Source organism: Dendropsophus ebraccatus, chromosome 6, assembly GCF_027789765.1.
Source record: "Dendropsophus ebraccatus isolate aDenEbr1 chromosome 6, aDenEbr1.pat, whole genome shotgun sequence".
NCBI lineage: Eukaryota > Metazoa > Chordata > Amphibia > Anura > Hylidae > Dendropsophus > Dendropsophus ebraccatus.
Window position 1 is genome coordinate 128,078,403 of NC_091459.1, and position 72,089 is coordinate 128,150,491.

Sequence of the window (72,089 nt, forward strand, 5' to 3'; positions counted from 1 at the left end):
CTATCAATCAAAACTTTTGACTATGACTATGACTTTGTCTATGACCAAAGTTTTTTTTTTTTTTAGTGACATTGTCCATTTGAAGTCTTCAAAAACTGCATCAAAAACTTGAATGGCTCCTGGGTAGACCTTGCATGGAAATAATCCACTAAACCCTCTGCTTTAAATACACCTATCCCCTACTACTAGAGATGAGCGAACCTCGAGCATGCTTGAGTCGATCCGAATCCGAACTTTCGGCATTTGATTAGTGGTGGCTGCTGAACTTGGATAAAGCTCTAAGGCTATGTGGAAAACATGGATATAGTCATTGGCTGTATCCATGTTTTCCAGACAACCTTAGAGCTTTATCCAAGTTCAGCAGCCCCTGCTAATCAAATGTCGATCGGATCGACTCGAACCCGGTTCGCTCATCTCTACCTACTACACATTCTCATGTACCATAGACTATTATATTAAATTACCTTCATAAGAGTTTCAGTCGGCCTCTTCAGATTTATCATGTGCAGATTTCCAATCACCGGCAATGTCCGGGGTCCCGGAGGAAAAGCATCAGAGGTCCATAATTTTTTCAATATATAGACAACTAGCAGAAGTGATAGCGCATAGAGCATCAATGTGGAGTATGAGAAATCCATGGCCGTCCCCAATGTTATGTCTGGACCATAGCAGAGCTCAGAAAAACAGTAGGCAGGTTACTGTACAAGCCAGGCTAATCACTCTCTACACTGTAAATGTTGCTGCTTCACTTATCGGGTGTTCAGAATAAACAGATGCAAACCTGTCTGGGCAGGGACAATTTTAGCTTCTCTGCTGCCTGAGGTGACAACTGAAATAAATCCCCATATTACCCCCCCCCCCCCCCCCCCCCCCCGCCATCTGAAAATCAAAAGAAAGTTAGTTTTACATGCAGAATATGTTCAGTATACAGGAGTATTAGCACTCACCTCTTTAGATTAGTTATACAGAAGGAACAAATATTACCACCATACATATCACCATCATACTGCTACTGGACTATACTAAGATCAGCATCATATAAATTGCAATTAATAATACCGCCATACAATGACCAAATATTACCACCCCATAGTAAGTAAATACCACCAGTACTCCTAGTGAGAAAAAAAACAAACACTGTGCAGTGTCCAGCATTATCCCACATTGTGAGAGTAAAGTGATCAGGGTTACATCCAGTGACTCACAGGGGGCATATTCTCTCATCAGAATTGTTCTCTTTCCTTTCTCTTTCTTATCCGTTTGGTCAGGGCCATTATGAATACTGTATTTAGTTATGGTTAGTCCTTGCAGCATCTATTGGACAAACATTTTAGTCTCCACACATTACAAATACTCACCTGGCTCGGCACAGTCCCCCAGCGTTCACTCTCTCAGCTCCTCAATGCAAGATTGACGTCACTCAGCGTGGAAAATGAAAGAGAACAAAGGAACGTCGGGGGACTGCAATGGGCCAAGTGGGTATGGGTGTGTGTGTGTGGGGGGGGGGGGGGGGTGAACAGAATTTATGCTGCCCTGTACATTTTTTTTCTATAGGGCCCCGTGAATAATAGCTATACCTTGGTGAGTGGTCATACATATAATATATGCATGGCTGTCAACTGTGCAGGAGTGGCCAGTGCTTTATAGTAAGGCAAGATATTCATCTCCCCCATAGCAGTTATGGCCCTATGTCCAAGTATCCATCCTAAAGTCATAAGGAACATGGAAAAAGCTCACTCAGACAGGGTGAGTAGAGAAGAACAGAACCTCCTAGGATATGTGATTGATCCTTGGAGGTTTTGTTCTTCTCTATTCACTTGGTCTCATTAAGCTATTTCCATGTTCCCACACCCTGGGTCCACCAGTGGAGACCCTCTGAAAGCTGCAATTTGACCTACTTCTGTGCTTGATAGCATTGTGCCTATCCATTGCCCAACCATACTAGGAGAATGCATACACACCACTTTACTATAGAAGCCTACAACACTAGGAGAGCGCCCCTTCTTGTCTTTTAAAAAAAAAGGTGAGGAGGAAGTAATACTGTATGTTTTGAGATTGGAATTCTCCAATAACCTTTTTATTTCTACATACTGATGTTGCAATGCATTCTGTTTTTCCTTTTATAATGTAAGTCAATGGGAAATGGATTCTGTCTGGCTTACAGCAGGATTTTTTTTTTCTGTTTAATGTATATGCCTTCAACCAGTTCAAGAGCATAAAATGTACATGTTAAACATAAACCCAGCCTATGTTGTGTCTAGGGTAAAGGTGACAATAAGTAAAGTTATTGCGCCATTAAGAAAAACATACTGTAACTAACTATACAGCATATGTTGTGCTGACTGGTCCTGGTCTTGTGACCGAAAAATTTAGCTACTAAGCAGAAATGCCCTAGTGATGTCACTATACACATGTGATCACAGGTGATCGGTTCCCAAACCACATACACAACATTCCTTAGGTCAACAAGTAAAAGTTTTATTTTTCTTATTTCCAAATATTTTATTGATTTTTATTTACATACCAAGTATTTTTTTTTTATTACATAGAGTGTATATATATATATATATATATATATATATATATATATATATATATATATATATACACACACATTAGTTCAGGGGCAAATAAAAAAAAAATTGCATATGTCTGGGGATGAATAAACAATTGTTTGCAGTGTCAAACAACGGCCACTGTTTTACATGCTCCTGCGGACAATACTGCCATGTCGGCTGCAGGAACATTATTTTAGTTCTATTTGGATTGCAGGCACCTTTGGGTGTGCCTGCAATCCAATTTGCCATAGCCCTCTGTGCAATGTATGACTGCCAAACTGTTCGCCAAACTACCATCGTAGAAAATTGACAAGTTCATTTTTCTCTGAGCTGGCATAGGTTTCAAAAGTTTTGCACGTAGAGGCTCCATGCGATCGGGATTTATGTGCCTCTACATAAATCCTCTTAGCTCAGGAGCTGCGGGGACATTTGTAGGCCCGGAGTAAAAACCGCTAGACTTCATAAATGTCCCCCAATATGTCACAAAAAAACAATCACTAGAATGACAAGTACAGTGTAGAGGAATGGAATAGCATTCAATGGAATCTCTAAATCTTTATTTGTAGGAATCAGTCATCATACTGTACTAGCTAGGCAGGAGGTGAGGACGCCGGCTCCATAGAAAATCAGTGACAGCTGTTCTGCACATCAAGCGTGCTTCTCCAGACTCCTCCCATACCTCCTGGGCCTACGTACCCTCCGCCAAGAACACAGGTGTAAGAAAAAGCAAAGCGCAATTTAAAAACAATGTAACAATCCATGAAAATGCTATAGAAATATATTAAGATCTATGCAATAATTTAGTCCATTGGCCCCGTCCGTAGAGATTATAAAATGTGCTTCTCTTATAATCCAGAACATACCTTCCAAATTTCCCTCACTTCCTTGCCTATCCATGTCCCACTAACACAGATTCAGTTATTTCCAAGTCTGAATCTTTCCTTATTAATGGAGAAGTCCCGAGGGAATTAAAAAAAATCACAGATAACCAGGAGGGTGCAGGAACATAATGAAAAAAGTATACTTACCAGTCCCCATTCCCCCATAGTGCTGCTCTCACCTCTGACAGCTGTTTTTTTGTACGTCATGACCCCTGGCTGCTGTAACATCACGTTCCCTACTCATGGATTGCCTGCTCAGCCAGTCAGTGACTGCAGCGGAGTCTCGCAACAATCCATCAGCCGGGAATGAGATGTTGCAGCAGCAGCTGTTGCAGGGGGCTGGCGGCTGTCAGAGATCAGTAAGGGAGTTCTGCACGTATTGGGGGAAGGGTAAGTATACTTTTTTTTACTACTGTATGTCCGCACATCCCCTTGCCTGACTGTGATTTTTTTATTTTTCTCCATTAAACTTTGTGAACAAGGTACACAAAATACTTTTTTTTTTTTACTAACCTCCAAAAATGAAAGCAGAAACATTTACATGAATTTTATTCAGAAAACACAATATTTATTATTACACATTTTATTACATTTGTGGTTGGAGTAAAATACACCCTGAGCACTTCATCTAGCAGTAGCTTCTCTTTATTGTTACGGTAAGTGCTTTCGAGGGTAGGATATATTTGTGTGTATTTTTTCAACTCTGGATCTAACATTGTATCCAAAAATAAGGAATATCATATAAACAATAATTCTCTTGCCGTCCTGACCTTCAGCCAAAAGACAGACATGTGGGTATGTCAGGTGATTGCCTCCATGTTTCGTCCAATGGACACCAGTCTTCAATGTCCACACAGGGTTTACATGGACAGCAAGTGAATTGCAGATGTCAGATATAAAAGGCCCTAGTAGACGGGGAGACTATGGGTCAAACTGTCGGGCCGATTCGGCTGATTATCGTTCCATGTAATAGAGACAACGATCAGCTGATAAAACGATCATCGGCTGATCGCTGGTTTAGGTTTGGACCTAAAATCGTCGGCCTCCGACAGCGCATCGCTACGTGTGAGACCAGGAGCGGGGTGGGGTAAGGTATCAGGTGTTTGGGCCAAGGCTGCATAGACATCGCTAACGATGTCCATGCAGCCCTTACTGCCCGATTATCGGGCTATCTAATAGGTTTATTAAACAAGCGCCGATCTGCTAGATTGTTCCGATTTGGCCGATTATTGCTCTGTGTAATAGAGTCATTGGAGCACAGGAGAGGAGACTGAGAGCAGCGAGAGGTAAGGTATCAGGTGTTTGGGCAGGGTCTTCATGGACATCACTAACAATGTCCATGCAGCCCTTACTGCTTGATTATCAGTTCTTTCTAATAGGTCCAGTAAATGAGTGCCGATTTAGCAGATCGGCGCTCATTTACTAAAACGATCGGGTCGTAGTTGGCCTGTGTGATAGGACCCTAAGCTCTGCTACATCTCAGGTTTAAAAAACCTCCATGAGTAACAGATAGCCATATCTGACATGACCACTGGCCCAATCGTGGCCTAATGTAAATATTGATTTTCTTGGGGAGACTTACATAGAAATGATTGTTTTAGATGCAAATGAGTTTGGCTAGAAAAACTAGCATATATCACATTATATTGTAGTATTAAAGTATACATTAGAATACATGAAAAAAAAAAAAAACGAAATGCTGCAACTAATATTGGGTATTGATCCTTAATGTATCATATAATGTGAAAACAAACATAAAGTAAACAAACTAAAAATATCTTATAATATATAACTAGCAAGTGAAATACAAAAATGATAGTGAATTAGAGGGATTGCCAGGAATGATAAAAAAAAAAACATAGCTGCTTTCTTTCAGAAACAGCGCCACTCTTGTCCTTAGGTTGTGTGTGGTATTGCAGCTCAATTCAATTGAAGTGAATGGAGCCGAGTTGTAATGCTAGACTGAACCTGAGGACGGGGGGGGGGGGGGGGGCACTTTTTTTGGAAGAAATCTACTGTGTTTTTATAATTCTGGATAATCCCTTTTAAACAAGAGACTTATTTGGAACGTCTTTCTATTTATATATTTAATACTGATGTACAGTAATGAGCAGGTAACAAGATAATGAAGAGTTAATGTTACTTTAGAAAACTTTCGCCATGTCAAACATTTTGCTCATTTGGGATCTAGGTGAGAAGTGTATGGCTGAGCTCTTCTCTGGCTCCATAGACTTAGGGTGCATTCACACTATGGAATCTGGGCGGATAACTTGCCACTTGCACCATAGACTCCATCCTATGCACAGGCAGATTCCGCTATCCGCCCAAAGAATTAACATGTCAATTCTTTGGGTGGACAGCAGAATCTGCCTGTCCATAGAATGGAGTCTATGGCACAGGTGGACATGCACGCGGGCACAAGCAGGGGCATGCGGCGGGTTATCCGCCCAGATTCTGTAGTGTGAACGCAACCTTAACTGTACAACCTGATCCCTACAATGTGACGCATAGATAAACAAGCTAAACAAAAATTTAAATAATAACATGTCTCCTGGCTCTAGCTAGCAATCAGTGATTGACTGATCAAAACTTGTGACACGTTATTTTTTTTTAATAAAGTGACAGTAACACTTTAAAGTAAATCTTTGTTGTAATATATATATATATATATATATATATATATATATATATATATATATATATATATATATTTTTTTTTTTTTTTTTTTTTTTTTTTTTTTTTTTTTTTTCCCCTAATACAGAGCTCTGAATCCCCTGCATAGACATAGAGTTACAGGGTTTTTTCAGAATTTTAAAAAGTTGTCAACATTTTTCCATAGAGACACAGAGACACAGCTTTACCATGGGCTTTGACAAATATTATTGCTTATCCCCATTCAAGTTAATGGGGCTCAGGTGCAATACCTGGCACAGCCTTCTGGAAACAGTGAGGCTAATTTGGTTAAAAAAAAACAAAAAAAAACTTTTTTTTTCAAATTGTGGGCAAACCTTTTAAGCCCTTTAAATGTGAACAGCAAAATTTAACAGTTTCATTTTTGGATGACACATTTATAGATCAAGTTCACACTCATTGTGAGTGTTCAAGCCCTAATGAGCGGAACTTGTGGTCAAGATTCCTATGATGCTGTAAGTTCAGGTTTGGTTGGGTTGAGACACTTGGAAATAAGAATGAATGTCAGAATAATTGGGCTTAGGAGAGCTTCCTGTATAAGGTTCCCAAATTATGTATGCTCCTCAGTGCCCCCTTGTGTTAGCTAAAGGCAGCCAGAATTTTTGCATTTAAGACAATGTTGTTGCGGGAGATTTAGAGCTCTGTATCAGATACAACTAAGCTCTGTTAGCTATAAAGATATATTACACAAATAATCAGAATATAGAACTGGGAAACACCAAAATGTTTTGGTGGAGGGGGACTTTGAGGCCTTGTACACAATAGATACAGACTTGTGAATGTCATACAATTAAACAATGAAGTGGAAGCATCTAGGTACTTGTGAGTACAGAGGTCAATGGTGTATTTCAGATAAGTGCATAAAATATGGTACCTTTAATGGTAAATGGTGCATTCAAGATAAAGCAAGCTTTCTAGATGCCTTCACTCCAGAGCTGGGATACAATAATGCAGTCTTATCTATTGTGTATAAAGCCTATAGCTTCTATATACTTTTTTTCTGAAGAGGCGTGTTGATGAATTGTTAGTTTTCAGTTTTCAGTTTGCCTTGTTCTCTTTGATAGTGGTTTTCTGGTTCTTCTTCTTCAAGGGGAACCTAAAATAAATTATATAGTTTTTTTAATGTTCCATAAATTTTTTGACGTTGCTAAATTATTAAATTATATTTGCTACATAAATGAAAGCACTGAAAACTAAAAGGTTGATGTCTATGGGAGAGGTGGGGAAAAGAGAGAAGAGCGAACAGGATAGCAGAGGTATGGAGGGAAGAGGAGAAGACATTGCAAATCAGAAGAGGTGATGATGGAGTGGGAAATGTGAGAGGGAGAAGAGAGAGGTAGCGAGGGAGAGAAAAAGTAAGAGGAAATAGAGGGAGCACAAGAAAGAAGAGATGGGGAGGAGAAAGGAGATGTAAATAGGGGAGAGAAATAATAAGGAGAAGAGAGAAGAGGTGCAGATGGGAGAGGAGAGGTATGAAGAGAGATGAAGTAGGGAGAGTAGAGGAAAGAAGAGATGATGAGTAGTGATAAGCAAACATGTTAGTAAATGTTCGTATGTTGGTACAAACATGCCCTTAATTGTTTGTGTTCGCCGACTACAATTTGTTCGATGATCAGAATAGTTATAGCGATCATTTTATAACACTTTTAAACATGCAAATGTAGGTTTCCTCCCACCAATTTGAAAGAGCAAATGTACGTGTGGGGAAGGAAGGGCACATCAAGTAATGTAGTAGCCATGTTCACTACTGGCATTACTGTGATGGGCTGTACGATTAGCACAATTGCGTACGTTGCATACGGGCTATAATAACACAACGCTGAGACAAATTTTCTCACAGTTTTTCCTGATTCTTGTGCTGTTCAGTAGGGAGAGTGACACGAGCAGGGACAGCAGCTGAATGTAGTTAGGCAGCAATATTCACAGTGGTAGTTAGTCAGTGTAGGGAGGGAGAGCTGACCAAGTAGGGCTTAGAATGTTGTTGTAAAATTGTCAGTGTAGGGAGGGTGACAGAATCCAGCGTTTTAGCACTATTTCTTAACCCTGTAGTGACCAGGTGTCCTCTGTAAAAAAAAAAAAAAAAACTTAAGAACCCAACAGTCCTTTTTAGGGCTAATTCATATATATATATATATATATATATATATATATATATATATATATATATATATATATAGCGTATATACGCACGGGCGAATAAAAGATACGCTAATGCGATGTAATTGCTTTGCTTTTACGTATTTTATGCTTTGCACTTTGCAATCTGTACACATGTGCGTAATGTTTGGGATGTGAAACAAGAACTGATCACGTTCACAATCCTATTTTTTTTTTTAATCTTCGCATTCAGGATCCGAACTGAACATCGGGATGTTCGCTCATCACTAAGAGCTGAAAAGCTGAAGACAGGTAAAGCGAGGTATGGCCTATGGCTGTGGCTGTATCCCAGTTTTCCAGGCAGTCCTCTGCTGTATCCACCCTCTCCACGGAGGTAGAAGAAAGCGCGAATCATTGATGAGAGTTCAGGTTCATACGAACTCGAACCTCGGCAGGTTCGGACCATCCCTAGTTCCCACCCAAATCGGCAGGTTCAGCCAAGACATGGGAGAACCTAAAGGAAGCCTTGTTGTAAAGCACTGCAGTGAATAGTGTTTTAGGGTACAAACACACGGCATATACGCGGCATATTTACTGCTGCGATACGCAGCAGATACGCAGCAGATTAGATCTAAATAACTGAACACAGTATCAAATCTGCTGCGTATCTGCTGCTTATCTGCTGTGTGTGTTTGTACCTTTATAGGAATATTTTACTTACTTCCCAGTATATGGTATCATCATAGCAGTTCTGATCAGGAGGTTGCCCCCAGAATGGAAATTTTAATATGAAGCCTAGAAAATGAAACATGAGAAAAACATTACTAAACAACACACATAACCGCTGACTCCCATTTACCAAATGGCTGCCACTTTCTATATGATATTCTTCAATAGAGAGCACTATGAGTTTCCATTACCTTCTAAAGACCCCCAGGCCTACCATGTATATGCCTCTATATAGCCATGCCAGAGGCACGTCTGCATAGATGACCAGTCAGCATATACCCACCTGTTATGACGCCTCCAACAACAGCAACAGCAAAGGTTGCGGCCAAAGCAGCTCCCTGAATAACAGGAGAATAGCTGGAAAGTAAAACAAATGCAATTATTTTATATTATTTCTGTTTCTTTAGTATACACACTGTATGATATTGCAATACTGCATCAGCACCTGCAAACGTAGACATATACCAGAGCTTATTGGGCTCAGGGGGCCTATGGCAGTGATGGGGAACGTTCAGCCCTCTTGTCTTGAAAAACTACAATTCCCATCATGCCTGGACAACCAGAGATAGGACTTTGACTGCCCAGGTATGATTGTAGTTTTGCAACAGCTGGAGTGTCTAAGGTTTCTCATCACTGGCCTATGGGAATCTTGACAGACATGGTGTATATTAGGAGCTCAATCAGAATATAACTGGTGCCAACCCTTAGTACTAGCACAAATGAGTTACATATACCATAATAACCTGAGAGAAATGTGTTATATGGGATAGTTATTAAATTTTGTTTATATATATTCTGATTTATATTACACAGAGGTAGATAGGAGGTTATTGTGAACAAGCAGATTTTTTTTAGAAAAAAAAGGGCCAAGAAATCTAGCACCAAAAATATGTACAATAATAATAATAATAATAATAATAATAATAACAATAATAATAACTATTGTTATTATTATTTGAGATGAGCGAAGCAAGAGTCCCTTCACTTTGTTTTGCAAAGCAAATTAGATATGATTTGTTAACAAACTTGCTAAATGGACCCACATGTTTAGTACTGACAGTACTGTCACTTGGCGGGAGCAAGGGATTATCCATAATGCCTTGCAGTCATCCAATCACCTGCAAGTCACAATGTGATGTTAACACTTCCCCCTTTACCTTGTTTATCGGAGAGGAGAAAAGGATCACAGCAGACATTTAGGGCAAGGCAGGTAGAGCAATTGAGAGAGATAGGGGGAGAGAGAGGATAGGAGTGGATAGAAGAGTTCATTGTGGGTGGTTGTCTGTTGGTGGGAAAGGTGTACAGCGTCCATTCAAAACAAATCTGTGGGTGCTGTGAAACCAGTGTCTATTCAAAACAAGTCTGTGGGTGCTGTGATTCCAGTGTCTATTCAAAATAAGTCTGTGGGTGATGTTAAGTTTATATATTTTATGCTGCTGAAAGGTGAATGATTGAGTGGCTGATTGACATTTTCCAGTTTTTGACACAATAGCTGTTGTACAAAACATTACTCTGTAATAGTCCCACTATTGTAGCTATACTGTTTGCACGCGATTTGCAAATATTCCCCAATAAAACCGAATGTTCGTGAACCTCGCTAAACAATTTTTTGACAGATTCACTCATCTCTAATTATTATTTTTATATAAAAAATAATGATGAATAAATAAAAAGTAAAAAAAATTATTTTCCATGTGTTAGGAATTGATAGTATATTTAGGAGGAGGAATACATTATATTGATTTGACCAATATATCTTTATAGTATTAGAAGGAAAGTCACTTACTTGGGCTTAGCTCCAAGAGCTGTGGCCACAATACCCGCAAGCCCACCCAAAATTCCTGGTAAACCGTGCAGATTGTGTACTCCGCATGTGTCCTGGACCCTAAGCTTGGAAGCGAAAATTGGCTGAAGGAGACATAAATCAAATAAATAAATAAATAAATACTGTATATAAAATAAACTAAAGTGAAAAATAAACTATGATATATTCACATACATACATACAAGGTCTAGTGACTGTTTATTCTGGATTTATATGAGAATTCCATGGACACATTTTTGAGCCCTTATTACAGCTCACATTATAACATTAGTAAAGCTTTATTGTAGCATTATATCGATATATACTGTAGTTTAGGTCATTAGACCTGAAGTGGGGCAGAGATTTTTTGCCCTAAAACAAACACAGAAAGTTGCCTTAGGCCCAGTTATTGGAGTAATGGGCACCCAATGTATATACTCACAGTTAAGAACTTGAATCCTAGGGTAGAGATTATTCCGGCAATAAAACCAATAATCATGGCGCCAAAGGGTGAAATGTTCATGTCAGCACAAGTACCCACTGCTACACCTCCGGCTAGCGTGGCATTCTGGATATGGACCTGTATGGGACACATCAGTTAGTATGTGAGGCTTTACAATCATTTGTGGAATGGCCCTTTAAGATCCCTTTTGTTGCTAGAAGTGCATAACCTTACATTTATCCCCTTAGACTTCATTCACAACCTATCATCTCCCCAACACTCTCTGTATCATGATATTATACGTTACATTGTAAGATTAACATAGAAGATTGTCGGCAGAAAAAGACCACTGGGTCCATCTAGTCCGCCCTTTTAGTATTTTCTTTCTTATTATCTTAGGATAGATATATGTCTATCCCAGGCGTGTTTAAATTCTGTTATTGTAGATTTACCAACCACATCTGCTGGAAGTTTGTTCCAGGTATCTTCTACTCTTTCAGTAAAATAATATTTTCTTACATTGCTTCTGATCTTTCCCCCAACTAACCTCTCACTGTGTCCTCTTGTTCTTGAGCTCAGTTTTTTTTTACTAAAAACACTCCCCTCTTGAACCTTATTTAGTCCCTTAACATACTTAAAGGTTTCAATCATGTCCCCCCTTTCCCTTCTTTCCTCCAGACTATACAGATTCAAATCCTTAAGTCTTTCTTGATATGGTTTATGCCTCACACCCTCCACCATTTTTGTAGCCCGTCTTTGGACCCGTTCTATTTTATCAATGTCCTTTTTTAGGTAAGGTCTCCAGAACTGGACGCAGTATTCCAGATGTGGCCTCACCAGAGCTCTATACAGCGGGATCACAATCTCCCTAGCTATACCTCTAGCTATACACCCCAACATACGATTTGCTTTCCCCACCGCCTGGTTGCACTGGTGACTCATTTTATGGCTGTCAGAAATCATTACCCCTAAATCCTTCTCTTCTGAAGTCTTTTCCAACACAGTACTGCCGATGTGATACTCGGATAGAGGATTCCTCCTCCCCAAGTGCAATATTTTACATTTGGAAACGTTGAACTTCAATTTCCACTGTTTGGACCACTTATCTAGCAAAGCTAAATCATTTTCCATATTACTGACACCTCCAGGAATATCCACCCTATTGCACACTTTTGTGTCGTCAGCAAACAGACAAACTTTACCTACCAACCCTTCTCCTATGTCACTTACAAACATATTAAAAAGAATAGGACCCAGAACAGACCCTTGTGGCACACCACTTGTAACCAGTCTCTGCTCGGAATATTCACCATTAACAACAACCCTCTGATATCTCTCCTTCAGCCAACCACAAAACCACTGAACTATCCAGGGATTAAGTCCAATTTTCTCCAACTTCTCTATCAGCTCTTTATGGGGAACTGTATCAAAAGCTTTGCTGAAGTCCAGATAGGCGATATCCTCAGCACCACCTTCATCCAGCACTTTTGTGGCATAATCAAAGAAATCAATGAGATTAGTCTGACATGATCGGCCCTCAGTAAAGCCATGCTGGTTTGGATCCATCAAATTGTTGATTCTTAGGTGATCCATTATCTTCTTTTTTAGAAGAGTTTCCATCATTTTCACTACTACAGATGTCAGGCTCACTGGCCTGTAGTTACTGGGCTCTTCTCTGTTCCCCTTCTTGTGGATTGGTATAACATTGGCTGTTCTCCAATCATCGGGGACATCTCCTGTTAGCAGGGATTGGTTATACAGATGTGTCAGGGGGGCAGCAATCACTGATCTGAGTTCTTTAAAAACCCTGGGATGGACACCATCTGGACCCATCGCCTTATTCAGCTTTAAACGGGCAAATTCCTCTGCAACTTCAGCCTCTGAAAATACTGAAGCTGAACCCATATAACTGGAGGCAATGTTGTGTCCAACCATCCTGTGATTGTGAAGGCCGCCTTCTGAAAACACTGAGCAGAAGTAACTATTCAAATAGTCAGCGACCGCCTTATCTCCATCAATAAACGTATTCTCCCCATTACTTATTTTAGTAATGCTGCAGCCATTTTTCTTCTTCTTCCTGTCACTTATATATCTGAAGAAGGTTTTATTCCCCGCAGTAACAGATTTTGCCATTTCTTCTTCTTTTGAGGCTTTAGCAGCATTTATAATCTGCTTTGCCTCCTTTTGTATTCTTTTATACGTCTCTCTGTCAGCTTCATTCCCAGTCTCCTTATACTTCCTATACGCTGCCTTTTTTCCTTTTACAATGGCCTTAACCTCTTTATTAAGAACTTAGAAACAGTTTTTCTGCCTAGGCTGCAAATATCATCTATAGAATATGTAGGTATTAGAGATGAGCGAACCTGGAGCATGCTCGAGTCCATCCGAACCTGATTGTTCGGCATTTGATTAGCGGTGGCTGCTGAAGTTGGATAAAGCCTTAAGGGTATGTAGAAAACATGGATATAGTCATTGGCTGTATCCATGTTTTCCAGACAACCTAAGAGCTTTATCCAACTTCAGCAGCCCCAGCTAATCAAATACCGAACGTTCGGGTTCGGATGGACTCGAGCATGCTCGAGGTTCGCTTATCTCTAGCAAGGATCTATAGGGATAGTGACATATATGCAATTTCTTACCATATCAAACTTTCCTTTGTGGTCTACAAGGCTGGAGAAGGCGTAAGCGGTGAGAACAGAGGCTGCCAGTGAGAAGTAGGTGTTAATAATGGCCATCTCTTGTTCTGCTCCATGTTCAGCAATGGCGGAGTTGAAGCTGGGCCAAAACATCCACAGAAAGAGGGTTCCTGAAAGGATATCAGACGATTATGGATGAATAGAATATAAGCTCATCTAAAGTGTGTGAAAGAGATTGTTGTATAACCAATAAGGGACAGATTGATACTTCATGTATAATAATGATAGCAGCAGAAGAGGAGTGTGTTAGTCTTGGTTCGATGTACCATAATTTCTTTTTTAACATCAGCCGATCGGCGTAGGCGCAGGGATCCCAGTGCACCCTCATAGCTCTATGCACTGGGGGCGGCCCACCACCTCTTCAGTGACCATATTATTTCCCCTCTGTGATGTGGCTCCATTGATTTTAATGGAGCCGCATCAAAGAGGGCATGGGATATTGTCACACTGAGGGCGGCGGGCCGATCCAAAGCACATAGAGCTGAAGCGGGCATGGCAAAAGAATTGTGGGAACCAGGTGGCGTTTCAAAGAAAGGACCACTGGGATCCCAGCGCCAGCACTGATTGGCTCATGCAAAAAAAAAAAAAAAAAAACATACACACACACATATATATATATATATATATATATATATATATATATATATATAATTCTGATCTAGGGGACCTTCCACTCATGTGAGTGTGCATTTGATGACACGGATCAGTCAATTTCAGGAAGTGGTTGGGGATAGTGTATACTGTATCCAATGAAACTATGGATATTATTGGCGCACCGGTGTAGCAGGCCAAATTAACCCCCACCCAAACTATACCGGGGTATATTTGGCCTAGGCCAGAGTATACCCCAGGGTGTAAAATAGCAAAACTATACCCCTTCAGGCCAGAATATAGCTGTCTAATGTTGAAACTGGGTATAGTCTGGCCCAGGCCACAGTATACACCAGGGGATAAACTCTATACTTGTGGGTAATATAGCCTAGGCCACGCTAGGCCCCTCCCCACTGTAACTATGGCGGCACTAGCGTGGTGTTCATAGTACAGGATAGATAATGTCATGTTGCTCAAAATTGTGCAAAATTGTGGTAAAAAAGAAGCACATTTTTACAAATCATGGCAGAACTATAGCCAAAAGACAATACACCACTGAAATTCTAAGTAGCCATGGGCCCCCCAGTAGCTCTGGGCCCCGGGCTACCGCCCGAAATGGATCTATTATAATCCGCTACTGCTTCTAGGTCACCTGATTGGTGTATGACGCGTCATGTTCTGATCAGGTGACCTATTAACAGTCACCTAATAATCAACTGATGTAAAGCCACCTTTATAAGTTAAAGTTTCAGCATGTTATGACTTTCTTCTAATATGAGCAACCACGTTTTTCTGGTTGAAGTAATAAAAGTCTAAGGGGGAAAATTAATCATCGGCATAATATTTTTAAGGCAATTTTTATGGGCTGCGCAAAGTTTTACAGATGTTGCGCAAAAATCCTCATTAGAGCCAAGTGCCCTGATACATCTTGCAGTTTATGCCTTAAACAGCTTGGCAAGAAAAAAAAAAAAAACTACGGTAGGGCAGGATTTTGTGCCAAAAACTGAAAATTTGCACATAAATCTAAGGAAAAAAGTAATAGAAAACCAGGCCCCCTCCCAGTGCGAATATTGAAAAAAGGCACAAGTGGCGGAGGCTGATGGAAAATAGTGCAAAGCCCTTAATAAATCATGCACAGATTTTTATAAAGTGCACAAAATCTCCTTATTAGCAAAAAAAGAAAAAAAATGTCAATCATTATTTCCACATGTGACCATGACCATATTGGATATGTTGTAGTCAACACAGGATTGTGCATTTGAAGACATGGCTAGAGCTTTCACCACTAGATGGCGCCATAGAATGTGCTGTAGCCCTATGGAAATAATAAGCCATCTCATCTTGCTGGAGGCACTGACCTTAGCTGGGATGTGGGTGATGGACGGAAATAATTTAGAAATGTTGATTTTCGGAGTTCTAGTGTTTTTTTTGGGGACAGATTTATATCAGCCATTAACATAATGTTCTTTACTGATTGCCCACGCAAGCCTTAACTGTTATTAATAATTACTCTGGCTGCAATTCATGCAGCTGGCACAGGGTTGTAGCAGAATTAAAAGAGGGGTAGAAAGAAACACTAACAATCCAAATAGTCATTGCCCATCAAGTTTGTTTGACTTACCAATCATTGCAAATAAATCAGAGTGATAAACCGAGCCTTCGTGTTCATGTCCTTTTTTCAGTCCCGATCGATAGAGAACAGCTGAAGCAGCCAATCCAAAATAAGCTCCAAAGGCATGGATGACCATAGACGCTCCAATATCTGTAGCCTGTAACAAAAACAAAACAAAACTGGAAATGTATTCTCCACCTTTACTTATCTTATATGTATCCTGAGATACAGTCTGTTATGTACTCCAGAGCTGCATTCATAATGCTGCAGTCTTCAGCTGAAACCTCTCAGCACTCCTTGCTTGTAGAGAGTTGCAGTCTAGGAAGTCAATGTAATGACAAGGGAAAAACCAAGGCCAGGTATCCATCCACAGACAGCTGTTTCGGAGTGTTGCCCCTCATCAGTGTGGAGTAGGATTCTGGCCAGGTGGGAGCAATGCCTAGTAGAGCCATCCTGGAAACAGATCTCTGATCTTAGGGAGACCAGCCAAACAATAACACTGCTGGCTGCCGGTTTAAGCGCTCTATGCAGTAAAATCCTACGTGCATTGCTCCCTGGGAAACATGTACAAAAATATGGTATGGAAATATGTACAAAAGAGCCAGAATCCTGCTCCACACTGATGAGGGACAGCACCCCGAAACATCTGTCATTGGATGGATACCTGGCCTTGGTTTCTCCCTTGTCATTACATTGACTTATAGGGCAACCTAATATGGTGGTTTTGGTGGTTTCCCTACATGTAGACTTTGGAGATACAGATCCTTCCTTTCACTCCTGGTAAATAAGATAGGCATATATCTGTCCCTCTAAATGATATGGATGCAGACAGTTACTCCATATTCTCCTCCTAGTAAAGGGGGTAGTTCACAAAAAAAAGTCTTCCAATTCTTATCAGCTGCTGTAAGTCCTGCAGGAAGTGGTATATTCTTTCAGTCTGACACAGTGCTCTCTGCTGCCACCTCTGTCCATGTCAAGAGCTTTCCAGAGCAGGAGAGGTTTTCTATGGGGATTTGCTACTGTTCCAGACAGTTCCTGACATGGACAGAGGTGGCAGTCGGTAGTCTTTCCGTATCATTTGCATAGGCACAAATACTGTAAGTGTCTGGCAAGTCCTACAGAAGACTCTATAATAACTTTTATTTTTTTTTATTGCATGTGGGACTGTGCATTAAAGTTTCTAAGAAGAATTCTAAAAATAAGCTGAAATTTTTCTTCGAAGAAGTTGTACAGGCTAATATGATTTATCGCATATCCTCAGATTAGGCCATGAATCATTGGGGTGCCCACACCTGTCGCCCCTGTACATAATGGTGTAATGAAATTTGCCAGTTTGCCAGACTTCAGTAAATTTTCAAAATTCTGTTGTGTGTATAAGATTCCACCATCTTCTGTATGCATATATATCAAACATAACACTTACCCCCAGGAAGGCAACCAGATGTTCATTACATGCAAATATAGCTATCTCCAGGATGGCCATAATAAGCATCTGCAGAGGACTCGTCTTTCCCAGCACAGCGCCAAAAGAAATCAGCACTGTTGCGGTGCTGAAGTCAGCATTTATCATACTGGAAATAGAGAGAAAAGGCAAAAATATAATACCATAGAATAAAAGGGTTACTTATTACTACAAGTCAAATTCAGGGGATTTTTCACATTGAAGTGAATAGGAACTGAGCTGCAGTTACCAATTTTGGCCACTACACAGTGGATGGCACTGTCTGCTTCTACCTCTGTTTCACTGTATATCAGCAGCATTGCTGTGGCAAACAGCTGATCGATGGCGTGCGTGGTATCAGACTTCCACCCAGGGCTCTAGGGGGGGGCAGCAAGATTGCCCCCATTATAACGCCACATACCTCCGACTTAGCAGTGATATAACCCCCCACACACACACACACACACACACACATATATATATACACATATACACACACAGCGTGTGGCAATATGCAGGACTACACCTCATAATGGGAGTTATAGTTGTGCAACAGATTAGAGGATGACACAGTACACAAGGGGGAGACAATTGCACAGTACACTAGGAGCCACTAGTCACTTGTTTTATACCTGCCGTATCTAGTTCTCACTCCACTGTGCCCTGCTACCACTACTTTCTTCATCTACTACTTCATCTACATACTGCTGCCTGCCTACTACTCCCCTCATCTACTATCCTGCTGCATACTACTACTCCCCTCATTTACTATACTTCTGCCTACTACTACTCTCCTCATCTACTGTGCTGCTGCCTACTACTACTCCCCTCATCTACTATACTGCTGCCTACTACTACTCCCCTCATCTACTGTGCTGCTGCCTACTACTACTCCCCTCATCTACTATACTGTTGCCTACTACTCCCCTCATCTACTGTGCTGCTGCCTACTACTACTCCCCTCATCTACTATACTGTTGCCTACTACTCCCCTCATCTACTGTGCTGCTGCCTACTACTACTCCCCTCATCTACTATACTGTTGCCTACTACTCCCCTCACCTACTGTGCTGCTGCTTACTTCTTCTACTACTACTACTACTACTACTCCCCTCATCTGCTATACCAATGCCTACTACTACTCCCACCTTGTACTATACTGCTGTCTACTACTACTAGCTTTATCTATTATACTGCGGTTATACTATTTTGTCTGGGTTCACACTATGTAAAAACAATGGAGGTAACTCTTAACAACAGCCATTGCTTTTACATAGCGTGAACCTAGCCTAATGGTGAAATCACAGCTGAAATTACCAAATACACCATCTTTTTTTTTTTTCTTTAACATATAATATTAAAGGGGTTATTCAGCAAAATGCCTAATTTTACACATGTGGCCGGCATAGCGCTTAGCTGATCGTTCATGGACTCGTTGGAATATTTAATGGAGCTGCGGCTGGCCAAACATTTCTATGAAGCATCATAGTATATTCCGTTCATGCTGTATTCCTCAGATGTTATTTTAATCTTGAAAAAAAAAAAATTAAGTCATAAAAAAAAAAAAAAAACAGAACTCACAAATTCTCCAGATTTTAAAGAGTCACAGCTTTGAAGAACATGGCCACCATGTCCTGTTGTGGAAATCCCTTTAGGCTATGTTCTTCACATTATATAGTTTTGTCGTGTTTATTTGTTTACATAATTAGAGCCTAATTGATGATGTGATCCCGGCAATTTATAAATTGTCTGGTCTTTGTCATGTGATCAGCATTACCAGGCTTCATCATGTGATCAGCAATACCAGGATTCATTGTGGAGGTTCACATGGCAGAATCCACATAATCAATTTAAGCAAAAGTGAACAGACCTAAAGATCTAATTATATAAACAAAACAGTGAATGTGCGGACACAGCTATCAGGTCTTTCAGTATTGAACAGTTGGATGATGGTTCCACAACTGTATAATAAGGAAATGAGTTAATAAAATAAGCAGCACGTTGCTATATATTAATTACATCATGGAAGCCTCAAGCAGCCCCCAAGTTACATAATAATAAGTTACATAACATAATTCTGGTTTACGGATGTTACTACCACGAAGACAGATTTATTACTGAGTTCTAAAGCTCCATATGCATTAAACTTCCTTTTTTTTATTCTGTTTTATGAAAAATATAATAAAAATAAATATAAAATAATTATAAACATAATATTTTTTATAATATAATATTATATATAAAGTAATAATAATAATAATAATAATAATAATAATAATAATAATAATAATATAATAATAATATAATACAAGTGTTAGTGAGAGGACTGAGACTCTAACTGCAGCTCATGTTACCATTAGTTTAAGGTGGTGACTGATGATGGTCGTAAGACCTATTGTAGGAGACAAATAAGGTGATGGAAATAAAGGTAGAATTGCTGAATGATAGTGGTCGGACAGAGGGTAAAGGGACTATAGATAGAAGAGTACAGACAGATTTATAAGAGACTGGTGAGTATGGGATGTCCATCAGCAATGAAGAGGTAACTGAGGAAATGTCATAAATTGGTGGAGAATGAGGCTTCCCGGTGACTTCCTGTTCACAAGCTATTTATTACTAAGCCTAACATTCCAGATGTACAGATATTGTTTCAAGTGATGTGTAATCTATATTCAATATATATATATATATATATATATATATATATATATATATATATTTATTTCTTAAAGGGGAAATCCATCATTTTTAGAAAAATATATCATTTGGTGGACATTGGTGGATTCTGTGACCAAACACCCACCAAGATCTATAACATGCAATAGGTGTGGACATAAGCTACCGAACCATTTGGGCTTTGGGCTACCCCTAGGAGTACAGTCTAAGTACCCTTTAGTTCTTCATTATGAAAGCTGGAGTTCTGCTGATAGAGGTTACTACATCGCTCCACAAGCGTGATCCTGATCTCGGTAGCAGCTTGCCCTGTAGAGCTGATGGTATCTGTGTGTGACACCAGGGGGTCAGGAAAGTAAGCAGCAGTAGTCAACAATTCATTTGAAACACAGAAGGATACGTAAGAGTTGAATAAGTTAGTGTGGCCCTATTGCAAAAACTGTACAGGGCCCCATGAATCCTATAAGCGACCCCTGCCTCCCCCCCCACACACACACATACTCACCTAGCCACATGGTGCAGTCCCCCCGCATTCCTTCTTTTCCCAGCTCCCTCACTCATTAGTGATAGACTACACAGGGCCAGTATATATTGGGGGGGGGTGCTCTTTTGGCTGGAGGTGTAATGCTGCCTGCAGCCTCAAAAGAGACTGCCAGGGCTGGGAGCCAAAGGTTTCTTGCTCTGTCAATCAGAGCACTGCAGCATTTTACTGTGAGCGTTAATCACAAACGCTTACAGTTAAAGGGCCAGGCCCTATTGCAGTGGTGTGGTCTGCCTTTATGGTAGCTACACCACTGTATTAGGCTATATTCACACAGCGTAAAAGTACTGCCTATTCTTCTATGGGATCCCGGCCGGAGCATATACGCATCGTATATGTTCCGGCCGGGATCCCATGTGCCGCTGCAAAGAACTGACATGTCAGTTTTTTGCGGCCACAGTTCAGTGAATGGTGCGGCCACAGAAATACCTGTCAGTTCACATAATGAAGCGAGTAGTATCGTATTTGGCTATTTAACACATTTTTGTATCACTGTATATTTATTTACATTATTTGCATGATATATTCACTTGCACTTTGTAGGTTTTGCAGGAAGAAAGTTTACTTTGCACAGTACCAGCTATATCTAATTGACATTACTAAACACCAGGGAGCTGCGTTGTATATATGGGCCAGGGAGTGGATTGTTGGTAATATTCCTAACAAACTTTGTATCATGTGGGTTGATTTTAATGGTTTTTAGGGGGGTTTCATCATGTATTGTTGCCGTATTATTTTGTATTTGTGATTTTCAATAAAACATTAATTTTAGTTAATATGTCATGGTGTGCTTACCATTGTTTCTCTATATCTTGGTGTTAGTTGGTAAATGAACTTTTTCATATAGAGGGTTAGCACCCGGACTTTGTACATTGGGCTGTGCATCCCTACGTTCTTGTTTTATATTTAATTAATAGAACACATTTTCGTTGTAATAAAGTCACTTTTGTTGTTCAATAATTTAATTAAAATGAATCCATCATTGTGCAATTAAATATACTGTTAAAATAAATATATATATATATATATATATATATATATATATATTTATTTATTTATTTATTTATTTATTTTTTTACAGTATATTTAATTGCACAAGTATGGATTTGTTTAAATTAAATTATTGAACAATGAAACTAATTTTATTACAACGAAAATGTGTTTTATTAATTAAATATTAATTATTACAGGAAACTCTATTAAAGCAATTAATTCATATTACTGGTAATAGAGTTTTCTGTCATAATTAATACTTTACTTTAATTAAAACATTAAAAGATGCTGCATACTGTAAGGTTCACAACACTGTTCACAATGATGGGTGTTGTGCTCCTGTTTGTGTGTTTTTTGTGTGTGTATCCCTTTTTGCTTTTCAGATATCGGTATCCAGTGGATTACGTCGGATTCGATGGACTACGTCGATGACCAGCGGTTGTTTGAATTTTTTAAAATAAAATGGTCAATAAGGGGTGTGGGGGTGTTTTTATTTGAATAAAAAAAATTTCACTTGTGTCTTGTCTTTATTTCTTTACTTTATAGACTTAGTAGTGGAAGCCGTCTAATAGACGGAATCCATTACTAAGTCGGGGCCTAGTGTTAGCCAGTATAAAATGGCTAACACTAACCCCCCCATTATTACCCCAGTACCCAATGCCACCAGGGGTACTGGGAAGAGCCGGGTGCCAGTGGTTCCGGAGCGTCAAAATTGGCGCTCCTGGACCGGGCAGCGGCAGCAGGCTGGTAAGATTTAGGCTGGGGAGGGCCTAAAACAATGGCTCTTCCCACCCTGGTGTTACCAGGCTGCTGTCGCTTGGTTTTTAACCCGGCTGGTTATAAAAATAGGGGGAACCCAACTCGTTTTTTTTTTTTTAAATAAATAAATAATTTAAAAAAACGCATAGGGTTCCCCCTATTTTCATAACCAGCCGGGTTAAAAACCAAGCATCAGCAGCCTGGTAACACCTGGGTGGGAAGAGCCATTGGTTTAGGCTTCCCCAGCCTAAATCTTACCAGTCTGCTGCCGCCCGGTCCAGGAGCGCCAAATTTGACGCTCTGGGACCACTGGCACCCGGCTCTTCCCAGTAACCCTGGTGGCATTGGGTACTGGGGTAATAATAGGCCATTATCCATTTTATACCGGCTAACACTAAGCATTGACTTAGTAATGGATTCCGTCTATTAGACGGCTTCCACTACTAAGTCTATAAAGTAAAGAAATAAAGACAAGACACAAGTGAATTTTTTTTTATTCAAATAAAAACACCCCCACACCCCTTATTGACCATTTAAAAAATATATATATATATATATTGAATCCGACGTAATCCACAGGATACCGATATCTGAAAAACAAAAAGGGAGAAACACACAAAAAACACACAAACAGGAGCACAACACCCATCATTGTGAGCGGTGTTGTGCACCTTACAGAATGCAGCATCTTTACAAATCGCTGCTTACAGTCTGGCCCCCAAGGGGTTAAGGGAGGATGCATTGTATCCCCCTTAACTCCTTGGGGGCCAGACTGATGTCAGACTGCACCCATTCCAGCAAGGAAGGGGTTAAGTGACCCCCCTTCCTTGCTAGTATGGGTGCAGTGCTGGGGAGGGGGTGGGGAGAGCTGTATACTCACCCTCTGATGTCCCAATGTGTCCTCTATATATATGTGCGCTCAGCCGATCAGCTGATTCGAAATGTTTCTTCTAATAATGCTATTGTGATAACATAATTAAAAGAAACATTTGATGTTTTAATTAAAGTAAAGTATTATTTATGACAGAAAACTCTATTACCGGTAATATGAATTAACGGCTTTAATAGAGTTTCCCGTAATAATTAATATTTAATTAATAAAACACATTTTCATTGTAATAAAATTAGTTTCGTTCAATAATTTAATTTAAACGAATCCATACTTGTGCAATTAAATATACTGTAAAAAAAAAAAATTTATATATAAATATACATATATATATATATATATATATATATATATTTTTTTTTTTTTAACAGTATATTTGATTGCACAATGATGGATTCGTTTAGTGAAATTTACGGCAGCTTCAAGATTTACGCTAGGCCTTTTTAAATTCAAAAAACGAACCAAAAACATGCATTACCTTTTGATGCCGATCTTAATCTTCCCCTCGTGTAAGTGCCACAATCCTTGCATCAATATTCCCCACTGAAGACCAAAAGCTGCAATAAGTAAGTTGATGCCGACGCTGCTGAATCCGTATCTTTTCAAGAAGGTCATCAAGAACCCGAAGCCCACGAAGATCATGACGTGCACATCTTGGAAAACTGCAGAGAAAAGTAACCTCAGTTAAAAGGGTACACATACGTACAATATTTTTATGCATGTATGTTAGGCGGGGTTCACACTACGTTTTTGCAGCAACAAAAAAAGATGGGAAAAAAAAAACAGATGGAAAAACAGATGCATTTGTGTGCATCCGTTTTGATCCATTTTATTTTTAACATAGCTGACCTTATTTTTGTGTATTTAAAAAAAAGGATGCGTTTTGATTGTTTTTTTTTTTTTTTTTTAATAATAGACGTCAAATGGAAAAAATGTCAGTTTTTCCATCCATTTTCTTCTTCTATTACACAAGACGATTATCAGCCAATAATCGTTTAGTGTAATATAGCCTTAAAGGGGTTATCCAGCGCTACACAAACATGGCCACTTTCCCCCTACTGTTGTCTCCAGTTTGGGTGGGGTTTTGAAACTTAGTTCCATTGAAGTAAATGAAGCTTAATTACAAACCGCACATGAACTAGAGACAACAGTAGGGGGAAAAGTGGCCATGTTTTTGTAGCGCTGGATAACCCCTTTAAGGCTGAGGGGTGAAAATACAAGGCTGAGGGGTATGAATCAGAATCAAGGAGAAAGTATGATGCTGAGGGGGCACGAATGAGGCTAAGGGGGGGGTGCCCTAGGATCAGCCGGAAAACATAAAGTTAAATGGGTGCAAATTCGGGTTATGGATATAAATATGAGGCAAATAAATAAGCCAGGATAAATAAGGGTTAAAGCAGGGTTAATATAAGGTTGACAGGATCAATAATCAGGTTTACTTTCCCCTGAGCCCAGCAGCCACACCACTTTATAAAATAGTCCAAACCCACCTGACTATTCAGGGAAAAATGCAGAAAAATGCATTCAAATAGTCACCCTCTTTAAAACCATGTTGGGGGGGGGGGGGGAGATGGGGGAGGGGGGTACTGTACTGCAACAAATTAAAAGCATCATTGGGGTCATTACAGGTCTGTAACCTGAACACTCAGTGTGAAGCCTTTGAGAATCAAGGTGAACATGGTAAGGAGGGTCTATCTTTCCGGATGTATCAGATCTGCTAGCTTCTCCTTAAGCATACACCAACGTTGAAAGTATCTCGTAGCCGATCCAACTAAAAGAAGTCACCAATAAAGGGGTTAAAGGGATAATCTATAATCACACATACAGTAGTATCACACAGAGCAGTCTTTTGATCAATCATTTTTCAACCAAAAAACAGGAGTGGGTTAAATACACAAAATTTGTGCACATCTTTCCATTATAGTTTTTCTCTGCAAGTTTCACTCCTGATTTTAGTTATAAAATACTGAAAAGACTGACGGAAATACTAGGTGTGAACATTGCCGTAAGCTGACTATTTATACCAGAGCCACAAAGCCACTGCTATGGGGGGGTGGATTATATACATTTGCACTTCTAGTGGTCCTAGTGGTCACTATGTAGAACACTTATCATTGTACCGCCCAGTAGATTGCATTAACTTGCACTTATTTTCAGTAAATTTTACAATTGACCAAAGTTCTAGGTAGAGTGCTGGTGAAATGTAATATCCCCCCATCAGAACAGCACCTGATAACCAGCATGTACCCCAATATATCTCATGAAGAGTCTCATTTATTACATAGAATGAGTTATTTTTCTACAACCTTTCTATATACTTTGTAGTATTTTGTTGTCGGTGAATATGAACACACTAGTTTACATACAGGGAAAATGAGCCTGAATATAGCTCCCCCAGCTCTCAGCTGAGAAGTGATACAATTGTATCCAGTGTACACAATGCTCTGTGAGCTAAACAGCCTGGACTACAGATTGTTACATTGTATATAGCTCCTACTGCTCTCAGCTGAGAAGTGATACAATTGTATATAGTGTAGACAATGCTCTGTGAGCTCTACAACCTGGACTCCAGAGTGATACATTGTGCATAACTAGTTCTGCTCTCAGCTGAGAAGTGATACAATTGTATCCAAGCTAGACAATGCTCTGTGAGCTAAATAGCCTAGACCCTAGTCTGATACATTGTACATAGCTAGCCCTGCTCTCAGCTGAAAAGTGGAGACAGTTTTATCCCATCTAGACAATGCTCTGTGAGCTCTACAGCCTGGACTCCAGATTTATACATTGTACATAGCCAGTCCTGCTCTCAGCTGAGAAGTGATACAATTGTATACAGTGTAGACAATGCTCTGTGAGCTCTACAACCTGGACTCCAGAGTGATACATTGTGCATAACTAGTTCTGCTCTCAGCTGAGAAGTGGAGACAGTTTTATCCCATCTAGACAATGCTCTGTGAGCTCTACAGCCTGGACTCCAGATTTATACATTGTACATAGCTAGCCCTGCTCTCAGCTGAGAAGTGGAGACAGTTGTATCCCATCTAGACAATGCTCTGTGAGCTCTACATCCTGAACTCCAGATTTATACATTGTACATGGCTACTGTGCGCTCAGCTGAGAAGTGATACAATTGTATCCAGTGTAGACAATGCTCTGTGAGCTCTACAGCCACTACCTAGCTGACTAGGATGAAATATGTAGAACCTCTCCATATAATCTAGAGTTCTCCTTCACTGACAGTAACTCCATCCTGATAATGATGAAGAATTGGAAGCTGCAGGAGGTTAGGAAGTTATCCAGCCACTAAGCTTTATTTATATCCCCCCTATCAGTGATTATATGAGGGGGCAGAGGAATAACACATTATCCCCGCTGGAGCAGAACACGCTCTCCCACCATGTATCTCACCGCTTACTCAGAACTCTGTGTATATCAGATCGGGATAAGTTATTATATTTAGGATATGCTGCTGAGATTCCATGCCAGACACTGTGGGTCCTGCCATAGTGAGAGGCGGGTGACACCCAGCGGGGTTATTACTGACAGTGATGCAGTACAGATTTAACATATTATACAATATCATAGTTATACCACTATCATTTTTATAGAATTATTATACAACACTTATATTCCAGAGCTACATTCATAATTCTGTAAACTCTAGAGCTCAAATCTCCCAGCACTCCCTATGGTTTCAATATTTCTACCCTGTTTTTACCCTGGGACTTATACTGTGCATTCATCTTGTGCAATTAAAACTGCCACCAGCAGACTAGTGAGTGCAGCTCTGGAGTACAATACAGCATATAGCTCAGGATCAGTATAGGATAAGTAATGTTATGAATGTACACAGTGACCCCACCAGCAGAATATTGAGTGCAGCTCTGGCGTATAATAAAGGATGTAACTCAGGGTCAGTAATGTAATGTATGTACACAGTGACCCCACCAGGAGAATAGTGAGTGCAGCTCTGGAGTATAATACATGATGTAACTCAGGATCAGTACAGGATAAGTAATGTAATGTATGTACACAGTGACCCCACCAGCAGAATAGTGAGTGCAGCTCTGGAGTATAATACAGGATGTAACTCAGGATCACTACAGGATAAGTAATGTAATGTATGTACACAGTGACCCCACCAGCTGAATAGTGAGTGCAGCTGTGGAGTATAATAAATTATGTAACTCAGGATCAGTACAGGATAAGTAATGTAATGTATGAACACAGTGACCCCACCAGCAGAATAGTGAGTGCAGCTCTGGAGTATAATGCATGATGTAACTCAGGATCAGTACAGGATAAGTAATGTAATGTATGTACACAGTGACCCCACCAGCAGAATAGTGAGTGCAGCTCTGGAGTATAATACAGGATGTAACTCAGGATCACTACAGGATAAGTAATGTAATGTATGTACACAGTGACCCCACCAGCTGAATAGTGAGTGCAGCTCTGGAGTATAATACAGTAGAGATGAGCGAGTAGTCAAATATTCGACTTTCGAGAATTTGAATCGAATAGGCACCGAGATTCGACTATTTGAACGAATATTTGATCCCATTATAGTCTATGGGAAAAAAATTCTCGGCACTTGGAAATCAAAATTCAAACACTTGGAGGTCACCAAGTCCCCCACAAAACCTCCCTAAACGATACCAACACCTCCGGAATGACACTGGGACATTAGGGGGAGAATGCCTGGGTGCACCCAACACCCCAAATTCGCAGAATAATGCCACTATATGCAGACGCTTTACGAACGTTTACGGCAATGTTCACACATTTCGTTCGTATTTCTTGCGCAGCGTTACATACATGATTCCAATGTGCAACTGTAGAGCTTCATGTTATTCGTGCGTATCACACATCATGCTGTACGAACGTTACTGGAACAGTATGTATCACGTGTCTTTTACTGGGCTACTGAAACAGCAGGTATAACATTAACGTGCCCTTAGTGGGCTAAACCAGGGACACTATAAGTCACTTGCACACACAGGGTACTGGAATGAATACACCTGCTGCTGCTGCTGTTATATCATCTATGTCTTAGCACTGAGAAGGGCTTTGGATTCAGAGATGACTTTTTCGCTGGATCTTAGCCCTGAAAAGGACTTTTGGGTTCTGTAGTAATCCTGTCTAACCAAAACACTACTAAAACCTCTCTCTCCTTGCTTGAAGATCTCTCCTTGACTAGGTTGAAAGCTCATCTGCGGAAGTCAAGTCTTAAATATTTGAGGTCATGTGGTTCAGCCATCCAATGAGGGTAGACGCCATTTTCGCGCTGCATGCGTACTCCCAGGGTCCCTCACGGCCTCCCTGCATGGTGATTGGATTAAAAAAAGCGCCAACTGCGATGGGAGGGCTTTCGATTGTTTGCCGCGTATTCGTCACACTACTCGATTGTATTTGAATCTTTCCGATAGCGCAATATTTGATCGAATACCATCTCGATCGAATCGTATTTGCTCATCTCTATAATACAGGATGTAACTCAGGATCAGTACAGGATTAGGGATGGTCCGAACCTGCCAAGGTTTGGGTTCGTACGAACCTGAACTCTTGGCAATGATTCCCGCTGTCTGCCCGCTCCGTACAGCAGGTGGATACAGCAGGAGGACCGCCTGGAGAAATGGGATACAGCCTATGGCTATGGCTGTATCCCAGTTTTCCAGACGGTCCTCTGGCTGTATCCACCTGCTCCATGGAGCGGGCAGACAGCGGGAATCCTTGCCGAGAGTTCAGGTTCGTACGAACCCAAACCTTGGCAGGTTTGGACCATCCCTATACAGGATAAGTAATGTAATGTAGGTACTCAGTGACCCCACCAGCAGAATAGTGAGTGCAGCTCTGGAGTATAATATAGGATGTAACTCAGGATCAGTACAGGATAAGTAATGTAATGTATGTACTCAGTGACCCCACCAGCAGAATAGTGAGTGCAGCTCTGGAGTATAATACAGGATGTAACTCAGGATCAGTACAGGATAAGTAATGTAATGTATGTACACAGTGACCTCACCAGCAGAATAGTGAGTGCAGCTCTGGAGTATAATTCAGGAGGTAACTCAGGATAAGTAATGCAATGTATATACACAGTGACCCCACCAGCAGAATAGTGAGTGCAGCTCTAGGTCAGACTTTATTGCATCTGAATGTAATTGTTTCTGCAACAAAAAAACATGTTTGTTTGGTTTTTAAGCCCCACTCAGATGTATGGGAATTCACCCTAATATAAGCTAATTTGCAAGATCAGTACAAAATAAGCCATGACAGGTATATGTACAGTGTATCTTATTTTTATGTACTTTATACTATATGTTCACACTGCTTATTAAAGATCCCAGAAGAACTGATGAAAAGCATAGCCCACATGCAGAGCTATTCTAAACATCAAAACAATGGAAGCCTGTTGTAAATTTGGCAACGTCCCATGATTTCCATAATGAATGGGATGACTATGTGTTACTATATCTTTCCGCAATAGAACTATAGTAAGTACATTGACCTGCATCCACATCATTGCGAATGCATGAAACCAGTTTGGGAGTATGGAATAGAATCTGGTACTGAGTAGATTATGGTAATTAATAACAACTAGAAAATGTACCCGGCGCTGCCCGGGTATAAAGTGTCAGTGTGTTAATTAGATTTGTTCTAAGGTGCCCAGGAGGCCAAGCTAAAGGTATTGTTTCATCTGAGTTAATCAGTGGAATTAGTGTATACCTGTAGTGCATAGTTAGAGGGGTTCTGTATACCCACAATGTATAGTTTTTAGGGGTCTCGCATATCTGTAGTGCATAGTTGGGGGGGCTGTATACCTATAGTGTATAGTTGAGGGAGGTCCTGTATACCTGCAGTGTACAGTTGGTGAAGGTCCTGTATACCTGTACTGTATAGTTCGGGGGTCCTGTATACCTGTAGTATATAGTTGGTGCTGTATACCTGTAATGTATAGTTGGTGGAGGTCTTGTATACCTGTAGTTTATAGTTTGAGGGTCCTGGATACCTGTAGTGTATAATTGGTGGAGGTCTTGTATACCTGTAGTATATAGTTTGGGGGTCCTGTATACCTGTAGTAAATAGTTTGAGGGTCCTGTATAACTATAGTATAGAGTTGGTGGAGGTCCTGTATACCTGTAGTGTATAGTTTGGGGTCCTATATACCTGTAGTATATAGCTGGTGGAGTTCCTGTATACCTGTAGTATATTTGGGGTCCTGTATACTTGTAGTATAGAGTTGGTGAAGGTGCTGTATACCTGTATTATAGAGTTGGTGTAGGTCCTGTATACCTGTACTGTATGGTTTTGAGGTCCTGTATACCTGTAGTGTATAGTTTGGGGTCCTATATACCTGTAGTATATAGTTGGTGGAGTTCCTGTATACCTGTAGTGTATAGTTTTGGGGTCCTGTATACCTGTAGTGTATAGTTTGGAGTCCTGTATACCTGTAGTATATAGTTGGTGGAGGTGCTGTATACCTGAAGTATATAGTTGGTGGAGGTCCTGTATACCTGTAGTATATAGTTTTGGGGTCCTGTATACCTGTAGTGTAAAGTTTGGGGTCCTGTATACCTGTAGTATATAGTTTTGTGGAGGTCCTGTGCACTTGTAGTGTATAGTTTTGGGGTCCTGTATACCTGTAGTGTCCTGTATACCTGCAGGGTTGTATTTACCCGTATGGCAGTGTTATTCCGTCACAGTGTGTCGGTATTGGTCATGTCTGGTATGGGGGTGTTATCCAGTCACAGTATGGCGGTATTGGTCAGGTCTGGTGTGGCGGTGTTATCCAGTCACGGTATGGTGGTATTGGTCAGATCTGGTATAGCGGTGTTATCCAGTCACAGTATGGCAGTATTGGTCAGGTCTGATATGATGGTGTTATCCAGTCACAGTATGGTGGCATTGGTCAGGACTGGTGTGGCGGTGTTACCCAGGCACAGTTTGCCGGTATTGGTCAGGTCTGGTATGGCAGTGTTATCCAGTCACAGTATGGCGGTATTGGTCAGGTCTGGTATGGCAGTGTTATCCAGTCACAGTATGGCGGTATTGGTCAGGTCTGGTATGACAGTGTTATCCAGTCACAGTATGGCGGTATTGGTCAGGTCTGGTGTGGCAGTGTTATCCAGCACAGTATAGCGGTATTGGTCAGGTCTGGTGTGGCGGTGTTATCCATTCACAGTATGGCGGTATTGGTCAGGTCTTATATGACAGTGTTATCTAGTCACAGTATGGCGGTATTGGTCAGGTCTGGTGTGGCAGTGTTATCCAGTCAGAGTATGGCGGTATTGGTCAGGTCTGGTGTGGCAGTGTTATCCAGTCACAGTATGGCGGTATTGGTCAGGTCTGGTGTGGCGGTGTTACCCAGTCACAGTATGGCGGTATTGGTCAGGTCTGGTATGGAGGTGTTATCAAGTCACAGTATGGCGGTATTGGTCAGGTCTGGCAGTGTTATCCAGTCACAGTATGGCGGTATTGGTCAGGTCTGGTATGACAGTGTTATCCAGCACAGTATGGCGGTATTGGTCAGGTCTGGTGTAGCAGTGTTACCCAGTCACAGTTTGATATACCTGTTGTGCCCTGTATATACATGTACTGTATGGATGGAGTAGGGGGTCCTGTATATACATGTACTGTATAGATGGAGTAGGGGGTCCTGTATATACATGTGCTGTATAGATGGAGTAGGGGGTCCTGTATACATGTACTGTATAGATGGAGTAGGGGGCCCTGTATACATGTACTGTATAGATGGAGGAGGGGGTCTACCAGTTATTACTGTGGATGTTGTGAGGCAGCTTCCCTAGCAACCATTGCTCCCTGTGAAAATGAAAGCAGTAATCCTATTGGTTGCTAAGGCTCCAACTGCTGTGTCTGCTGCAGCTAATTATATCACCTGTGTTTGCAGTGAGGAGATTTTCCCATTCATCTCTATGGGGCGCCTCTCTTTCCCCTCCCCCTCCCCTCCTGTACATCTGGCGGGGACAGGACCTTCGCAATAACCTTCCCAGGCACCCAATGTATCTGTTTGCCAAATTTGGGGTCAAACGGTTCAGGCGTTTGGAAGTCTATAGAGGACAGACAGACAGACAGAAAGAAGGACAGACAGACAGACAGAAGGACAGACAGACAGACAGACTTTGATTTTTATGATATAGATTAAAGTGATCCCCTCTTCCTATATAATAGAAGGCTACAATGTCCCCATACAGACATAGGTCAGTTCCACTATACCTTGTTTCCATAGAGGATGTGTCCTCTGCCAGCTATAGGACACACTTAACAAAATCATATTTTCGATTAGGGATTAAGGTCAGAAGACAAAAGAAGTCATGGTGTCGCTGAAGGAGTTTCCCTCATCCCGATGCCAGAAAGGAAAGGAAAATCTTGTGCAAGGAAAAGCGGCTTAATTTATTCTCCATTCCCTCTGTTTTATTGATAAGAACTCAATGACCTCGCGTCTTAATTGTTTTATTAATCAAGGAATTCTGTAGATGGGAAAAAACATCTCCGACTACGCACTTTGTATGAAAGAGACAATGGAATGTTCTGGGAAATATGAATCCTACATGACAGAAACGGGACAATTCATTCTCATATAGTCACAGTGCGGGGAATGTCTGCGGGAAGCCATTACTGGGAGGCTTCTTCCCGGTTTGCAGTAGGGACATCACTATGATAGTGCTCCAAAAGAACTCAATGGGATCAACAAATGGTATATGGTTTGTCTATGTACGCCATGATGCCAGGCCTTTAATCTACTGTCATATACCAATGTATGAAGCCCCAGTCCATATAGCCAACTACATGGAACCAACATGAAATCAGGATGGCTGTACATACTGTATGTAGGTAGTCTCTATTATAGTCTATGGAGAAGTGTATCAATACGATCACAGAGACCCCTACCCATATTCAAAACAGCTAGTAGAACAGGGGGTTTACTGCATGAAGGCAGGAAGAGGAGTGGGAATAAAGCTATGGGCCCACATGTAATCTCCCATTTATAGGAAGCACCTCTCCATTGCATGCCAAAGGGGTTCCATAGCTCTCAAGTGTTGGGATGAATTAGTAATTTCACCTATATGCTGACAAGGTCCTGAGCGCTGTGTGGAAGAGATAAATGCATGTAGAACTCTATAGCTAGTATAAAGATAGACATGGGAGACTAGGGACGTGGTCTCCATAAATGTAGAAAAATTATTGTATATATATATATATATATATATATATATATATATATATATATATATATAATACACACACCACCCTAAGCTGAGAGCTAATAGTATATAATATCTCCATAGAGCTGATTTCCAGGAAGAGTGCAGTCAAGTTGACTAGGGGCAAAGGCGCTATACATTTAGAACAAAACTCCTCTTCTTTATACTTAAAGTGTCCCTGTCGTTCTATCTTTCAAAAACTAAATCAAAAGTGGATGTGATATAAAGCAAGTTTGTAATTTACAGACTGCGTTTAGTCTCTTTTTTTCAACAAGCACAAAACTAAGAGGCTTCAGGAGACTCAACCTGGATACATGTAAGTACAGGTTTGTGTTAAAACATGATAAAAGAATAAAAATTTAATTGCAAACTTATTTCACATCTACAGTTCTGTAAAATAATAATAAAAAAATTATATATATATATATATATATATATATATATATATATATATATATATATATATATATATATATTATTATTATTATTTTTTTTTTTTCCCACAGTAAAAAGGTTAACCATCATCACATCACATTGTTATATTATGACCAAGTCTATAGTTTTTCTCCTAACATAAGATGTCATCCTTTGGAAAGCTATCACTTAAGAGGAAATCCTGCACCGTGGATGTAAATAGTCACAGTCAGACTCTGTTCTTTCGCAATTATTTCCTGTGGTGAGATGTATTGTGGCTTTGGCAGCAATACCTTGTATCAGTTTTACTAACAATTAATTTTTAGGAAGAAATAAAAATAACTAACTAAAGAAAAAAATACAAAAAAGTATAATAAGAAAAAGTAAAAGTAAAAAAATATATTGTTAATACTTGTAATCTTAATAAAAACTAAAAATTTACCTGAATTTAAATTAAAAAATAATTAGAATTAAAATATAATCCAGATTTGCATGCATTTAAATTTTATATGATTATACTTAGCAAATAATTAGCAAAGTATACATTAAAATAGAAATTATACATTCATGTTATCAATACATACTTTATTCTGTGTTAATCAGATGATGAATTACAATAATATAAAACCATCAATTTTAAACGAATATCTAAAAATATAAAAAAAAAACAAAAAAAAAACAATTTTTTGAATAGAAAAGTAAACAATAAACAAACATTCCAATATATTTACAAACAACCAAAGAATAAAGAGATACTTACACGGATATAAGTCAATAAATTCATCCCGGTGTGTGGCATTCTGGGAGGACTGGTGGCTTTGGGTGTCATATCGCACAAATATTCCAAATGATATTATAAGCAGGATTTGGAGTCCGATGGCCAATATGGAAAATTTAAACCTCATATTAGTGTCATACGCCATGATGACAGCAACGTAACTATGTTCTTGTCAAGTCCTGCAAGAAACTGATAAAGGCAGAGTGTGCAGCTTCTATTTAATGGGTTTCACCAGATATGGATGACACTGCAGAAAGAAAGGGGTCTGGTCAGAGAGACACTCCCTCCAAGTCAGGAGATTCTGCTCAAATTCTGATTGTAACTGAAGTCTTGAAGAACAATGCAGGGTGAAGTGAGAATATAAAAATAATGCTGTTATTATTATTATTATTATTATTATTATTATTATTATTGTTATTATTATTATTATTATTATTATTATTATTTTATTTTTATTTTTTATAACAATTTTTTAAAAAATATATATTGATCTACCTTTCCTATCTATCTATCTATCTATCTATCTATCTATCTATCTCCTATCTATCTATCTCCTATCTATCTATCTATCTATCTATCTATCTATCTATCTATCTATCTATCTATCTATCTATCTCCTATCTATCTCATATCTATCTCCTATCTATCTATCTATCTATCTATCTATCTATCTATCTATCTATCTATCTATCTATCCACAAATAACTGTATATATATCATTAAGTTCAAATAGACTATTAGAAGCTGTATAGAGTCTCTATGTCTCCATGCAACATATGACACTGCATGGTGACTTTAGGCTCTTGGTGAAACTCTCATCTAGTAACAAAGCTTCTACCCTGTATAACTCCAAAAGGAATGAAAAACCTTCATAAAACCCAACTTAGAATTATAGACATACACAGGTACCATAGACACACCTCAGGTATGTATGAGCTCCTTAGTACAGTGCAGCATTACTCAGAGACTGTGTGAAGCCAATATATTGTTGGTTGTAAAAGTCCTAACCTGAAAGAGGCTATTCAAAATTTAAAGGTTATAAAAAATAAAAGTAAATGGAACTTCAATGGAACTGAGCTGCAATATCACACCAAAACTGAGGACTAGAATGGTGCTGTTTGTGGAAGGAAGCAGCCATGTTTTTGTAAGCTTGGATAACTCCTTTAATTGTCTCTTAAAGGGGAACTCCGGGTAGAGGTAAAAAAAATGAAACTTCTGCAGAAACATATACCAATACTTACCTATTTATCCCAGTTTTGAAACTACCAAAAATCCATTTGTTTTGGGGGGTTTTGTTCTGTTTTGTGTTTATGTACTTTCTGGTTGAGCAGATGTACTCAGTACTACAGGTTCCAGAATGCAATGCTTTCCCTCAGCTGTTCCATCACATTCCCCCACCCTGCACATTCCCTGCCCAAAGCTGTTGCAGAACATCTAGGCTGTGTTCACACATTGCAGTTTTATTGTGTTACTGAATTATTTGCAGTACTTTATAATTTAATTGTGGTCCCACTCGCAGAGCACGCTGTATTCTCTACCTGTAATGCTGATATTGGAATAAAGCAAAGAACTTTTTAAATTACATTTTTATTTTTTTTATTTCCATCTCCACACACATATTATGATCAAGCATCTTTTATCTTTGAAGTTGATTCCCACAATAAGGAAATTATCCGATACTATCTTACATGGGATATACTGTTTATGTCTTGTTTTTTGTGCAGGTGAGATTGGCAGTGCTGGCTCTTATCCTCTCTGCTGTTTAGCATTATCTATTTGTATTACTGCATCGTTTTTGTGCAGATGCTGCAGTACTGCAATGACACTCCAACATGTGTGAACACAGCCCTAATTTCTCTGTAGACTTTTGCACAATCAGCAAAGCTGAAACACCTGCTTCTGACCGGTTAGAGATGGTGAATCACGCCCTGCCCCCTCTCTGCATCATCAGCCTGTGCCTAGCAAACACAAACAATGTGAGAGAGAGGCATGGAGGATTTTTCTCCTAAGAGGGGAGAGCAGTGGGAGCAGGAGACAATGTGGATCCGCACAGGGGCCATATTTCTTCACTTCCTGGATTTCTATCAGCTACCAGTGTGGCAGAACCGTACAGATACAGTAATACATTGTATAGACACATCTATATAACTTTTAATGTACTTTTAATAGAAGACAAGTTTTTTCTTATCCGGAGTTCCCCTTTAATGTTGTCAATGTGAGAGGCTGATCCTAGGCTGAGGCTGCATTATTAAAACTGAAAGCATCTGAGAGCAGTGTCAGTGTATGTTCTGCATGCTTGTACCACCTCACTTTTGCTGGCTAAATTGTAAGGCCTATGATCAACTGATCACAGTGAGTCTGGGTATCAAAAACCTTATTTCCCTGCAGTGGCCCCTACAGGGGAAATGTGGTATTACATGCAGCTATTCAAACAAATGGCTGTCCATGTCATACAATGGATGGTCTCACGTGACCCTGCTTGTTATAATTCCCATACTTGTATTCACTGGGTCCCCATGATGAGGTTATCCATATTAGACAACACCTTAAAGCGACTCTGTACCTACAATCTGACCCCCCCCCCCCCCCAAACCACTTGTATCGTCGGATAGCTGCTTTTAATCCAAGATCTGTCCTGGGGTCCGTTCGGCAGGTAATGCAGTTATTGTCCTAAAAAACGACTTTTAAACTTGCAGCCCGTGCCAAACAGGAGTATCTGTGCCCTAACTTTGCACCACCCCTCCATCCCTCCTCCCCATCCTCTTCATCATTAGGAATGCCACTGGAACATTTTTTCCATGCTGAACACTGCACAGGTGCTTAATGATCCATCCCATGTTTAGTATTCACACAGCTGACGAATAGGAGACAATCTGCCTGTAGCATTTCTAATTTGGCTTTTGGTCCCATTCCAGTATATGATTTTAGTTTTTAAAGATGGTGTCGTAAAGAAACGGCCAAACCTAGGTCAGCTGATGGAGCTAGATCATCAATGTGAGTTTAGTATGACGTGCACAATGCTTCTCTGGTGACATCATTTCATTAATTAAAGGGATTGTCCTGAATCAGAACAACATGGCACCTTTCTTCCAAAACAGTGACACACTGGTCCAGAGGCTTCTTCCAAAGTTCAGCTGCTATACCATACACAACCTCTAGACATGGGGGCACTGTTTCAGAAAGAAAGAAGACAAGTACTTTTCATAAAGAACAATAGATAGATGATTATTATGGTTATTTTCCAGTTTTCCGTAACCTTGTTAAGCCCAGCAGACCATGGAAACATTAATAAGTCACCAGCCAAGGCGCCAAACAAACCTTACTAAGACTCTTTATTTTCACCTATCACACTGTCTAGGTGGAGTAAATAAAGTAATAAAACGTAAAATGGAAGGAAATCGCTTCCACTTATGACAGGAAAAGACGTCTTTAGCCGACACAAAAACATTTGTCACAGATCTGTATTTTATCTCCAGTCTACAAGAGGATCCTCCTGGGACCTTCTACACTAATAATAATGGATGAAACACGTGAGTGCTTCAGATCTGGAGTATAAAGAGGCCAAAAGCAATAGTAGTTCTGAACCCTCCACCATAAAATTACTTCCAGTCCTCCTGAAACCCCCACAAGAACAAGACATGGGGTGTGGAAAGTTTTACCAGTACGCTGAACAATGTAAAAGTTTTTGGATGTGGACCCAGATGCCAATCTTCTAGTTCAGGGTTACAATTTTCAATCTTTGCTGCTAACTAGAGAAATCCAGTGATTGAAGGTTTCAGAATTTTAACGTAGGATGATGAGCCGGCTACGTCTTGGTAACCTCCAAATGAACTAAAGGTCATTATGTTAATGGCCAGTGTAACATATACCCAAAGCTTGTCCTCCCCAGCAAGTAGACATTGGGGAAAGCCACTCTGCCCCCAAACAATTTAATTTGCCAACATTGGTGGGACCTGCTGACAATGATCTATCATATGTCTAAAGTGATTGGGCAGGATTAGATAAAAGCCCCCCCCCCCCCCAAAAAAAAAAAAAACTTTACATTACGCCCGACCAGGTGGTAGCATGGGTGTAACTAGAGGAACCCAGGGTAAATATTATACTTGGGCGCCTTGCCTCATCGCCACATCCAAACTGTGATTACATTGACATCCAGTGACTCGGGCAATGTTTTTTTGACATCCTTGACAGCCATGACTACTTTATCCAACCACAATTGCAGAACATGATACACAAACATCTTATAGTCTGCAGATTCCAACTCAGCTTTTCTCCACATGATAATAAAGCCCCATGCTCTAATAGTACGAACTAGGTCCCTTTGTGCCCCCCAACAGTAAATAGCCCCTTTTATGCCTCCATTACAATAGTAATCCCCCTTTGTGCCCTCTCACAGTAGTTAGCCCTAGTACACAAATTATCCACCTTTATCTCTTTCACAATATTTAGCCCCCTTTGTGTCCCCACACAGTAGTTAGCCCCTTCTTAGCCCTAGCATACAAGTTAACCCCCTTTGTTCCCTCTCACAGTAGTTAGCCCTAGTACATAAGTTAGCCCCCTTTATCTCTTTCACAATATTTAGCCCCCTTTTTGCCACAACAGAGTAGTTAGCCTCTTTAGCCCCCCTCCTAGTGGTTAGCCTTTTTCTTTTTTGAACCCTCACAAATTTGACCTCTTTGCTCTAGCAAAATGAAAAAAAAAATATATATATATATATATATTCATCTCTGCCTCACTGCTCCCATGCTGGGTGCTCTTCCTGCAAGCATGGCCTGTGCTGGGAGGGGTAAGCCCCAGCTGTCATGCCTGCTTATAGACTGCAGGCATAAAGCAGCCTATGGCCTATAAAGTAAGTGATGGTGCTCCCTGGATATACTGTCATTTTACATTGAGCACAGCCGTGTTAGTGTCCTAGCTGCTCTTCTCCTATCTTAATTGAGCTTTCCAGCTGCAACGCTCAGCATGGCATCAAAGTACCTACAAAAGACTAGCCTAGTGTGGTAAGGAGAGTCACAACTGCAACCATATTACTACACCACAGTAAAACGAAGGTGACTATTACCAGGTTTTCTGTCCAAATTCCTCTGTAAACCAACAAAGTTGTAGGGGGTTGAAGGGATCTCTATGAAACATCACATCGCCTAGCGATGCCAATGTAGCGTGGACAGATCACCCTAAGTGGCCATGTAACATAATAAGCTAAAAGACAGCAGGTGCAAAAGAGAATCTAATTTTCATTGTACAAAAGTAAAAAAAAAAAATCCAAAAGAAACCACAAAAAAATTGGACTCCAATGAATCCAAATATTTTTTGAAATTCTGAGTAACCGGTATCAAAGTGATTTATTCTCTACCTCTACAGCTGATTTGTTTATATAGGAAACTGCCCATTTTTCTTTGCTCTAGTTTTACTATATCTACTATAATTATTATTATTATTTTTTTAATCTTAGTATCTTTTTTTCCATCATAACCATTATAAGACCAGAGCACGCTTATTCTTTATGTTATTCTGTTTTGTTAAACCCTCTTCTTCTTTTTTTTTTTTTTTTGTTGCTGTGTTATCTTTCTCACAGTCTCATGGAATGTCTTAAAGATAAGGAGATGGAAAAATGTGCTCAAACTGAGAAACCGAAACCTTCACAGAGCGGAATCTGCATGCAGCTGACTAGTAACTGACTCTAGAGACACCTGCAAACTTGCCACTTTCTATTTCCTATATATATCTTACAGTTAAACTCAGTTGGTCCTAATCACCCTTGGGAGAATTCCTGTTACAGCTATTGTACTGGTTCTAGCTTTTTACTACTAGCAGTACCCATGGAAGACACAGTCTGTCTGTAGAGAGTAGTTGACTACAACCATACACAGTCCGCAAGCAGATGCGAGCTGCGGGATGCACAACGGGTTTTCCATAGTGTGCATGTACCCATACACTTAGGATGTTCCTGTAGGAAAGTCAATACCCAAGAGTTGTGGAGATATCATAGTCAAATGCCACACAGAGAAAAATGGATAGCGAAAAGCCAATTTTTATTAAAATTTATGCAAATTTAAGTAATCCATTGGAAACTCACAGAATCTTGTCTGTAGTCACACAGTGCAGTTTATAACAGATTAGCCAAAGCTAGGACTGGACTCCATACATTACCATACATTCTCTTTATGGTTCTATTCCAAATCTTGGCAAATACAGCATTGAAACAATGTGCAATAAATTCACTATATGAATACAGCCGTACAGCATAAAAACTGTAAACCAGAGGAAGGCAAAATAAACCCCCAATAAAGAGCAATAAATTCCTTCCTGACCCCAAGTATGTTGAATGGCTATCCCCTGGTTGACTGCTGTGACTACACTGGAAGGATCCTGTCATGTCGGTATACGGTGCATAAAAAAATAAATACAATATTAATACAATATAATAAAATGATGAATTTATAAAAATGCATATTATGGGTTGTCCAGGACACTACATTTATCACTTAGCATAAATGTCTGATCTGTTGAGGTGCCTGATATGTGCAGGTGTCTGATCTGTGCAGGTGTCTGAGCTGTGGAGGCATCTGATCTGTGGAGGTGCCTAATCTGTGAAGGTGTCTGATCTGTGGAGGTTTCTGATCTGTGGAGGTGCCTCATCTGTGCATGTGTCTGATCTGTGGAGGTGCCTAATCTGTGCAGGTGTCTGATCTGTGGAGGTGCCTCATCTGTGCATGTGTCTGATCTGTGGAGGTGCCTCATCTATGCAGGTGTATGATCTTGGAGGTGCCTGAAATGTGCAGGTTTCTGATCTGTGGAGGTGCCTCATCTGTGCAGGTGTCTGATCTGTTGAGGCATCTGATCTGTGGAGGTGCCTAATCTGTGCAGGTGTCTGATCTGTGGAGGTGTCTCATCGGTGCAGGTGTCTGATCTGTGGAGGTGCCTTATCTGTGCGGGTGTCTAATATGTGGAGGTGCCTTATCTGTGCAGGTGTCTAATCTGAGCAGGTGTCTGATCTGTGGAGGTGCCTCATCTGTGCAGGTGTCTGATCTGTGGAGGTGCCAAATCTATGCAGGTGTCTGATCTGTGGAGGTGCCTTATCTGTGCGGGTGTCTGATATGTGGAGGTGCCTTATCTGTGCAGGTGTCTGATCTTTGAAGGTGCCTGAAATGTGCAGGTGTCTGATCTGTTGAGGCATCTCATCTGTGGAGGTGCCTAATCTGTGGAGTTGTCTGATCTGTGCATGCGTCTGACCTGTGGAAGTGCCTCATCTGTGCAGGTTTCTGCTCTGTAGAGGTGCCTGATCTGTGGAGGTGCCTAATCTGTGTAGGTGTCTGATCTGTGCAGGTGTCTGATCTGTGGAGGTGCCTGATCTATGGAGGTCCTACCAGAGTTAAGGCAATAAATGTCTATTCGGGAGAAACAAACCTTTGTAGGATAATCAAAGTTATATTATAATGTTATATTATATAGTTACATATTACTATTAGGGATGAGCGAACTTTTGAAAAGTTCGGTTCTTTTCGATCCGGCGAACTTTCGTGAATTTCGGATCGGTCCTTGCTCTAACGGCTAAATAATTGCAGCTACAATAGTGGTGTGATAGGGTATAGTTTCGTTTAGTTGCAGTTGCTATTACAATGAAAAAAGTGGGAAAATAAAATTTCCAAAAATAATGAGAAAAAATATTAATAATAATAGGAATAAAATTAATAAAATATAGTGAATAAAAGTGCAAAAATAGTGAAAAAAAAATTGGAAAAAAAACTTTACAAGGAGGATGCTGCAGCACTTGATTGCACCCAGGCCAGTATTATTGAGAAGAGACAAGTTGAGCAGCAGGAGGAGGCAGCAGTTGATTGATTCCAGTCCAGTATTATTGAGGAGAGGCTACTTGAGGAGGAGGCAGCAGTTGATCGATTCCAGGCCGCAGTAGTTGATCGATTCCAGGCCAGTATTATTGAGGAGAGGCTACTTGAGGAAAAGGAGGCAGCAGCAGTTTATTTATTCCAGGCCAGTCTTATCGAGGAGAGGCTACTTGAGGAGGATGAGGCAGCAGTTGATCGATTCCAGGCCAGTATTATTGAGGAGAGGCTACTTGAGGAGGATGAGGCAGCAGTTGATCGATTCCAGGCCAGTATTATTGAGGATAGGCTACTTGAGGAGGATGAGGCAGCAGTTGATCGATTACAGGCCAGTCTAATAACCCCCCCCCCCCATGTAGGCATTTTTTCCTGTTATTTAAACCCCCTACGTAGGCATCTCCATTGGTAGTTACCCCTCCTCCTCATGTTGGCATCTTCTATTCTTTGTTATTTAGGCCCCCATCTTCCCTGGTAGGCATCCTCTGATGTAATGTAAAAAAATAAAAAATTATATATATATATATATACTCACTGCACCACAGCACACATCAAGAATCATGTCTCCTGTGATTTTGTGGCTGAATGATGCCTGCAGCCACAAGGGTAATTGGGGCTCAATGGCTTCTCACTCTTCCAGTGTTCTGTGAGCTAAGCATCCTGCTCTCCAGAACGATACATTGAAGCAAACTAGAAAAAAAGTTTTGGACAACTGCTAATGATATTTTTTAGATCGCAGAGCATTGTCTAGACTACAATGTTTTCTATCACCCCTTTCATATACTGTGTGATTGAACAATTTCCTGATGAAAATTAAAGAAGTGTACATGGAAACATCTTTACTATTTCACATGACAGTAAATAAGTACACTACCGTTCAAAAGTTTGGGGTTATCCAAACAATTTTGTGTTTTCCATGAAAAGTCACACTTCTTCACCACCATACGTTGTGAAATGAATAGAAAATAGTCAAGACATTGACAAGGTTAGAAATTATGATTTGTATGTGAAATAACATTGTTCTTACATCACACTTTGCTTTCGTCAAAGAATCCTCCTTTTGCAGCAATTCCAGCATTGCACACCTTTGGCATTCTAGCTGTTAATCTGTTGAGGTAAGCTGGAGAAATTGCACCCCACGCTTCTAGAAGTAGCTCCCACAAGTTGGATTGGTTGGATGGGCACTTCTGGCGTACCATACGGTCAAGCTGCTCCCACAACAGCTCAATGGGGTTCAGATCTGGTGACTGCGCTGGCCACTCCATTACCTATGATAGAATACCAGCTGCTGCTTCTGCTGAAAATAGTTCTTGCACAATTTGGAGGTGTGTTTAGGGTCATTGTCCTGTTGTAGGATGAAATTGGCTCCAATCAAGCACTGTCCACTGGGTATGGCATGGCGGTGCAGAGTGATAGCCTTCCTTATTCAGAATCCCTTTTACCCTGTACAAATCTCCCACCTTACCAGCACCAAAGCAACCCCAGACCATCACATTACCTCCACCATGCTTAACAGATGGCGTCAGGCATTCTTCCAGCATCTTTTCATTTGTTCTGCGTCTCACAAACGTTCTTCTTTGTGATCCAAACACCTCAAACTTGGATTCATCCGTCCACAACACTTTTTTCCAGTCTTCCTCTGTCCAATGTCTGTGTTCTTTTGCCCATCTTAATCTTTTATTGGCCAGTCTCAGATATGGCTTTTTCTTTGCCACTCTGCCCTGAAGCCCAAAATCCCGCAGCCGCCTCTTCACTGTAGATGATGACACTGGTGTTTTGCGGGTACTATTTAATGAAGATGCCAGTTGGGGACCTGTGAGGCGTCTGTTTCTCAAACTAGAGACTCTAATGTGCTTATCTTCTTGCTTAGTTGTGCAACGCGGCCTCCCACTTCTTTTTCTACTCTGGTTAGAGCCTGTTTGTGCTGTCCTCTGAAGGGAGTAGTACACACCGTTGTAGGAAATCTTCAATTTCTTAGCAATTTCTCGCATGGAATAGCCTTCATTTTTAAGAACAAGAATAGACTGTTGAGTTTCAGATGAAAGTTCTTTTTTTCTGACCATTTTGAGCGTTTATTTGACCCCACAAATGTGATGCTCCAGAAACACAATCTGCTCAAAGGAAGGTCAGTTTTGTAGCTTCTGTAACGAGCTAGACTGTTTTCAGATGTGTGAACATGATTGCACAAGGGTTTTCTAATCATCAATTAGCCTTCTGAGCCAATGAGCAAACACATTGTACCATTAGAACACTGGAGTGATAGTTGCTGGAAATGGGCCTCTATACACCTATGTAGATATTGCACCAAAAACCAGACATTTGCAGCTAGAATAGTCATTTACCACATTAGCAATGTATAGAGTGTATTTGTTTAAAGTTAGGACTAGTTTAAAGTTATCTTTATTGAAAAGTACAGTGCTTTTCCTTCAAAAATAAGGACATTTCAATGTGACCCCAAACTTTTGAACGGTAGTGTAGATATATAATAACATATAATTCCCTGCAGGATGATTCTGGTTTCATTTCCAGTATAGAGAGAGTCTATGAGAGTTAAAACCTTAAGGGTATAAACACACACACACACACCGTATACGCAGCGTATTTACTGCTGCGATACGCAGCAAATACGCAACAAACACACAACAAATACGCAGCAGATTAGATCTAAATAACTGAACACAGCATCAAATCTGCTGCAGATCTGCTGCGTATTTACTGCGTATCTGCTGTGTATACGGTATGTGTGTTTGTACCCTTAAAGAAGTTATCTAGAATTATAAACCCAGCTGATTTCTTCCATTAACAGCTCTACTCTTGTTGTCAGTTTCTGTGTGATATTGTAACATAGCTCCATTGAAGTGAATGGATCCAAGTTGTAATACCACATACAACCTGAGCACAAGGGTGGTGCTGTTTATAGAAGAAAGCAGCTATTCTTTTTTCTAATGCTAGTGTTGTGCTATAATACTATGACTACAGTCCACACTCCCTCTTATGGTCCACACTTCATGTTATTACACATCAACCAAAGGAATTTAGAAAATTGCGGTTGATAAACGGTAAATTGTTTGTATCAAATAAAGTAAATATTTTAGAGCCGCCAGCGTGCCCCGCGCCGTTCAGTGCTGGTTAATATTGTTTACTATGGATTTTTCCCATACTTCCTTCTAATCCTCTTACAAGATAAGAATGATACACAAACATGGCATTCTTATCATCTAAGCTCCTGGATCATGTTAATTTTTACAGCAATAGTTACCTTGGCTGCACTTGCTGGCAAACCCTGTATACTCCTATACACAAATAGGTTGTAGGAAAATGATGGGCAGTGGAATAACTAGGATACTGACCCAGGGCTGGATTATAGTGAGGATAAGAGGGGCATATGCCCCAGCCAGGGCTTTCAGCATATCAAGGCCTTTACTACTTTGCCAGGCTGATGCGTAGCAGGGTCTAACTGGTGCTTGGGACTGAGAACTAGGACTTGTATTGTATGTATTATTGTGCTTCTAATTGGAATATTTGTTACTCACTTTACCCAGTTCCACCAGCAAGCAACTCCAGTCACCAGGCTAGTCTTGTTGCTAGGCAACCATATGTCACTCTATCAGCTCTAGGCATCATAGGCATAGCCCGTGGGGGAGGGGGGCCCGGGGATGCCCAGGAAAGATAAGAGTCAACCTGTGTCCGTCTGCTTAACCCCTTATGTACTGCTGTGTGTAAGTGACCCAAAGTTCATTTACATGGTGCAACATAAAAATGGGTTAACAGAGAAGTCCGGCGAAAATTTTTATTAAAGTATTGTATTTCCTCCCAAAAGTTATACAAATCACCAATATACACTTATTACGGGAAATGCTTATAAAGTGCTTTTTTCCCTGCACTTACTAATGCATCAAGGCTTCACTTCCTGGATAAAATGGTGATGTCACAAACCGACTACCAGAGCGGTGCGGGCTGTGGCTGCTGCAGAGGATGAAGGCAGAGGGATGCTCAGTGTCCCTCCAGTGCCCTGTGTCCCCCTGCCATCATCCTCTCCAGCAGCCACAGCCCGCACAGCTCTGGGAGTTGGGTCGTGACATCACCATTTTATCCAGGAAGTGAAGCCTTGATGCAGTAGTAAGTGCAGGGAAAAAAGCACTTTATAAGCATTTCCTGTAATAAGTGTATATTGGGGATTTGTGTAACTTTTGGGGGGCAATACAATACTTTAATAAAAAAAAATTACCGGACTTTTCCTTTAATAAGCAGAAGACAAGATGATCTGTGCTTCACTGCTCTGATAACCCCTGACCTTTGTTCTCCTGAGCTTCTAAGCATAAGCCATCTCCCTCTCTTCTGCTTTAAACCCCTTTCTGTGCTGCAGCATGTAGGTGAGGTTTATGTCACTTACACACTTCAGTACATAATGGTTTAAGCAGAAGGTAGTCTGCTCCTGCACCTACTGTATGTATGTAACCATAAGGGATCCTAATGGGTCCTTATAGTTAAATGCAGTGGACTGAGAGACGATTTGCTCTCTGCTCTGCCTCAGGAGACTTTATTCTTTGACCACATGTATGTATGTATGTATGTATGTATGTATGTGTATAACAAAGTGCTCTTTGTTGTGCGGGGGGGGCCTGTACGTTTTTTTTTGCTAAGGGGCCTCATGAATCCTAGCTACACCCCTGCTAGGCACGTCACTTGTCTTCTACTGCATCTTTCCTTTGCTCAGCCAGGACAACCAAAGCTCCTGGTGGTATTTGGGCCTAGTAGCCTAAAAAGGACACTTACCAGTAGATTGAAGAACATTGTTTGGTGGACACTGATCACAGATTATTCCTCAGTCTTTTCTTTGGAATTGTCCCCGGGTTCTGGTAGGTTTTGCTCTTGTTACTGACTTCTGTCCTGACCTTCAGCAACCCCTGGCTACTTTTCGAACTGCTTTACAGCACACCCACTATTGGTGACTGCTTTAGGAATTACAACCTGGAAATTGGACTGAGAGAGTTTCTAGCTCCTTGAGTCCTTAAGGCCCTATTCCACTGAACTTTTTCGAACGATTATCGTTCATAAAATCGTTCAAACGACCGCTCGTTAACTATATCAAGATCTGTGGAATAGCTGTAAACGAGCGAACGACAACAGCAAAATCGTCGTTGAGTCGTTCACTATTTTTTTTCAACATGTCGAAAAAAAATCGTTGGTCTTTCAACAATAATCTGCTAATCTTAAATAAATCTTAATCTTAAATAATCGTTAAATAAAAAAATCTTTCAGTCGTTCTTGAAATGTCTACCTACATTTCCCCACGTTTTAAACGACCATGTAACGATGTAACGACCTCAAAAAAATCGTTACACTACAAATATTGCTCACGTTCCCACACGTATTATGTGTTATCGTTCGCTTAAAAAAATCGTTAAGTGCTCGTTAACGAGCGGTCGTTGGAGCGAATCTATGAACGATAATCGTTCTGTGAAATAGGGCTATTAGACTCTGGGGCCCTGTGAAGGAGAGTAGGCCTTAGCCTGTCTGCCAGAGAACAATCAGCGATCTGGAAGCTGTGTGAGGTGATGGTGCTTGAGAAGCAGCCATGCATGGATTGGCTCCTCTGTATAATATCTATGTCACCTTTTATAATGCTTAGAACTGTCTAATGACCATGGCACCCATAGCACAGTGCCTTTTCTCTATATAGTTTCCATGGTGCAGCACACTAGGGCACTATGGAAACTACATACTGAGCAGGGGGTATACACTACATTTCTCCTGCTGGGTCATGTACAGAGAGTGTAAGGACAGCAAACAGCTATATTGCTACTTACTGTAGAGAGGCAGGGACCACTGTTAAAATGACAGGTATCCCTGCTTCTCTGCTTGGTAATGTAATACTAACTGCTTCTGTTTCAGTCTGTATGTAGACATGGACCAGAATCTTCCTTTTTACCCTCTAGTGACCATTTAGTGATTACTAGATACAGCAGGCAAGAAGCTGGACTAGGAAACAGACTGGAGCAGGGAGTGGTAAGTACTACCTAATCTAGAGGTTGACTGTTGTTAGTATAGGAGCAGGGACCTCAGTTCTTGACAGGTGTCCCTGCTTCTGTACTAGAATTGCCAAATAGTCAGAAAATATGGATTTGTATAAATATAAAAAATTTGGGAAATTCCTAAATGAATCAGATTTTCTCCAAAAAGAATACCAGTAGTGATAAGGTGTCGGAGGAAGTGTTCTGTGTGGTGCTGGGATGTGTGAAATGTTCCGGTCAATGAGTAGCCAGGAAAGACTGTCATAATACTAAATAAAAGTATATTATATGCTGGGATGTAGTCTTTCTATTAGTAGTACACAGAACGTTATTAGGAATGCCTGACACCCCCACACTCCAAACAACATGGGACATGAGATTCTGACACCTCGATTCATCTTACATGACTGGACTACAATAACCACCATTATAACCACATCAATATGTAGTTTCTTACCACCCACTAGTGAGGTGAGCTCCCCCTCTGTCCGGGAGTTAAACTGCATCTGCCTAGACTGCTCTATGATAGAGCAAAGTTACTCATTTCTTATCCTTACCATCTAGCCAGCATGTAAGGTGTTACTAGGGTGTGATGGTAAAGTAACCTTCTCGCTCCTACTCCTTTCACTTTTTCCACACTGATTGTAATTAGATTACAATAGAAAACCCTTTTCTTGCTGGCAATGTCCTAATGTCAGGCTGAGGCTAGAAAACATAATAAATATTACCAACAATTCCTCTGGGCACTTATAGAATGGAGGAGATCTAAGGAATTTCCTTTCGGGGTAAAGCGACGAATGTTATAATTTGTTTAAAAGAAGTCATCAGAGATTAGAAATAATACTGGAGCAGCACAAAGAGGAAAACCTCATTGCCTTATAGTAAAGATTACTTTTGTTGGAAGCGGAAAGCTTGAGTCCATAGGAAACAATGTTTCTCTCTTGATCATAGAAATATTTCTTTAAATGTGTTATTACTATGGGATTTTTGTGTGACTGAAATGTAAATTCACTTCAATCACTCTCACGCTAAAGGGAGATTACAGTAGATTATTAACACTCACCCCGCCTAATTTAAAAAAAAATTAAATTTGGGTCCTAAGAATAATGCTCTTTAGTATTTTGTTATTGCTTTCAAGGGTCACAATGTTGGCTGGTTATTAGTCAGGTGGCAGAAAGTAATACTTACTCCTCTGTAAATTATCCTTAAAAGGGTACTCTGGTGAAAATCTTTTTCTTTCAAATCAACTGGTTTCAGAAAGTTTTTCAAAATCTCAAGTTTCCCATACTTACCAGCTGCTGTATGTCCTGCAGGAGGTGGTGTATTCTTTTCAGCCTGACACCATGCCCTCTGCTGCCACCTCTGTCCATGTCAGGAACTGTCCAGAGCAGGAGAGGTTTTCTTTGGGGATTTGCTGCTGCTCTGGACAGTTTCTGTCATGGACAGAGGTGGCAGCAGAGAGCACTGTGTAAGACTGGAAAGAATACACCACTTCCTGCAGGGCATACAACAGCTGATAAGTACTGGAAGACTGGAAATCTTTAAATAGAAGTAATTTACAAACCAACATAACTTCCTGAAACCAGCTGGTTTTTAAAAAAAACCCCACTGGATAACCCCTTTAAGAGTGTGGTACAGGCCCCTAGGTTGTAGAAACTCCAGGGGAATTACCTATTTTTGCATTTATTTCAGTGCCTTAGTGGGTGACTACTCTGGACATAATATACTATGGAGATCTGGTGTTGTCAGCCATTAACTATCTAAAAAAGATGCTGCCCATAGTATATAGTAACAGATGTTTATTATGTAGGTCAGTAGTATCACTATAAAGGAAGCCAAGGTAGCAATTGTAACTGTGCCCTTATATATTAGGCAAATAAAGCTGCTGGACCCCAAAGCAAAATAACTGGATTCCTAAACTATCATACTTCATATACAGTACTGTGCGGTTTAGAGAGGTTCGTGGCATGGGCAAGGTGATACCTCTTTGGCTTCTCTCCTTTGGTAAAAACTTAGCACTGCATAGCGGTTCTAGTGTCCATAAGAAACAACTGGCTTGCTTGGTTGTGTGTCCCTGTTAGAGGACCTGGCCAAAGCTAGGCCCTGGCTTAGCTTCTCCAGAGACATGTCCCTCTAGCTCCTTCTCCAACACACTCACTAAACCAGACTCCACTCCACCCACCAGGAACGAGGTCCCAACCTCAGAGAACTAGCCCTGGCTGTGGTTGGTGGGCTGCGTGTGCAGATAAGAGAGAGGATAGGATAGTGTAAGATAAGAGGGAAAAGCACCTGAACCTGTGAGTGGACAAAAGGCAACATGTGACATACAGCAGTTAACCCCCAGAATACTTTAGCTGTGCAAAAGACAGTAGTGACACCTAGTGGAAAACATGCTAAGTACAGAGGAACCTCATCCCACCTGTGTGAGCTCAAGAGAGTTACCTTACTCAGGTGCAACTAAGTTCAGGGGCCCGTACTAGGTCACTACATTACCACTTTCCCAAGATTATAGATTGCAACATTTTAAAAACCAAAGTTGGGAAATGTAAGCTCTACTTGAGATGGTCCAGAAACGCTGCGAGGGCATAGCAGAGATCGCAGTAGAGAATGCGAGGCTGTTCCTCCTGAGATGCCCTTACTCCATTCCTGAGCACGTATCCCACAATATCCACTTAGAGCAAAGGCAACAGTCAACAATATGATCCCTCTTATGGCCTTGTGTGAAGACTCCTGCTCCCTTAGCCAAAAGAATCCTGGTGGTCGGCTGACCTTCTATAGAGGTGGCTGCTGAAGCCAACTCCATACACACCACCTCCCAAGAGCCAGTGCAGCCCTCTATAGGCCACACTCTCTTGTGGTTTTGGGAGATGTAAAGGCCATGTCTACATAACTAATAACTCACCTGTCCAGGCTGGAAGAATAAACATATATAAACCATGAAATAAATGTTTTGTTGCCAAATGTCTATAGTTCTGCATATTCAGTTTAGCTAAAAGACCCCATCTTTACTTGGGCAATGAAGAGAATAGGGTAGAGGATTCAATCCATCCTCAAGGATATTTTGGAACAAGTTTTGTACTTAATGTTCACAATGTTCGGATGCTCCATAGAGAGAGAATCGAGTGGTGGCCAGTATGCAGTCTACTGTTCCATTCATTTCTGTTCATGTGATCAGTTTAGATCCCAATGGTCAGGCCTCAATTGAATATCTAGGATCCCAATTTCGAGAGAAAAAGGAACAGCTTGTCACAATCAGTAATAATGACAGAAAACGCATTCATCGTCATCCACATACTGTATACTGTAAAAACACAAAAAATTCATAGCTTTTTTAACACTTCTATGGTTTTTAGTTTGATTATTTACGACCCTTCACACTACATTAGCAGCCGCCTCTTCTCATCGTTCTTCTTGACATTCTAATCTTAAGTCAAATACCCAGAGATTTGGTGTCCTGCCATCATTGTTTCCCCATATCTTTGTACTTTCCCTTTCTCAAATTCATCTCTCACTGTCATCTCACCCTTTTCCTTCTTCTTTTATTTGTTCTTCACTATATGTTATAATCAAAAATTTTAGGGTGTAGCCATGTTTTCCTACACTCTCTTGGGCTCCATCTAACTTCATCAGCCATTGTGATTCAAGTGTCGAACAAGCGGACACGATCATGCTCGAGTCTGGCTCATCTCTAAAAGTGACATCATTGCTCTCAACAGGGCTGCAGAGAAGGCTCCCAATATAAGTTATACTCACTGCTATACATTTGTAAAATAAAATATACAAAGTAATTAAGCCATCTAAGGTTTCACTCATAATAGGACCTTTTTGAAACAGTTGAAGTCCATGTACCCTTCTCTTTTGTTCTTCTCTTTCCATTCCATCTCTCTCCGCTTTCCTTTTTATATCCCGTACTCGGCATGTGAGCCAACAGTGAATTGATTATTTATGTTATTTCTACTTTAGAATAGAGATGATCGAACATCAGAAAATCTTAGGTTCTATCTAACTCAAACCTTGTCGAACCTTCCTCATTTGATTCCCGATGCCTTCCCGGTCCATGGGGAAGGAAAAGACAGCCGGCAATAATACAGCTCCATGTAATACTTAATTAATAAAGCAAATTTTCGTTGTAAGAAAGCTATTTTACCTGTACAATAACATAATTAAAATGAATAAAGGCTTGTTCAATTAAATATACTGTAAATAAATATATATATATATATATATATATATATATATATATATATATATATATATTCATTTATATATATATTTTTATTAACAGTATATTTAATTGCAAAAGCATTGATTCGTTTTAATTAAGCAATTGAACAACGAAAATAGCTTTCTTATAACGAAAATTTGCTTTATTAAATAAATATTAACTATTAAAGGGAGCGGCATTATTGCCGGCAATTACCATTGCCGGTAATACCGTTCCCTGTTATACTTTTTCCCTGCTTTCGCAGGGAGCATAAACTTTATTAACCCCTTAGCGACCCATGACGTATCTGATACGTCATGGTGCCGCTCGGGGTGTTCAGAGCGGGGTCCCGCCGGGACCCCGCTCTGAACGGCGCTGATCCCGGCTGACACGTGCAGCCGGGCAGTGCCTCTATTAGCCGGCGCGGGTCCCGTTGCCGCGCCGGCTAATTAAGCCTCTAAGTGCAGCTGTCAAACCTGACAGCTGCACTTAGAGGCTTAGGTAAACACATCCCTGGTGTCTAGTGGGACGGATCTCCCCCCCGCGATGCGATCGCGGGGGGGGAGATCCGTTCTTCTGCCCGTGCCGTGCCTCAGCGTCGGAATGACGCTGATCCCGGCTCGGCAGTAGATTGCTATGGCCTGCAGCAGGCCATAGTAATCTATGACCGATCTAATCGATCTTTGCTGTGTATATACACAGCATTGATCTCTATGAGAGATCAGTGCTGTCTATATACAAGTCCCCCAGGGGGGCTTCTAGTTACAGTAAAAAAAAAGTAAAAAAGTGTTTTTATTAATAAAAAATCCCCTCCCCTAATAAAAGTCCAAATCACCCCTCTTTTCCCATTTTATAAATATAAATTAATAAATAAATAAATAAACATATTTAGTATCGCCGCGCGCGTAATCGCCCGAACTATTAATTAATCACATTCCTGATCTCGCACGGTAAACGGCGTCAGCGCCAAAAAATTCCAAAGTGCAAAATTGCGCATTTTTGGTCGCATCAAATCCAAAAAAAATGTAATAAAAAACGATCAAAAAGTCGTATATGCGCAATCAAGGTACCAATAGAAAGAACACATCATGGCGCAAAAACTGACACCTCACACAGCCCCATAGACCAAAGGATAAAAGCGCTATAAGCCTGGGAATGGAGCGATTTTAAGGAACGTATATTTGTTAACAATGGTTTGAATTTTTTACAGGCCATCCGATACAATATAAGTTATACATGTTATATATCATAGTAATCGTAACGACTTGAGGAACATGCATAACAAGTCAGTTTTACCATAGGACGGACGGCGTAAATGCAAAACTCCCCGAAATCAAAACGTATTCGTTTTTTTTTTTCAATTTGACAGCGCAAATTATTTTTTTCCGGTTTCGCAGCATATGTTATGGAAAAATAATGCCGGTCATTGCAAAGTACAATTGGTTTCGCAAAAAATAAGCGCTCATATACGTCTCTAGGTGAAAAAATGCAAGCGCTATGGACTTTTAAACTTAAAATGGAATAAGCAAAAGCGCAAAAACGAAAATAGGCTTTGACCTTAAGGGGTTAAAACAGCTAAACAATTGTTTAGCTGTTTAAGTAAAGTTAATTTAGATTCGAATATTCGATCACATATTCGATCGAACTCGAATCTTTCTAGTTATTTTAACCAGATTCATTACGAACTTTCTCAAAGTTTGGTTCAGTAACAAACCAAACTTTTTGCAAAGTTCATAAAGAATCTGGTTCGTTACGGATCGGTTCGCTCATCCCTTATTGAAAGTTTTTTCCAACCCTACTACATTGTAACTGAATGAGATCATTTTTTTTTTTTTCTTCTGAATTTTTTGTCATTCAGCATCGCCTCTTGGTATAGAAAAAACAAGCCCGGCTCCCCCTCTCCCATACCACTGCATACAGTAGATGTTTACCCTTTAAGGGACAACTACTTTAAATAACCCCAGCAGATAACTCCTGAACTCCTTCCTGTCTCTGCTTAATGACTTATCGGCAATGTATCTCAGATCCTTGTTTTGACTTTTCGAATGACATTAACATGCGTCGAAAAAAAAACAAACATCTTTTCAGCAGATGCAAGAGACGCCCAGTTTAGAAACATCAAGAAAAATTCTCATATCAGGAAGTTGCTGCAATGACACGCAAAGGAGTCAAAAAGGCAGGAAAAGAAATAAAAGACAAACATAATGCACTGGGGCCGGGCGATAACATGTCACTTAGAGTCCGTGTCCATACGGTTGAACTTCTAACTGTTGAAATGTGTACTGTACATTCAATCCCCCCTTAATTTGTGTGTACCCTCTGCTCTATGCGTGCTGATTGTGGGACTCAACATTCGGTCATTTCTAAATATAATATGAAAAAACATTCCCTCTTGGCTCTTTGTTTTCAACATCTCTCAGGAGAACTCTGTTTTTCCTTTATTGAGAAAGAAAATGTGGACAGGACATGGGTCAAACACAAAGCAGTTATGTCAGCTATGCATGTGAATATCTAATGGAAAGACTCACAATACAACTGGATTTTGGCCAAAGTAGAAGAAAAAATCCAAATAAATAAAATATTTCCAATAAAAAAGGAATGTAAACTTAAAGTAAATGTACCATTAGGGACATCACTTTTTTTCTTTTTTACAGTAGCAGATCAATGCCAGTGCCAGGGGTCCCGTTGGTGCTGCTATTTTTTTTAAATGCTCCCTGGTTCTGGGCTTGGTTTTATGCACTGCGGGAAGTGTGACGATACCGTATGCCCTCCCCTCTGTGACATGGCTCCATTAGAATCTGGGCCGCGTCACAGAGAGGGGGGATGTCATCACAGTGGGGGCATAGAGCCAGGCCGGTGGAAGGCCAAAGAGCGGCACCGAGCACTGGAACCAGACAGCAAAGAAAAATAAAAAAATGTACCTAAAGGTACATTGGCTTTAAAGGTGCATACCCGTCTGGGACACATATGGCATATCCTGTGTGCACACCATGAGTGTCCCCTAGATGCCGGTTAGTGATGAGCAAACATGTTTGTAAATGTTTGTATGTTCGTACGTACGAACATGACGTGACGCTAATTGTTCGTGTTCACTGATCACAAACAATAACGACCATTTTCGAACATATTCCAAACATGCGAATGTTTATCTTGCGATGTACACAATTGCGCAATTTGTGCTTTTGCAGCTGATAATCTGTACGTATGTGCCTAACTCTAGACCGAAACTTGCGCAGCTGTGTAATTTATGCTTTGCACCTATAATCGGTACATGTGTGCGTAGACAGAAACATACTCTCCTACTGTACGTTGTTAATAATAATAATAATGTTTATTTGTTTAGTGGCAAGCAATTCCGCAGAGCATTATTTGTTCATGAATGTTCGGCGAACGCGAACCAATCACAATAATTTTTTTATGTTCATGTTTGGAATCCGAACGGAACATCGGGATGTTCGCTAATCACTTATCCCACAATCTTCAGATTGAGAGCTCCCCATTCCCCCAGCTAGAGGAAGTCAGGAAGCCAAAGGCAGCTAAAGCCGGTGAGTTACACAATTTATTTAACTCCCATTGACTTTACGTTATGCGGTTTACATAACTCAAGGAGTTACACAAAACGAAATAGCACACAGGTCTACTCTGCACAACACCCCATTAAGTTAGGTGTCCCAGATAGGTATTAAGATTTAATGATTTCATATGAATTATGATCTCCACTAGATATCATATCATATCATACAGGGGCGTAACTAGAAATGGCTGAGCCCCATAGCAAACTTTTGATTGGAGCACCCCCCCGCCCGCCCCCTCTCGATCGACCACTACACCATCAACACACTCAGCTCTACACAGGTCCTGTACACCATATAAATTACAGTACAGTTATATCAGGTGACTTACAGGGGACGTCTTCTCTGATCGGAGTTCTTCCCTTTTCATTTTCTTCTCCATCTCCTTCTCCGAGCCACAAATCCACAGAATCTGCTAGAAAAACATATTAGTCTCCTCACACTGGCACCATCCTCATCTCTCTATACTGCACATCTGCATTGGCCCCTTTACACCCTCATTTAGTGGGAAGGCTGACTCTATGTGATCCCATTTTATTATATGGCCCTCCTCTCTGTCGCCCCTCCTTATAAATAGCCCCCATGTTGTCCCCTAATAGATGGTCCCCTATGTTGCCCCCCCTATAGATGGCCCCTCCTATGTTGTCCTCTTATAGATGGCCCCCTCTCCCCCTATATTGTCCCTTTATAGATGTTCCCCTCTCCCCCAATGTTGTCCCTTTATAATATCCCTCTCCCCTATGTTGTGTTCCTCTCCCCTATGTTGTCCCCTTATAGATGGCCCCCTCTCCCCCTATGTTGCCCCCTCCCCCCTTATAGATGTCCCTCTCCCCCCCTTCCTTATAGATGTCCCCCTCTCCCCCCTTCCTTATAGATGGCCCTCTCTCCCCCTCCCTTATAGATGCCCCCTTCTCCCTCCCTTATAGATGTCCCCCTCTCCCCCCTTCCTTATAGATGCCCCCTTCTCCCTCCCTTATAGATGTCCCCCTCTCCCCCCTTCCTTATAGATGCCCCCTTCTCCTTCCCTTATGGATGTCCCCCTCTCCCCCCTTCCTTATAGATGCCCCCTTCTCCCTCCCTTATAGATGTCCCCCTCTCCCCCCTTCCTTATAGATGGTCCCTTCTCCCTCCCTTATAGATGTCCCCCTCTCCCCCCTTCCTTATAGATGCCCCCTTCTCCCTCCCTTATAGATGTCCCCCTCTCCCCCCTTCCTTATAGATGTCCTCCTCTCCCCCCTTCCTTATAGATGTCCCCCTCCCCTCCCTTCCTTATAGATGCCCCCTTCTCCCTCCCTTATAGATGTCCCCCTCTCCCCCCTTCCTTATAGATGTCCCCCTCTCCCCCCTTCCTTATAGATGTCCCCCTCCCCTCCCTTCCTTATAGATGCCCCCTTCTCCCTCCCTTATAGATGTCCTCCTCTCCCCCCTTCCTTATAGATGTCCCCCTCTCCCCCCTTCCTTATAGATGTCCCCCTCTCCCCCCTTCCTTATAGATGCCCCCTTCTCCCTCCCTTATAGATGTCCCCCTCCGCCCCCTTCCTTATAGATGTCTCCCTCTCCCCCCCTTCCTTATAGATGCCCTCCTCTCCCCCCCCTTCCTTATAGATGTCCCCCTCTCCCCCCCTTCCTTATAGAAAATTCGAGAAGAGGCGGCACTCGAGAGGAGTGCCGCCTCTTCTCGAATTTTCTGTTACCTAAGTGGTCTTGGAGCCCGCCCACTGAGGTTGAAGCACCCACTTGAGCCACAGAGCCTACACAGTGCCGTCCAGCTCCATACTTCTATTTGCTGATCTCCCCCTTCCTTATAGATGCCCTCTTCTCCCCATCCTCCTTATAGATGCCCTCTTCTCCCTATCCCCCTTATAGATGCCCCCTTCTCTCTCCTCCCCCTCCCCCCCCCCCCCGGAAAGCAGGTTTAAAAAAAACAAACAAACTCACCTTACAACGCGCTCCCCCGTCGAGCCTTTTTCCTGTCAGTCCCCTGTCAGTCCTTGTTGTTCACTAGGTCATTTAAGTCTAAATTTATTGGGCAATTCAGAGTCAGAGGATTATTTTATCATCTCTATTTGTGAGTGTATGAATGTGACCCCCATAAGGGGGCCAAGAAAGTGAGTTATGAGGTTTTGTTTGTGGGTTTCTTATATATTAAAATGGCTATGGCCGTGCCTGTGTAAAACCGACTGCTATTTCTGCCGACTGTTTCTATCTGTGCTGAGCGTGCATATTTACTTCAACAGGGAGAGAGCAATGACCTACTGTCAGACGTATCGGACATGCGCTTATCTAGCACAGACAATAAGGCATGTTGAAAACCTACATGGACAATCCCTCATTCATCTGGTGCCTGTCGTTAGGAGACAGTTAAGAGGCCCCCATACATAAGAAATGGGACCTTGTTGATATATTTCCAGCTGACTTTCAGCTGACATTCTTCTCATGTGAGGATAGCTTTAGGTTAAAGGGGTTATCTAGGAATTAGTGATTGATGACCTATCCTATTGGTGGGGCTAGATGTTCAGTAGAACAGTGGTGTACACAGTGACAGGAGGTAGAAGGCTCCTTGCTCCATCATAGTGTAGTGGCCGTGCTGGGTTACTGCAGTTCATCTCCCATTTACTTCAGGAAGAGTGAAGCTATCGTAACCCTACATGGCCAACTAGGCTTCTGGCTCGATTCACTTTGTACTTTTGGGCACTATGACTACTATTAATAGTGTGCATATAAAGTACAAATGTTTAATTGTGAGGCACAGATGGAATTACTAATTTTAGGGTTCTAAGGGGGATCATTATTATTGGGGGCATACAGTGAATAATAAGGGGCAGTAAGCAGGGCCGTCTTATCCATTGGGCAGGGTAGGCGGCTGCCCGGGGGCCCTTGCGTCCTAGGGGGCCCCTGCCCTCTGTGACCTGTATTTTTAGCTTTATAAGACGCACTTATAAAACTAAGTGCGTCCTATAAAGCAAAGATGGCTCCCAAGCACCGCAAGGAAGCCGTCCCGCCCGCCCCCTGTATTGCCGCTCACTATGCATATGCATAGTGAGCGGCCCTGAGCAACCCCCTCCGCCCCCCCCCCCTTCTATCGCTTCTCAGCTGACAGCCGATCAGGAGCCCAGGAAAGTGCAATGAGCAGCACTTTCCTGGGCTTCTGATCGACTCAGCTAAGCGGCGATAGAAGGGGCGGGCAGTCCAGGAACTCACCCGTCCGGCGGCCCCAGCAGCTCCTCTCCCGGCAGCGCACACTCCCGACATCCTCCGGCACAGGCAGCGGGGTACAGAGACGCTGCCTGTGTCCTGGATGTGTCATGCAGCAGGTCACTTCCGGCACAGGCAGTCTCTCCGTACCCCGCTGCCTGTGCCGGAGGATGTCGGGAGTGTGCGCTGCCGGGAGAGGAGCTGCTGGGGCCGCCGGACGGGTGAGTAACTGGTTTGTTGTTTTGGGGGGCACTGGCTACTATGGGGGGCACTGGCTACTATGGGGGACACTGGCTACTATGGGGGCCACTGGCTACTATGGGGGGCACTGGCTACTGTGGGGGGCACTGGCTACTGTGGGGGGCACTGGCTATTGTGGGGGCACTGGCTACTATGGGGGCACTGGCTACTATGGGGGGCACTGGCTACTATGGGGGGCACTGGCTATTATGAGGGGCACTGGCTACTATGGGGGCACTGGCTACTATGGGGGGCACTATATGGGGGGGATTGGCTACTATGGGGGGATTGGCTACTATGGGGGGCACTATATGCAAAGATGTGGGGGATTTGATGGTGGCGGTTGGGGGGGGGGGGCAATTCACACCTCTGCCCAGGGGCCCATAATACTGTTAAGACGGCCCTGGCAGTAAGAGGTATAATTAATGTGTGTATTACAAAGAAGGGTAATACGACTGAGGCACAAGGAGAGAACTATGCCACATTCACGTGTTCCATGTTCCGTACAGAACACGGATGTTGAATGCAACATTATTGTTTGTGCCCACTGTTAGGATATGTGCACACTACGGAATTTGCACGGATAACTTCCAGCAGATTACGTGCACGCTCCTGCTTGAAGTTCCCCTGATCCCATAGGCTCCATACTACGTTCAGGCAGATTCCGCCTTCCGCCCAAATAATTGACAATTGACAATTTATTGGGCAGATGTCGGAATCTGCCTGCGCATAGAATCGAGCCTATGGGACCGCCGGAACTTCAAGCGGGGTAGACAAGCAACAGAATTTGCTGGAAGTTATCCAGCGAAGTGTGCTCATACCCTTACTCTTAGTATGCACATACCCTTACTTTGTGGAGGCACAAAGAGACAATTAAGAGCCAGGAAGAGCCAAAACTGAAGGTGGTCTGGGCCATAAAAGGTAAAAAAAAAGTGGACAGATGGCTACAGAGAAGAAGTGACCTTGTAGTAATAGAGGAGATCCAGCTAAACCATCAGGGTGTCAGGGTGTTTGATTCTCAGTGCGCACCATAAACTTATAACTTGTAATTGGGAGCAGACAGTCAATATGACAGCACTCTTAAGGTGAATCCATAACAACTGGATGGAGTTGTACTGTAGCCACTCTTCTCTGCTTAGAACTAGTATCTGACCCCAACATGGTGACTACCATATGTAGAGCTATAGCTAAGCCTGCCATGTTATAACACCATGTGTTATAATGTTATACCAACTCCAATATATATATTCTGGGTAGGATAGGGATGGTAAAACATACATCTTAAGGCTTGTGTCCCTTAGAGACCCTTACAATGCCCCCTGTAATAGGGCGGGTACCAGTGAATGACTCCCATTTATCGCAATGTAGCCTTTATTATTGTGCGTCTAGTAGACCTTTTTATTGTCATTACATGATGCCACCGCGATATAAAGCAAATTCTTCAATTACTCAAAGTCCTGTAATGTATAGGAAGGGAGGAGAACGGAATTTCCTTACTTTAATCTAATGTAGAGATGTTGTTGGATGTAACGTTTGATATAACCAAATGAGATCTTGAAAGGCGATGATCAGGACAGGAGGCTCCGGCATGTGGTGCCCGCTGGTTCATGTGATGTTTCATTTAGTCTTCTGTAGGATAATTAGCTGTACAGGATGTGTCGCTGGCTGACGCCGTTTTAGGCTATTTTTGCTTTAGATGCTGACAAGACTTTCATAACCTGATGGCGACCTGTAAACATCATCAACCCTTGATATGCTGGCAATAGTATATATGTAAGATGTGGGGGGTCCCACTTTCTGTGGATTTGACACGTGTCCACCCCTTTAAGGCACTAGGTGATCAGAAGTTTACGTAGCTTCTGTGTATACAGGGTGAATAGCAGGCTAAGGCTATGTTCACACACCGTATATTTTCGTAAAACCACGGCCGCTGTACAACAGCCGTTATTTATATGGAAATATACGTGCCATTGCTGCCTAGGAATCCATAGTATACGCTGTGGCCGGGATCCTGAGCGGCACCGCAAAAAACTGACATCTTGAATAGCGGCCGCAGAAAACCATGTCAGGGCACACTGTGGAGGGAGCGGCTCCGGCCGTACACTCCATATTGTGCAGTGAGGAGTTCTGATACGGGCGTGCACGGATGCGCCCGCATCAGAACTCTGCGGCTGCAATGATCATCTGGACAGTACTGCAGTATCGGATGGGATGATCTTTTCGGAGACTCTCTTACACAGTGTGCACATAGCCTTATCCTGTATACGGCACTGCTAGGAGAAGAAAGCTCTCAGGAGTTCCTTCTCTAAATTAGGCCAGGCTGAGGACCAGGCCAATAGAGGGGCCCGCCAGGCTCAGACTCTAAAGTGTCAGCTCAGCATGGCGCATGTCTGTAGTGAGCCCCCCAGGTGGCATCAGCACCCGGGAAGTGCGGGCCCCATTCTCCTGTGGGGCCCCTTTAGTAACTGACACCCCCTCCTTTACTCCACTCAGGGCCGGCTTTAGGGGGGGGCAAAGAGGGCAGTTGCCCAGGGCCCCCATTCCCCAGGGGCCCCCTGCAACAGTTACATTAGGTGTCAGGGGCTGGACCGCACAGACAGCGTCCTGCAGCCTCTGTCAGTGATCCCTGGCTGCAGCTAATAGCTGCTATCAGGGGTCACATAGAGGCTGCAGGACGCTCTGCTCCCGAAGTGTAGCTCCCCCTCCCCCTCTTACTGTATCATGTGACCTGCCTCCGTCCTGCTGGTGAGACTGCTGTAATGTACCCGCAGTCGGGACGATGAGGAGAGGGCTGCAGTGAGAGGATCCCTGCCTGCTGACAAGGACCACTACACCCAGCAAGCTGCTAGAAGGGAGTAAGTATACTGTACATGTAGTGTGTGTGTGTGTGTGTGTGTGTGAATGTAGGTGTATAATGCAGAAATGTAGTGTATGTTACATGTCATGTGTGTGGTGGACTGGATGGTTTAGATCTGTATAATGTGTTTTGTGTATGTGTGTATGTGTGTGTGTGTGTGTATATATATATATATATATAGTGTGTGTGTGTGTGTGTGTATCAGCACTGCTGACTCCACTGTCCAGCAGAGGTGTAGAGGTGAATGTACTGTGTATAGGAGCTGCAGCCATTCTCCGGCCTCATCCATCCTATGTAATTGCTGCAGGTGATCACTGAGGCCGGTGATTGGCTGCAGCTCCTATGTATAGTGTAACTGAGACCAGTGATTGGCTGCAGCTTCTATGTATAGTGTAACTGAGGCCGGTGATTGGCTGCAGCTCCTATGTATAGTGTAACTGAGGCCGGTGATTGGCTGCAGCTCCTATGTATAGTGTAACTGAGGCCGGTGATTGGCTGCAGCTCCTATGTATAGTGTATGATGATGTCACTAAGGTAATACGGTGTATTTTATTGAGAAAAAAATAAGGTGAAAATAAGGTGGTATCCAGTCCTTAGGTGGTGGTCACTGCATGGCGGTAATATTGGTCTGTATATAATGTATATAGAGTCATTATGTGGCAGTCACTGTATGGCGGTAATATTGGTCTGTATATAGTGTGTATAGAGTCATTATGTGGTGGTCACTCTATGGCGGTAATATTGGTCTGTATGTTGTATATATATAGTCATTATGTGGTTGTTACTCTATGGCGGTAATATTGGTCTGTATGTAGTATGTATATATACAGTCATTATGTGGTGGTCACTCTATGGCGGTAATATTGGTCTGTATGTTGTATATATATAGTCATTATGTGATTGTTACTCTATGGCGGTAATATTGGTCTGTATGTAGTATGTATATATATAGTCATTATGTGGTGGTCACTCTATGGCGGTAATATTGGTTTGTATATAGTGTATATACTGTAGTATCATTATGCGGTGGTCACTCTTTGGCAATAATATTGGATTGTATATAGTGTATGTAGTGTCATTATGCGGTGGTCAGTCTATGGCGGTAATATTGGTCAGTATATAGTGTGCATGTAGGGTCATTATGCGGTGGTCAGTTTATGGCGGTAATATTGGTCAGTGTATAGTGTAGATATAGAGTCATTACCAACATAGAGTGACCACCAGGGGCGTTGCTAGGGTCTTAAAACATCCGGGGCACGGGCCCCCTGAGTTGATTTCTGCAGTGACGTTACACACACACACGCTATATATATATATATATATATATATATATATATATATATATATATATATATGTGTGTGTGTGTGTGTGTGTAACTTTTTTTTAAACAGATGATCGAATTGAAATTGAAATTGTGACTCACAGTTGACGTCTTCTCTGATCAGATTCGCTCACTTTTCTCTTTCTTTTCCATTCAGCCGGAGCCATAACCCTTCTCTTTAGAATCTGCCAGGAAAAACATTTTAGGCTCCTTGCTCCAGCACACACAGTAATTAGTTCTCCTCTGTGCCCTATATGCCCTATCTGTGCTCACATAGGCCTTTTCTCTACCCCCACATAGTTGTAGCTCCCCCTTCCCTCTGTGTCTGCATAAATTATAGGCCTCAACTGTGCCTCCAAATAGTATAGCCCCCCTGCTCAGCATCCTCCCTATATAGAATAACCCCCCTGCTGTGCAGCATCCCCATATAGAATACCCCTGCTGTGCATTATTCCAGTATAGAATACCCCAGCTGTGCACCCAAATATAGTAATAATGCTCCCTGCTGTGCCATCCCACATTGTTAAATGCCCCTACTGTGCCTCCATATAGTAATAATGTCCCCTGCTATGATCTCATATAGTAATAATGTCCCCTGCTGGGCTCCCATATAATAATAATGTCTCCTGCTTTGCCCACCATATAGTAATAATGCCTCCTGCTGTAACCTCATATAGTAATAATGCCTCCTGCTGTGCCTTAATATAGTAATAATGCTTCCTGCTGTGCCTCAATATAGTAATAATGCTTCCTGCTGTGCCCCAATATAGTAGTAATGCTTCCTACTGTGCCCTAATATAGTAGTAATGCTTCCTACTGTGCCCCAATATAGTAGTAATGCTTCCTACTGTGCCCCAATATAGTAGTAATGCCACCTACTGTGCCTCCATATAGTAATAGTGTCCATGCTGTGCACCCAAATATAGTAATAGGGCTCCTGCTGTGTCCCCCATAGTAAAAATGCCCCCACTGCTGTGCCCTCTATATAGTAATATAGCACCTACTGTACCCACCATAGTAATAAAGTTCCCCCCTCTGCCTACAATAAACCTGCCCCCTACACACACCCCACCTGACCCCCCCCCTACATACTACCCCCATCTGAGCCCCCCATACACACACTACTACCCCCATCTGAGCCCCCCATACACACACTACTACCCCCATCTGAGCCCCCCATACACACACTACTATCCCCATTTGACCTCCCCATACACACACTACTTCCCCCCATCTGACCACCCCATACACACACTACTACCCCCATCTGACCTCCCCATACACACACTACTACCCCCATCTGAGCCCCCCATACACACACTACTACCCCCATCTGACCTCCCCATACACACACTACTACCCCCATCTGAGCCCCCCATACACACACTACTACCCCCATCTGAGCCCCCATACACACACTACTACCCCCATCTGAGCCCCCATACACACACTACTACCCCCATCTGACCTCCCCATACACACACTACTACCCCCATCTAACCCCCCCCCATACACACACTACTACCCCCATCTAACCCCCCCCCCCATACACACACTACTACCCCCTATCTGAGCCCCCCATACACACACTACTACCCCCATCTAACCCCCCCCATACACACACTACTACCCCCATCTGACCTCCCCATACACACACTACTACCCCCATCTGACCTCCCCATACACACACTACTACCCCCATCTAACCCCCCCCCATACACACACTACTACCCCCTATCTGAGCCCCCCATACACACACTACTACCCCCATCTAACCCCCCATACACACACTACTACCCCCATCTGATCCCCCCATACACACACAGAGTACTATCTGGTCACCATCCCCACACACTGCCAGCCCCCCGCCCCCCCGGGTTCCAATACTATTCCCCACACACTCCCCCACCTGATATCACACACACACACACACACACTACACTGCCAGCCCCCCCTCCCAACACGCACAGTAACCCCCCCTGGGGTTACAATACTCACCCCGAGCTGCAGCCTGAGGTGGAGGAGCGCGGCGGGGGAGAAGCTTGGCCCCGCTACAGCCGGCTGTGACGTCCCTGGAGTGCAGGCGGGCCAGAGCGTGCAGCGTCCACTGCGGCCCTCCGTCCAATGAAGAGCCGGGTGACGTCACGAGGTGTCCGGAAGTGATGCCGGCCGATCCCGCTCCCGCGGCCCGCCAGCGCTGAAGTAACAGCAGCCTGGGGCCTCTGATAGTGATCTATCACAGACCCCGGCTGCTGTTATTTCGGCGCTGGCGGGATCAAAAAGACTTTCGGGGCTAGGCTAAAATCATTCGGGGCTTGGGCCCCGAATGATTAAGCCTAGCGACGCCACTGGTGACCACCATATAATAACTCTATATATACAATATATACAGACCAATATTACCGCCATAGACTGACCACTATATAATGACCCTACATACACTATATACAGACCAATATTACCACCATAGACTGACCACTATATAATGACCCTACATACACTATATACAGACCAATTGTACCGCCATAGAGTGACCACCACATAATGACTCTATATACAGACCAATATTACCCCCATAGAGTGACCGCCACATAATGACTCTATATACAGACCAATATTACCGCCATAGGGTTACCACCACATAATGACCCTACATACACACTCTATACAGACCAATATTACCGCCATAGAGTGACCGCCACATAATATTGGTCTGTATATAGTGTATATAAAGTCATTATACGGTCGTCAGTCTAAGGCAGTAATATTAGTCTGTATATGGTATCATTATGCTGTGATCAATCTATTGCGGTAATATTGCTCTGTATATAGTGTATATAGAGTCATTATATGGTGGTCACTGTATTGTGGTAATATTGCTCTGCATATAGTGTATATAGAGTCATTATATGGTGGTCAGTCTATGGCAGTAATATTGGTCTGTATATGGTGTATATAGAGTCAATATGTGGTGGTCATGGTGTGGTGCTAATATTGGTCTGTATATGGTGTCATTATGCGGTGGTCTCTCTATGGCGGTAATATTGGCCTATACATAGTATGTTTTCATCAATAACGGTATGGAGGTAATATTTGGTTCTGATATAATGATTTTTTTATTTTATTTTTTAAAACAATGCATATAAATCATTTTTGTGTTTGCAACAGTAACAGCAGTCCTGGCCTGTAGCGGGGGTCCTGACATGTGCGTCGGTCCTGGCCTGTAGCGGGGGTCCTGACATGTGCGTCGGTCCTGGCCTGTAGCGGGGGTCCTGACATGTGCGTCGGTCCTGGCCTGTAGCGGGGGTCCTGACATGTGCGTCGGTCCTGGCCTGTAGCGGGGGTCCTGACATGTGCGTCGGTCCTGGCCTGTAGCGGGGGTCCTGACATGTGCGTCGGTCCTGGCCTGTAGCGTCGGTCCTGGCCTGTAGCGTCGGTCCCGGCATGTAACCTTCTGAACTGACTGACTGTGACTAAGAGCCCTAATACACCAAGCGAAAATTGTCCTAATCCGGCCGATATCGCTCTGTGTATAGACAACAGTCAACAGACAACAGTCATCAACTAATCATTGTCTTTTGGCAAGTTCAAAAATCATTGGCTGATGATCAGGTAGCATATATCACAGACATGGCCTGAGGACACCGGGGAACGTGATCAGGTAGTATATATCTTTATTATTTATTATATACAGCAAGGGCTGCACAGACATCACTGAATATATATATATATATATATATATATATATATATATATATATACAGCCTTTGCTGCACGATAATTGAGCCATGTAGTAGGCTCTGTAAGCAAGCTCCATTCTACCAGATTGGCGCTCACTTCGGAATATCAGGCCGTGTAATACGGCCCTTAAATTGGCCGTACACTTTCAGTGACTGCTGGCTGAACAATCCTTCTCCCATCCGGCCCCATCCTCTCCATACACAGGAATGTTCGGCACAGCTGAGTGTTCCTGTGTCCTCTATAGGAGGGGTAAGCCATAGTCACACAGATCTGATGGTGGCTTGTCTCTCTGAGAACAAAGAGGTTGGATGTTGATTTTCCATCAAGCCTAAACCCCTATGTCCACTGATGTCATCTGTCAGACTGTCCAGACAGCCCCATACACCTTAAACTGACAGCCGAACCCACCACGAGCAGCACGTACCAGCAACAAAAGTGTAAAATGTATGGGGACCTTAAATTGCTGCTACAATATTTCAGCATTTGGGGCCCCACCTTCAACTTTGCCCAGGGCCACATTTAGTCTTAAACCGGCCCTGACTCCACTGTATGGCATACTTTGTATGAGGAGGAAAGTAGAGAGAGCATGTGATGACACCCCCTCCTGTACTCCACTGTCCGGCATACCTTGTTTGAGGAGGAGAGGAGAGAGAGCCACAGCCACATACAGTACATGTATCCCACCTGTGCAGCCACATACAGTACATGTACCCCACCTGTGCAGTCACATACAGTACATGTACCCCACCTGTTCAGCCACGTACAGTACATGTATATCACCTGTGCCCCAACAGTGATTAAGGGCCCCTTTTATTCTATCCCCTATTAGTGCTGTTCTGGGGTCAGTTCCACACTCTCATCTTCCACACAGCATCCAGTGTACAATGCACCCAGGACCCTCCAAGTACAACAGTTGCAAACACTACAACTCCCAGCACTTACTGCAGTCTGAAGTCCTTAAGTTGTGCTGGGATTTGAAATCAAATGAGCAGACAACTCAAGAGGTTGTCCCCTCTGAAACTACAACTCCCAGCATTCTCTGAGAACTTCATAAGCGTAAAGCCTTCTGAGAGTTGTAGTTATTTTTATTCAGGCAGCTGTGGTCACAGATACATCAGTCCAAGATGGGACAAGGTCTGCATGTCGCTTCTGATGGGTTCTTTATTTGGGTGCCCCCATGATCAGTTCTATTGGTGGCCACAGGTACCCCAGTCCCACACTGGGGCCTGCACAGACTGCAGTACAGTCCTATAGTGGGCTCTGGCATCTGTGCTGTAGGGCCTTCCCAAGAAACCAGTACACATGTACCAGATACCCAGGCGTACATACTGTATGTGTGCGCCTTCAAGGCAGAAAGGGGGAGAATCCAATGGGTTATGGGGCCCAAACACATTTTTTGCACAGGGGCCTTTTGCAGTCTGTGTCCGCCCCTATGTGCACGCCAGCAAGGGGAGCTGGGAGCCTCACACAGCCGCGGTGCCGAGCAGGTAATGTATGCTGCAGGCCAGGGCTGGGGGCAGCGGGATACCGGTGGTTAGCCCTAGACACGACCTAGGGCGTACAGGTACGCCCTGGAAGTCCGTGCCCAGACGACCGTGGGCGTACCTTCATAGGAGGTGGGGGCCGGCTGCAGTGAGCAGCCGGCACCTCACCGCTAATGACAGGCTGCAGCGATCGCGCTGCAGTGTGCCAGTAACCCCTTAAACGCCGCGACCTTGGCGTTTAAGTGTAAGTGACAGGGGGAGTCCCCTGTCACTTACCGATCGGGACCCCCGCAGATTGACTGCAGGGGTCCCGATCGTTAAAACGGACCGCCGGAGGTCTCTCACCTGCCTCCGTGCGGTCCGATCGGCGATCTGCTCACTGAGTCTGCACAGGCAGGCTCAATGAGCAGAGCGCCGATAACACTGATCAATGCTATGCCTATGGCATAAACGCTCTTCGTTTTAAAAAAAAGAATCATTACTTTAAATTCGTTAATCATACAATCGGGCGAATTATCGTTCCATGTAAACGCAGCATAAGAGAATGTTATTAGTTACACATGCATGCATCAAATCACAAAGTAAACTGTAAGGCTATGTTTGTATCCCGCCTTCTTCACTGAGTGGTTGAGCGGACCTGAGACATCACGTCTCGGGCGACATCAGACACCCGGAAGCGCCCGGGAACCGGGCACTGGAGCGCCGCAATGCGGAACCGGGGAGGTGAGTGGACGTCTTTTCTTTCAGCCACCTCCTCCCCGGCCAGATTTAAAAATAGCCCCCACGCTGGATAACCCCTTTAAAAGAAGACACACATAGGTTAAAAATAACAAAAAAAAAATATTTTATATGCTTTGTGTTTCCATTCACCATCAAAGATCTCTGCTGGCCATCAGGGAATGGAGACATTCAGTGTCCAAGTGTCCGAAAGTGTATATGGCCCTTTATTAAGGAAGAAGCTGCTTACTGATCTAGACTACCCCTGTGCCGCCTTTGGACACGAGAGATAAAAGCTGCCAGTCTGAGCTTATCTCCCTAGAACACAAGTGGAATCAAAGGCGCCAAGATCACCGCTGCATTTTACAAACTCAAATTTCTGTTCTCATCTGTACATTGTTGTCTGCAGCTTTTATTGTTATACATCCAAACACGTCTGTATAATGTACTGATATATATATATATATATATATATATATATATATATATATATATATATATATATATTATACTGTATATAGTTGGTGGTGAACTATAGGTAGTAGTGTGACAGTAGAGTATTACATTCTAGAATTATGAAGGCTGTTATTTAATGTAGTCTTGTGTAGTACAGTGCAGTTATGTATATGGTGCATTATGTATATATACACAAGTGGTGCCTTGTATTATGAGCATAATTCATTTGGGAACTGCGCTTGTAGTCCAAATCCACTCCTAAACCAAAGCAAATTTTCCCATAAGAAATCACTGAGATGCAGACAATTAGTTTCACACCCCAAATATAATGATTTTTTTTTTGTTATTCTGAATAACATGTAGAACAGATGAAACAAACAATGAGAAACTGTTGGATATGTGATATTATAAGTTACTGTACAGTATAGCAATCAGCATGTGGAGTATAATGTATAGTAACTGCATAAGCCTGATAACACAGCAGCAGTTTGTAGATACAGGATGGAACTGCAGATCCCCATAATACAGTAGCGTAGTGCAACAGGGTAGAATAGAGAAGCAGGGTCTGTGTGGTCACATGACAGCAATGGGGAAGGGGGTGTGTTCAGCATGGGCCAAACAGGGAGTGAGAATCACAGAGCTGTGCAGGAGGACAGTGACAGAAGCCTTTCTATACAGCAGTGTGTATAGCTGAGTGTGAGTGCAGGCACATTATAGCAGCAGTGTGTATAGCTGAGTGTGAGTTCAGACACATTATAGCTGTAATGGAGAGGATGGGAAACACAAGGATCGACAGAGACTGCAGGGAGCATGAAGGAATGAGAAGATTATATGTGGGCACATACATGCAGCGCTCTCTGTCCGGGGAGAGAGGGGTTACAGTCCGCTCTCCTGATACAAGCCCCAGCCTGAAGTGGATCTGCTATGATTTGGAAGGTGAGGGAGACTTTCTGGGTCAGAGTACAGGGCTGTAGACCCCGCTTTGCAGACCATGCCCCTCCCCCACTCCCCCTTTCATCCAGTACAGGGAGCTCTTAAACCAAAGCAATGCTCTTATACCAAGTCACAATTTTGAAAAACTGTGAGCTCTTCTTGCAAAACACACTCAATCCAAGTTACTCTTAAACCAAGGTACCACTATATATATATATATATATATATATATATATATATGTATGTAGTGTGGTGTAGTATAGTATACTTTAGCATAATACATTGCGGCATAGTGGGGTTTAGTCTAATATAGCACCAGGTATAATTTTGTAGAATAGGAGAGGTTTTCTATGGGAATTTGTTACTGACATGGACAGAGGTGGCAGCAGAGAGCACTATCAGGATGGAAAGAATACACCACTTCCTGCAGGACATACATCAGCTGATAAGTACACCACTTTTACAAAACCCTTCACACCCTTTACCTGATGACATTAAAAAAATAAAACAGAGTTTTAGAGTTTGATTAAAAACTCATTTTATTCCACAAGTGGATACATATTGGTTATGCCGACCATCACAATCATCCAGGGATAATAAAATTATTTTTGCCTCCTTGATTGTAATGATGAGCGAATAGTGAGATATTCGAATATTCGATATTCCTACGAATATCCCGCGAATATTCGATCGAATA

The 72,089-nt window shown here is 42.0% G+C and overlaps 2 protein-coding genes across 3 annotated transcripts in view; both read right to left on the minus strand.

Moving 5' to 3' along the window:
* Positions 1-6,173: 6,173 nt before the first annotated feature.
* On the minus strand, positions 6,174-35,004 carry RHAG (Rh associated glycoprotein). Its single transcript, XM_069975936.1, has 10 exons — positions 34,799-35,004; positions 23,877-24,060; positions 17,526-17,673; positions 16,112-16,259; positions 13,843-14,009; positions 11,204-11,341; positions 10,744-10,865; positions 9,241-9,314; positions 8,950-9,023; positions 6,174-7,227 (listed from the first exon to the last, which is right to left on the minus strand). The coding sequence occupies exons 1-10, from the start codon at positions 34,959-34,961 to the stop codon at positions 7,156-7,158; spliced, it is 1,290 nt and encodes a 429-aa protein (XP_069832037.1). The 5' UTR covers positions 34,962-35,004; the 3' UTR covers positions 6,174-7,155.
* A 36,909-nt stretch (positions 35,005-71,913) lies between these two features.
* Positions 71,914-72,089, minus strand: part of LOC138795080 (cysteine-rich venom protein-like) — a 19,261-nt gene continuing 19,085 nt past the window's right edge. For both annotated transcript variants that reach the window (XM_069974034.1, XM_069974033.1), the window contains exon 10: positions 71,914-72,089. This exon is cut by the window's right edge and continues 699 nt beyond it. The gene's annotated coding sequence lies outside the window, so the exon portion shown is untranslated.

Coding starts and splice junctions, on each gene's coding strand:
- RHAG (XM_069975936.1), bottom strand. CDS start 34,961: ATGGCGTATGACACTAATATGAGGTTTAAATTTTCCATATTGGCCATC. Junction 17,674..23,876: donor ATTAAGATCGGCATCAAAAG/GTAATGCATGTT, acceptor CTCTATTTCCAG/TATGATAAATGCTGACTTCA. Junction 16,260..17,525: donor ATCTGGTTGCCTTCCTGGGG/GTAAGTGTTATG, acceptor TTTTTGTTACAG/GCTACAGATATTGGAGCGTC.